Below are 72,089 nucleotides of genomic sequence, written 5' to 3'. Positions count from 1 at the left end.
GGCCCATTTATCCAAGAAAAGTCTCTGCCCTGGCCTTCAACCATGGAGTCCTCCTCACCAGGAGCTCATTCGCATGCTCTCTCTCTCTCTCTCTCTCTCTCTCTCTCTCTCTCTCTCTCTCTCTCTCTCTCTCGCACACACAAATACACATCTGTTTCAGTATGTGTTTGTTTCAGTATGTTTGCTTTTGTGTTTGTTTCTATATGTTTTTGTGGGCGGGGGAGGTTCTGTATATGCATGGGTTGTGTGTTTGTGTTTTTGTAGAGGGTTCTGTGTGTCTTTGTATGTATGTGTTTGTGTCTGTGTGTTTGTGCGCATGGTGTGTGTGTTTGTATGTGCTTATCTATGTGTTTGTGTGTATTTTTCTGTGTGTAATTGTGTATGACTGGCCACCAGGGTGGATGCTATACTGACCACCAACATGACCATGAAAGTTAATGGTATAGTTGACTATATCATTGACTACCATAGTGACCAATGTACTTGACCAATATACCAGTGACACTAAAAGTGACCACCACAGTGACCAGTATGACTGACCATAAGAGTAGACACTACAACTGACCACCAGAAGGAACACAACACTGGCTACATCAATTATCACCACAGTGATAACTAAGGCTGACCACATCAATGACCACCACAATGAACAATGTTAGAGTGACTGTCGTAGTCAGTTGTAGTGTCCACTGTGATGGTTGGTCCTAGTGGACACTGTGGCAGTCATTGATATGGTCAGACTTAGTAGTCACTGTGATGGTCAGCCATAATGGTCACTATGATAGTCAGCTGTAACGTTCACTGTGATAGCTGTAGTCGTTACTGTCATAGTCACTTGTAGTGTTCCCTATGATAGTCAGTCATAATAGTCACTGAAGTGACTAGTTGTAGTGTTCCCTCTGATGTACAGTCATAGTGGTCACTGCGGTGATCATTGATGTCCAACCATATGGTGACTTTTATGGTTACTATGGATGTCAGTTGTAGTGTCCTCTATGGTGGTCAGTTGTAGTGTCCTCTATGGTGGTCAGTTGTAGTGTCCTCTATGGTGGTCAGTTGTAGTGTCCTCTATGTTGGTCAGTTGTAGTGTCCTCTATGTTGGTCAGTTGTAGCGTCCTCTATGGTGGTCAGTTGTAGCGTCCTCTATGGTGGTCAGTTGTAGTGTCCTCTATGGTGGTCAGTTGTAGTGTCCTCTATGGTGGTCAATTATAGTGTCCTCTATGGTGGTCAGTTATAGTGTCCTCTATGTTGGTCAGTTATAGTGTCCTCTATGGTGGTCAGTTGTAGTGTCCTCTATGGTGGTCAGTTGTAGTGTCCTCTATGGTGGTCAGTTGTAGTGTCCTCTATGGTGGTCAGTTGTAGTGTCCTCTATGGTGGTCAGTTATAGTGTCCTCTATGGTGGTCAGTTGTAGTGTCCATTATGGTGCTTAGTCATAGTGGTCACTATGATGGTCATTAATGTTGTCAGCCATAGTTTTCACTGTGTGTGTGTGTGTGTTTTAGGGTTTCTATTGCTGTGTTGAAACACCATGACCAAAAAGCAAGTTGGGGAGAAAAGGGTTTATTTGGCTTACACTTCCATATTATTGTTCATCATGGAAGGAGGTCAGGACGGACCTCAGACAAGGCTGGGCCCTGGAGGCACCAGCACCAGGCACCACCCAGGCTTGTGAAGTCAGTTTCTTAACTGAGGTCTGCCCCTCTCAGATGACTTTAGCTTGTGTCAAGTTGATATAAAAAAAAAAACTATCCAGCAGTTTGTGTGTTTGTTTGTGTGTGTGTGTTCCTGTGTGATGGTATATGTGCGTGCATGTGCATATGTATATGACTTGTGCATGTATATGTGTGTGTGTTTGTGTGCATGTGTTCCTGTGTGATGGTGTGTATGGTGTGTGCATGTGTGTGTGTGCATGTGTGCACGTGTGTGTGTGTGTGTGTGTGTGAGAGAGAGAGAGAGAGAGAGAGAGAGAGAGAGAGAGAGAGAGAGAGATTGTACATGTGCATGTGCATGTGCGCGTTGTGTTTCTGGATGAGAATCCCAGGTTTGATAAGGGCAGGGTCAGTGGTGAGGCAATGCCATCCGGGGCTTCTTCACCCTCCATTACAACAAGGAGAGCCACGGCGCCTTCACTGCCGCAGGTCATGTTAGGACAAAGTAAGGTAAATGTAGAAAAAGTTCTTTGGGAACTTTAATGTTGTGAAGGTTTATTGTGATTATTATTCATGTCTGATTTTGCCGCCTCTGTGGAGCCCCGGCTCGAGTTTGTGCCTACGCGATGCCAAAACAACCAGTCAAATCCATCAAAAAGTCACTCAATCGAGTGGGAAAAATGCAGAAAGCACTGGTTTATATTATCAAAAAGTAAAGCCAAAGTCAGATCACTGGTGTTTTTGAGAACATGCAATGGATTGTTCCGGGCACTGTTTTGACTTTTCCTGGGGCTTTTTACCTCCTGTGAACCAGAAAACAGTAACAAAGGGGGGAGGGGATCAAGGGCCCTAGTTGTCTCCCAGGAGCAAGTACCACCTTAAGACGCCAGACTTAAAAGCAGGATTGGAAGACAGAAATTCTTACAGCACAGCCCATTCTTGCCACTTGATCCTCACTCAGAGCTAGTCTAGGCCAGGCGCTGTCTTCTGATGAGAAGTCTGTCTGTCCAGCTAAGAAGCAACCTTGGGAAGCTTCCATGTGAGTTAGATTGAAGCCAACCAGCAAATGCTACAGGAGCCCTGCCCTAGCACTTGGGGCAGCATCCTCAGATGGGCCGTGCTACAGGGGCTGACATCCAGGAGAAAGATTCAGAAAGAAGAGCATCTTTGTAAACTGTACTGTCTGTCTCGAGAGGACTGCTTCAGCGTAGCCGTTAAAGCCAGTTACATTTCCTCCATGTGTACAGAGTCACTAAGCATTTCTCTGAAGGAAAAACAGGGGACCTAACTTTTAAGAGGGTGGGTTTTATTTATGTGGGTCTTCCTCACACACGGTTCTCCTCGGGATGAATCTGGCTCAGAAATGAAACTTCTGGATCTATATGTCTTCTTGGAGACATAGATGAGAGGTAGCCCAGGCCTCACCCTCACCCTCGCTTTAATCCCTTCCCCAGCACTTATGTGCTTCTGTTCCTTCGCTGGAACATTGGTCTATGGAGAAGGGAAGCAGAGACCAACAGCTCAGCCCGAGACCGAGAGGCTCGGTCATGAAGGAGGGTGGGCTGGAGCTATCCAAGGTGAGTCTACAAGGTAGGTCTTGAGATAGTGATGAGAAAAGGGACTGTGTTAAATACCATCCAAACATTAATTTTGTTGATAATTATTATTAAAATTATTGTACTGGACCTGGAAGGGTGAGTGTAAGAATTGCTTCTACCTCTGAGTACACACAGGACCACCCTTTCCATGCTTCCAATCTCCTGCGCCTGGCACTCATCTATCCCTGGGACAGCCTGTCAGATGCTTGAGTAAGGGTCAGACTAGCAAGGACAGAAGATTAACTCCCACTGCCGCAGTGTGTAGAGTTATGAGTGTGCTGGTTATGAGTGACACCAGCAGTGTGTAGATACCCTGGCACCCTCACCCCACAGGAAGGAAACTCTGAGGTGTGTGCCCTCCTCCAAATCCCGGAGTCCTCCAGGGAGCTTAACTGCAGCCTCCATAACTCCTTGGAAATGCTGGTGTCGACTGACTCCAGCTCCGACCCCTGCCCCACCCCCTCCCCCTGCCCTGTCTCTCTTTCCTATTCTTAAGTCATGCAATCGCATGCAAATAAGACACTTGTATATAAGTCTTTCTCTCAAGGTCTACTTCTTAGAGAATGCAAATTGGGGTGATACATGTTTATTATCCCTTTGAGATTCACTTCTTATGGTTTGCAATATTTAGTCCTCTAAGAGACTAATAAAAATTATTACCAGTTTTCAGATGATAGAACCAAGACACCAAAAGCTGAACAACTAGAAATCGTGTAACTATAAAAGGGTCCTCCTGGAGCTGCTGGGTCCTAGTGCGGTGCTCTGCCTCAGCTCATTCCCTCTGTAACTAAACCCCATATCGTGATGCAGTACTAAGTTCATACTGGTAACGTTCCTAAAGGAGCTGATACATTCTCAAAGACTCTGTATGTCAAGACTGTATATTCCTGTTACCTTTACATTTAGACAACCTAGTATTGGGTGGGCCATAAGTGTGGAGCCTTGCTACTTATTCTCCTGTAACTGGAAAACTCACCTATAAAAATTAACACAGACATACCCTTTGTTGGAGGAAAGTATATGTAACAATGTGTCTTAGTTTTGGTTGTTACAAAACACCATGACCAAAGCAAGTTCATCACCAAAAGCAGTGAGGGCAGGAACTCAAGCAGGGCAGGAACCTGGAGACAGGAGCTGACGCAGAGGGCGTGGAGGGGTGCTGCTGACTGGTGTGTTCCCTATGGCTTACTCAGCCTGCTTTCTTATACAACCCAGGAATACCAGCCCAGGATGGCACCACCCACAATGGGCTGGGCCCTCCCCACCCCTCCCCCATCAATCACTAATTCAGAAAATGCCCTACAGGATCGCCTACAGCAGATTTGATGGAGTCATTTTCTTAAAGTTCCCTCCTCTCAGAGGACTTTAACATGTGTCAATTTGACGTAAACTAGCCCCTACATGAAGCCCCAACCTAAAAACAAAAACAAAACAAAACAAAACAAAACAAACAAACAAAAAAACCCTAAACTGTGGGCTTTGTAGATCTCCACAGGAGGAGCAGTCAGCAGCGCTTCCACATTTGGTCAGGAGCGCCTTTGCTTGGAGTCTGTCTTTTGCATTCTCTCAAACCCATGCCTCCTGCTCATCTTCCCAAAGCTGCTGTAGCAGTGTTTACCCAAACCTTTTCCAATCAGGGACGACGCAAGTCCCTCCTCTGATGGCTTCTCTTTCAGACAAGATCGCACTACGTACCTTAGACTGGCCTTGAATTTGAGATCCTCCTGCCTCAGCCTTCCAAGTGCCAGGATCACAGACTGATTTTTTTTTGTACCCAAATATGAAAACTTCCCCAAGGCACTGAATTATTAGCAGTGTTTCGCTGAGACAGTACTCCCCTATTATGGTGATTTCCCATCTCAGAAAAGCATCGTGTGCCTTTGCTTCTTGCTTCTGTCATACGCTTCCTTATGACAGCGTATGCTGTCTTCAGGCAGAAGTCCCATTCTCCATTATGACCTGATACATGGCATCCTAGAAAACAGCCCTATCTTTGCCTCTCTACCAATAGTTTTTCCCATAATTCATGTAAGTCCTTTTTCACTAACATGTATTTAACTCTGCTATTCAGTTTGTGTTTGTATAAATCATAAAGTGTATGAAAGATGCAAAGTTCAAGAGGGAAAAACTCAAACAAGGAAAATAACTCCAGGAGTTGTTATGCAGCCCTGCCCCTGGGCCATTTCTCTCTGCAAAGGGGAACAGTCTTGCCAGTTTCTTGGGCCCTTTCTAAAGGTTCAGTGTGCAAAGTATCTACAGTTGTTCAACTGCCCCCACACGTGCACGCACACATGCACGCACACATGCACGTGTGTATGTGTGTGTGTGTGTGTGTGTGTGTGTGCGCACACACACACACACATCTATTTCTTTACATGTCTGTGCTGGTTAGTTTTGTGTCACCTTGGCACAAGCTAGTCATCTGAAAGGAAGAAAACACAGTTGAGGAAATACCTCCATAAGATCCATCCAGGGCTACATCCTGCACAGCGTGGTCCTGGAAACCCACCTTAAGTGACACCGGAATGAAGAAGCAAGAGACACTGAAGATGTGAGAGGCAAACACACAGAAAAGGTGGATTCAGTAGGCTGTGCTTGCTCTGGTGGAGGGCCCTCGGCAACCTGGAAATTCAGAGCATATTAACAGACTTATGTACGGCTCAAGGAGACAGCTTAGCTAGTTGTTGTGGGAGGTCTCTGTAGCAGAGCGGACTCAGGTTGTGGTCATCCTGGAGGGGAAAGCTGTGGTTGCTTGTTTCTTTCACACACTGTAAAATCTACACATGGCCTGGAGGAAAGCTTTGCCGATTCCCAGAGTCTGAGTCAGAAAGGCTTTGCTATTCCCGTGGGTGTGAAGCACTAGGGTCCTTGAGAGGGCTGCGCCCATGTCGATAACATACATTCACCCATCCCAGACTTTATCCATTCCCCACAGCCTCAGCTGCAGGGAGGACATATTGGTGTTTGAGACCATAGATTCAATCCTGAGCACCACAGAAAACAATTAAGACTAAAAATAACAGAATGGGGTGACATTAGCAATGCCACAGAGCACAGACAGTCCTCTGAAAATCCTCTCACGTAACAATAATGAGGAAACTGGCAACTTTTTCAGGACTCTGAAATTTAACCAGGGTGTATATTAATCATATAACATTTATTCAAAAGCTGGAGTGAATCTCATCAAGAACGTTGGCTTCTCTGGCATTTCCCTTTCCCAGCTGCCCTCTCCAGGCCTCAGGGGTCTTTGTGGCCACAGTCTAAATGAGCAGCTGTCATCCCCACACTCTTGTGGACCGAGGCTGAGCACAACCTGGTCCTCAGGCCTAAGGAACTCCAGTTTTCTGTCCTGGCTGGTAAGTCTAGGGAAGATTCTTCTGCAAGTCTGGCTGCTCTGGTCTTTGTTCAACCCAGAGAACATTAAAGAACAACTAGCCAAACAAAGCACTCCCCACTTCCAGTCACCAACACCACCACCCCCAGCAGTCCCTCTCCCATGCCCTTACCAGGTTCTCCTAAGTCTTGTGCCTCAATGGCATTTTTCTTTTGCATCTTCTAGGTGCCATCCTACCCAGACTGATGCCCTCACTCCTCTCCACAGGACTCCTCGTGGACATCTAAGACCATCTCCAACACGCTGCATCCCAGCTACATCTCCTGACCAAGTCACTAACCAGTACCTGTCACCATCCAGCTAGTTAGCCATCTCAGAAACTTGTGATCCATCCATCACACCCAAATCCCCCTCCACATCCAACATCAGGAGCCTCCTCAGACGGCCTCCAGAATATCTTTCATATCTGCACATTTGTCTGCCTCTCAGCGTTGCTGCCAGCTCCCGCCTGGATACGCAGACAGCTAATCCTATCGCCTCTGTAATAAAGCCCAGACTCTTGACCACAGTTTTTCGCCCTCTCCAGCAGAGGTGAGATCTCTGACCTCTCAGCCATTGCTTTCCTTGACTTCTCCTTGTCCCCACTCTCTACCTGTCAATCTTAAGAAGCTGCTTCCACGTTGTCTTGGCCTGTGGGGTTCCTATTCTGATTCATCATTAGCTAAAACCACCTCGCTCAATTGTTACTTGGCTGTCCATGAACACCGAAGCCTTCTCTGCTGTGTCCATTCCCTTATTGCCTACAGTAACATTCCAAGGCCCAAATGGATCAGAATATGGAGGGTATCTGTTTGGATCTCCAGGTTCTCATCTACTATAACAAAGAATTGGACCAGAAATACAAGGACTGTAACAAAAATGAAGATAGTTTATTAAAGGACCACTTCTGAGAATAAAAGTAGCCAAATTGCTGGGCAAAGTTAGCTCAAAGGCCCTGGCCCTCTGTGGGTGGCTTGCATAGCACCCACCTTCTTCCATGTTTGTAGATGGGGCTCAGGGATTTTCTCCAGCTGCTGAGTCACTTACCTGTGGTCCCTGGATGGGAAAAGAATCCAGCCTTTTTTTTTGTTTTACTTTTTTGTTTTCTTTTATTTGTTAACCTTTTTTCCCCTTTTTAAACTTACATTTTTTTTCTTTTTTTCAGCCCCCATCCCATCCCCCTTCCCTTTGCCTCTAAGAGGGTGCTCCCCACCCCACCCCCACCCACTCCTGCCTCACAGCTCTAGCATCCTCCTACACTGTGGCGTCAAGCCTCCATAGGACCAAGGGCCTCCCCTCCCACTGATGCCAGATATGACAGTCCTCTGCTACATATGTAGCTGGAGCTATGAACTCACCCATGTATATACTCTTTGGTTGGTGGTTTAGTCCCTGGGAGCTCAGGCAGTGGTGGGGGTGGGGATCTGATTGGTTGATATTGTTGTTCTTCCTATGGGGTTGTAATCCCCTTCAGCTCCTTCAGTCTTTCCCCTAACTCCTCCATTGGGGTCCCTGGGCTCAGTCCAATGGTTGGCTAGGAGTATCTGCATCTGAATTAGTCAGGTACTGCAGAGCCTCTCAGGGGACAGCCATACCAGGCTCCTGTCACCAAGTACTTCTTGACATCAGGAATAGTGTCAGGGTTTGGTGTCTGCATATGGGATGAATCTCCAGGTGGGCTGTCTCTGGATGACCTTTCCTTCAGTCTCTGCTCCACTTTTTTGTCCCTGTTTCCTTTAGACAGGAACAATTGGGCACAGTGAAAGCATTGCTAAACTATCCGTTAATCTTTATGACACTCTTCCTTGGGCCTACTCTGCTGCCACATCCTTACACAGGTGAGAGGAGTGTGACACAGTAGGTGTTTCATAGGTATTTTGTTAAATGATTGTGGTCATTTACATGAAAATGCCTCCCGTAGGGAGTGGCACTATTAGGAGATATGACCTTGTCTGAGTGAGTATGGACTTGTTGGAGAAAGTGTGTCACTAGAGAGAGGGTAGCCTTAAGGTTTCAGATGCTCAAACCAGACCCAGTGTCACTCTTTCTGCTGTCCACCAACCCAGATGTAGAACTCTCAGCTACTTCTCCAGCACTGTAGAGAGAAAAATCATATGTATTGTATACATGTATCACCTGTCAATCAAAAACAGCCTATGGCCTATAGGAAAGGTTAGACTAGAAGGTGGGACATCAGGAGGCAGAAAGAATTCTGGGATTGAACCAGGCATGGGAGATTCACCCAGGAAGATGTGATGAGTCAGACTCATGATACTTGAGCACAGGTATAATCAGTCCTGTGACAGAATGTAGGTTAAAATAAATAGACTATTTATGCTCTAGTCAGAGAAGAGCCTACCTATATAGCCAGGGTATTTATAAATATATTTTGAGTCTGAGTCTGTTTTCTGGGAGCATGGGGCTCCCAGAAATAAAGGCATTTGCCCTTATTTCCTAAGGGCTTTTGTCCTAGGAAAGATAAATTCTTCTAGATGATATAAGGACCCAGAGTCAGGGTTGGGGTAGGGTTGTTTTCTTTTATCCTTCAAGGAAAAGGAAGCATCCAACTAAGAAATCCAGAGAACACTGGAGAAGAGAAACATCTAAGAATAATACTGTTAAGCTTACTAACTGTGTTGCACATTAATTATCAGCTTGGCAATGCAGAATACAAATGCCTTTCATCAGAGGACATAAACCAAATAAACACACATGTCATAGGGACAATATGATATTGTTTTAAATTTAAAAAGACAAGAAATTAGTGACAATTGAAGTGTAAATATGCCATCATAGCATCCAACTGGATACACATTCACAATGGTCTAGTTAAAAATGGCACGGGGAATTTCTGGTTTCTGTGGAGACTCAATTGTGTCGTGCGATGTTTTTCTGGAAACTGTCTTAGGAGAGAATATTTTTGCTGAAGCAGATACATGGGAGGATGTTTTGCTGAGAACAGACATGTGGTGTTTTTCTGAAAACTGCCTGGTAAAACAGTCACGTGACGTTTTGCCAGAGCTGACACTTGAGAGGACATGTGAGGTTTGGAAAGGATATAAGTATAACCCAGCAGAGAGTGGGCCATGCTGTGTGCCATTGGTTCACCTTGCCACCCTTAGCTGGTCTTCACTGGACTTTGCTGATGCTGGTCTTCACTGACCATGCTGTGGCATTGTTCACCTTGACACCCTTTGCTGGTCTTCACTGGACTTTGCTGATGCTGGTCTTCACTGACCATGCTGTGGCATTGGTTCACCTTGCTTTCTTCACTTATCATTTGTTGGGACTTCACAGAGAGATACACACCGAAGACCTTCTTGCGAAATTCTGGCAGCTTCTTGCCACTCCCATGGACTTAAGCCAATTGGCAGAGCCTTATGGCTTCTTCTGGTTCAAACTGCTGTTGCTGAATCATGGATGGTGTGTGCAAGTGGATCAAGCCACTGATGTTGATTTGTGTGAACTAAACTGCTGATATCCTGACAACAAAGATTGAAATCGCCTAGAAGAACTATTTCTAAACAGGTCCACTATTTCTCTGCCCTATAAACCTTTCCTTTCCACTACCTCTGGTGGGTGGTGGACTAAAAGGGAGGCTAAAGAATTTAAGAATTATTATTTAAGTAGTTTTTTAAAAATATAAGTCTACACAGCCTAGTGCATAACACATAACTCAGACCAAGGCCTCTGAGCAAATACAATATTGCTTGAGAGTATGCTTATGCACTGAGATGGAAAGGCATTTAAATAAAGTTGAATACAGAGAAGAATATTAAATTAAATGAGAACAAGGTGGGATAAATAAATCCACATAGATAGTAATCTCCAAAGAAAGGATAAAGAAGTACAAATTGATATAAATGTTTTCAATAAACTTGAAGCACCCATACTTTGGTCTTCCTTCTTTTTGAGCTTCATGTGGTCTGTGAATTGTATCTTGGGTATTCAGAGCTTTTGGGCTAATATCCACTTATCAGTGAATGCATACCATGTGCATTATATCAGGCTCCTTGCAGCAAGCATTTCTCAGCATCCATAACAGTGTCAGGGTTTGGTGACTGTATATGGGATGAATCCCCAGGTGAAACAGTCTCTGGATGACCTTCCCTTCAGTCTCTGCTCTACACTTTGCCTCCATATTTGCTCCCGTGAGTATTTTACTCCCTTTCTAAGAAGGACTGAAGCACCTTATTTATAATAGCCAGACACTGAAAAGAACCCAGATGTCCTTCAACAGAAGAATGGATACAGAAAATGTGGTATATTTACACAATAGAGTACTACTCAGCTATCAAAAACGATGAATTTATGAAATTCTTAGGCAAATGGATGGAACTGGGAAATATCCTGAATGAAGCAACACAATCACATAAGAACACCCTCACAGAAGCAGGGGATGGGAAGGAGATAGGGTGTTTCCTGGAGTGGGGGAAACCAGGAAAGGGGATAACATTTGAAATGTAAATAAAGAAAATATCCAATAATATATATATATATATATATATTTTTTTTAAAAGAATTGCCATGGTCATGGTGTCTGTCTTAGTCAAGGTTTCTATTCCCACACAAATATCATGATCAAGAAGCAAGTTCAGGAGGAACAGGTTTATTCAGCTTATGTTTCCACATTGCTATTCATTACTAAAGGAAGTCAGGACTGGAACTCAAGCAGGTCAGGAAGCAGGAGCTGATGCAGAGGCCATGGAGGGATGTTACCTTCTGGCTTGCTTTCCCTGACTTGCTCAGTCTGCTGCTCTCTTATAGAACCCAAGACTACCAGCCCAGAGATGGCACCACCTACAATCGGCCTCCCCCTTAATCACTAATTGAGAAAATGCCTTACAACTGGATCTCATGGAGGGACTTCCACAACTGAAGCTCTTTTCTCTGTAATAACTCTAGCCTGTGTCAAGTTGACACACAAAACCAGCCAGTACAGTGTCTATTCAAAGCAATAAAACCCTGACTAAGACACTGACTAGCAGATGTGTTTCCACCTCTGATCTTACCATTCTCAGTCAAACCCAAAGGAATGGGTTAAAATAAGGTGTCACCATGTGCAGCTGCTTCTCTACAGATACAGTTTTCTAATGCAAATCATACACAGACTGATCAAGGATCATTTGTGATACTGTCATCATCATCATAATCATTATGTATCTATAGGAGAGTATGTGTCCATATGACTACATGTATGTGTGTGCGGGTATGCATGTGTGCTTGTGTGTAGAGGACAGATGTCAACCTTGGCAGTCTTCCTCAAAGCGTCCATCTTATTTTGAGATAAGGTCTGTCACTGGTGTAGAGCTACCTAGACAGGCTGTACTGGCTGGCTGGCTAGCAAGCCCCAGGGTTCCATCTGTTCCATCTCCCCATGCTGGAATTACAAGTATGCACAACCACACTGGCTTTTTCACCTGGGTTCTGGGCTTCAAACCCAGTGCACAGCAAGCACTTTACAAACTGAGCTATCTCCCTAGCCTTGACAGGGATCATTTTTATAAAGACAAAAGTAAGTACCTTTTTTACCTAAAGCATAAATATCTCATTTAAATCTCTATCAGCTTTGAATTTAAACATCATTGTCATAAAATATTCCCAGCCCAATTTCCTCCATGACCTTTCTACATGATCCTGATGCCTCTCGAGCTGCACCCCAAGCCCTCAACCCTCATGCTCCCTGCTGCCAGCCTTCCTTGGCCACTAAGAATGCCAAGGCTTTCCTATGCCCTTTTCTTCTTCGTGATGTGTCTACTCTTCATACACATTTTCTCAGTATCACTGCACTGTTTTGACCCACCAGCTCCCGAATAATGACACAGGGATTTATATTTATTTATGAAATCTTAGGTCTTAGCTTAAACTATTTCCCAATAAGCTCATATAACTTAATTAACCTGTTTATTCTAGTCCACGTTTGCCACATGGCCCTTTAGTTACCTCTGGATATGTTCAACTTCCTCCATGTCTGATTGGTGAATCTCATGCCTCTGTCTTTCCCAGAGTTCCTATCTCTGATCAGAAGTTCCACTTATCCTCTCCTGGTTTGCTATAGGCTGTTCAGCTCTTTATTAAACCAATCAGAAGGTGTTGGAAAGGATGTTTATAAAACACCAAGACAGGTGATGCTTCATAAAAAGAACAATACCCAAGTCCAGCTTGTACTCAAATCTCTGCTGGTACAGAAGTCAGCATTTGAAGAAGACAAAGACAAGCCTTGCACAGTGTGCAAGAGGTTATCCCAACATCTTAGACTCCCCTCAGTTCACACATCAGAGGTTATCCCAACATCTTAGACTCCCCCTCAGTTCACACATCAGAGGTTATCCCAACATCTTAGACTCCCCCTCAGTTCACACATCAGAGGTTATCCCAACATCTTAGACTCCCACTCAGTTCACACATCAGAGGTTATCCCAACATCTTAGACTCCCACTCAGTTCACACATCACCTGTATAAGAAAGCATTCCCTCTAGTTCACCTAAATTACCCAGTAGCCTTCACTGTGCTGTCATGGTGCCTGGGTGTGCTCCTTCTTGCAGTAGGTTGATCACACTTTTGTTCTCACCATCCATCTCCACACAAGAAGATCCATGAAAATCGAGGCTTCTCCAACTCAGCGTGTTTTTGCATCCTGTTCATTGTGTCTGTTTGTTTCCAGTATCTGTGGAAAGGGGCAGCTCCTATTCTGTGTTACCCTCTTCCCCTTTAGCAGAGGGGGTAGATGGGCAGTGCCTAGAAATTACAGACTACCGTTACTTCTACAGTCAACCTTTCGTGGGGAAAAAAATACACTGAACAACACAAAGAAAGGAACAAAGGCCCTGTCATTCCTGCCACCTTCTCACACCTTTACCTACCTGGGAGATCTGTGGCACTGTAACATCTTGTTTCTTAATACAATGTAAGAGGCAGTTCTGGTCTGGCAGAGGAGGTGAAGCACAAAGAGTCTTCCTGTGCAGGTGGGATGATGCTGGTATTACACAGCAGGGGGAGCCCATAAGATATAATTTCCCACTGGATCCCAGTTATCAAAACGATGCCACATCCTCCTTGTAGCTTAGAATAGGCCTAAAAGTACTCCAACAAGGGGCCAGGGGAAGCTAGGGGAGGAGTCAGTGCCAAAAGGGGGTGTTTAGAAAGTAGTAGGAAGCTTGTGACCTTCAATCAGCGCTGGTTGGAAGTGGGGCTGATTGAGCCCATATCAAAGAGTCAGCCCTACATTGTAACCTACATTCAGTCTACCCACTTGCGTGTGTCCCAACCTTCCATCCAAGTAGAACCTAAACCTCACTCTACCCCTGGCCTGAACCCTTAATCCCAGTCACAAGCAGTTCTGACCTTGTGTGGGCCTTCCATTTCCTTGTGCTGAGCAGGAGATCAATATGGTATCAGACAGAGAGGTGGGGAGAGGATAGGAGACAAGAGAAAGGTGTCATTTGTCCTCACTCTCTTGCAGTCCAGGGGGTTCTCCCCCCATTTTTATTAGCGTTTGTTAATTGTACAAAATAGTGAGTTTCATGGTGACATTGCATACATGTGCATATACATGTCTATTATATAATGGATCATCTTTAGTGCCCCATTATCATACCCTGTGCCCCTTCGTCTGCTTACCTTCTGCCTCTAAGCCCTCGTGCTACATGCATGTACTGCCTCTATTGCTTCCTCTTTAACTATATTGTCACATTTATACATACATATCAATTCAACTGGATGAATCCATTTAGCATTGCTCATATGAATACAGCTTTTTAGGACTTACCACTTGGTTTTGAATAACCAGTTAAGATGTCTGTCTTAGTCAGGATTTCTAATCCTGCACAAACATCATGACCAAGAAGCAAGTTGGGGAGGAAAGGGTTTATTCAGCTTACACTTCCACACTGCTGTTCATTCATCACCAAAGGACAGGACGTCAGGACTGGAACTCACACAGGGCAGGAAGCAGGAGCTGATGCAGAGACCATGGCGGGATCTTACTTACTGGCTTGCTTCCCCTTTACTGGTTTGCCCAGCTTCCTTTCTTTTCTTTTCTTTTCTTTTCTTTTCTTTTCTTTTCTTTTCTTTTCTTTTTTAATTGAATATAATCTTCATTACCTTTCAAATGGTAAAACCTTTCTCGGTTCCCTCCCCCCCCCCAAAAAAAACCACCAACCCCTCTTCCCACCCCCTGCCTCCCCTCCTCAATTTCCCTTTGTTGGGGCATCTATTGAGCCTTCCCCTGACCAAGGACCACTCCTCCCTCTAATGCCCAACAAGGCATTCCTCTGCCACATTTTTGGCTGGAACCATGTGTACCCCTTGGTTGATGGTTTAGTCCCTGGGAGTCCTGGGGCATCTGGGTAGCCTACATCGTTGTTATTCCCTGGGGCTGTAGACCCCTTCATCTCTATGGGTTGAGATTGGGTTACCCTCTAACTCTTCCATTGGGGACCCTACGCCCAGACCAATGGTCGGCTGCTAGCATCCACCTCTGTATGTGTAAGGCTCTGGCAGGGCCCCTTCGGAGACAACCATGGAATGCTTCTTTGGGAATGCACTTCTTGTCGTCCATAATCAACAAAACCAGGAGCTGGTTCTTTGAGAAAATCAACAAGATAGATAAACCCTTAGCCAGACTGACCAAAGGGCACAGAGAAAGTATCCAAATTAACAAACTTAGAAATGAAAAGGGAGATATAACAACGGAAACTGAGGAAATCCAAAAAATCATCAGATCCTACTACAAGAGCCTGTACTCAACACAACTGGAGAATCTGGAGGAAATGGACAATTTCCTTGACAGATACCAAATACCAAAATTAAATCAGGACCAACTAGACCATCTAAACAGTCCCATAATGCCTAAAGAAATAGAAGGAGTCATAGAAAGTCTTCCAACCAAAAAAAGCACAGGACCAGATGGCTTCAGTGTAGAATTCTACCAGACCTTCAAAGAAGAGTTAACACCAATACTCTTCAAACTATTCCACAAAATAGAAACAGAAGGAACACTACCCAATTCCTTCTACGAAGCCACAATTACGCTGATACCAAAGCCACAAAAAGATCCAACAAAGAAAGAGAACTTCAGACCAATTTCCCTTATGAACATAGATGCAAAAATACTCAATAAAATTCTTGCCAACCGAATCCAAGAACACATCAAAACGATCATCCACCATGATCAAGTAGGCTTTATCCCGGGAATGCAGGGTTGGTTCAACATACGGAAATCCATCAATACAATCCACTACATAAACAAACTCAAAGAACAAAACCACATGGTCATTTCATTGGATGCTGAAAAAGCATTTGACAAAATTCAGCATCCCTTCATGCTTAAAGTCTTGGAGAGAACAGGAATTCAAGGCCCATACCTAAACATAGTAAAAGCAATATACAGCAAACCGGTAGCCAGCATCAAACTAAATGGAGAGAAACTTGAAGCAATCCCACTGAAATCAGGGACCAGACAAGGCTGCCCCCTTTCTCCTTATCTTTTCAATATTGTACTTGAGGTACTAGCTCGGGCAATTCGACAACATAAGGAGGTCAAAGGCGTACAAATTGGAAAGGAAGAAGTCAAACTATCATTATTTGCAGACGACATGATCGTCTACCTAAGTGACCCAAAGAACTCCACTAGAGAGCTCCTACAGCTGATAAACAACTTCAGCAAAGTGGCAGGTTATAAAATCAACTCCAGCAAATCAGTGGCCTTCCTATACTCAAAGGATAAGCAGGCTGAGAAAGAAATTAGGGAAATGACCCCCTTCACAATAGCCACAAACAGTATAAAGTATCTTGGGGTGACTCTTACCAAACATGTGAAAGATCTGTATGACAAGAACTTCAAGACTCTGAAGAAGGAAATGGAAGAAGACCTCAAAAAATGGGAAAACCTCCCATGCTCATGGATCGGTAGAATCAATATAGTTAAAATGGCCATTTTGCCTAAAGCACTATACAGATTCAATGCAATACCCATCAAAATCCCAACTCAATTCTTCACAGAGTTAGAAAGAGCAATTATCAAATTCATCTGGAACAACAAAAAACCCAGGATAGCTAAAACTATTCTCAGCAACAAAAGAAAATCTGGGGGAATCAGTATCCCTGACCTCAAGCAATACTACAGAGCAATAGTGTTAAAAACTGCATGGTATTGGTACAGTGACAGGCAGGAGGATCAATGGAACAGGATTGAAGATCCAGAAATGAACCCACACACCTATGGCCACTTGATCCTCGACAAAGAGGCTGAAAACATCCAATGGAAAAAAGATAGCCTTTTCAACAAATGGTGCTGGTTCAACTAGAGGTCAGCATGCAGAAGAATGCGAATTGATCCATCCTTGTCTCCTTGTACTAAGCTCAAATCCAAATGGATCAAGGACCTCCACATAAAGCCAGACACTCTGAAGCTAATAGAAAAGAAACTGGGGAAGACCCTTGAGGACATTGGTACAGGGAGAAAGTTTCTGAACAGAACACCAATAGCATATGCTCTAAGAGCAAGAATTGACAAATGGGACCTCATAAGGTTACAGAGTTTCTGTAAGGCAAAGGACACCATCAAGAGGACAGATCGGCAACCAACAAATTGGGAAAAGATCTTCACCAATCCTACATCAGATAGAGGGCTAATATCCAATATATATAAAGAACTCAAGAAGTTAGACTCCAGAAAACCGAACAACCCTATTAAAAAATGGGGTACAGAGTTAAACAAAGAATTCTCACCTGAAGAACTTCGGATGGCAGAGAAGCATCTTAAAAAATGCTCAACTTCATTAGTCATTAGGGAAATGCAAATCAAAACAACCCTAAGATTTCATCTTACACCAGTCAGAATGGCTAAGATTAAAAATTCAGGAGACAGCAGGTGTTGGAGAGGATGTGGAGAAAGAGGAACACTCCTCCACTGCTGGTGGGGTTGCAAGTTGGTACAACCACTCTGGAAATCAGTCTGGCGGTTCCTCCGAAAACTGGGCACCTCACTTCCAGAAGATCCTGCTATACCACTCCTGGGCATATATCCAGAGGATTCCCCACCATGTAATAAGGATACATGCTCTACTATGTTCATAGCAGCCCTATTTATAATTGCCAGATGCTGGAAAGAACCCAGGTATCCCTCAGCAGAAGAGTGGATGCAAAAAATGTGGTATATCTACACAATGGAGTACTATTCAGCCATTAGAAACAATGAATTCATGAAATTCTTAGGCAAATGGATGGAGCTAGAGAACATCATACTAAGTGAGGTAACCCAGACTCAAAAGGTGAATCATGGTATGCACTCACTAATAAGTGGTTATTAACCTAGAAAACTGGAATACCCAAAACATAATCCACACATCAAATGAGATACAAGAAGAAAGGAGGAGTGGCCCCTGGTTCTGGAAAGACTCAGTGAAACAGTATTCGGCAAAACCAGAACGGGGAAGTGGGAAGGGGTGGGAGGGAGGACAGGGGAAGAGAAGGGGGCTTACGGGACTTTCGGGGAGTGGGGGGACTAGAAAAGGGGAAATCATTTGAAATGTAAATAAATTATATCGAATAAAAAAAATAAATATTAAAACATAAAAAAAAATAGTGTCAGGGGTTTGGTGATAATTATAATAGGGTGAATCCCCAGGTAGGGCAGTCTCTGGCTGGCCTTTACTTCAGTCTCTGCTCCACACTTTGTCACCTTTATTGCTTCTGTGAGTATTTTTGTTCCCTTTCTCAGAGGAACCAAAGCACCCTCACTTCAGTCCTCCTTCTTCTTGAGCTTCCTATGGTCTGTGAATTGTTTGGTGATTCCTCAGAAAATTAGACATAGTACTACCAGTCCCATCCTGGGACTGGGGTTTTTGTTATATAGTCTATAGCTTTTGGAGGGAGGATTATTACTCCTACTGGTGTAACTTTATTGAAATTGTAGGGAGTGGGGAGCCAGAAAAGGGGAAATCATTTGAAATGTAAATAAAAAATATATCGAATAAATAAAAAAGAAATTGTATGTATGTATGGATAGATGCAAATACATGCACATGTATTATAATGCAATGCAATTTTAGGTAAACATAAGACAATTTATGATTCCCTGTGGTTTCTCAAGTATCCTTAGTGTTAATTATCCCTCCTCCCTCCCTTCCACCTTCCCAGTCAAAGCCCCCCATTCCATCTCCCCTTCACCTGTGCCCTGCTCCCCTCTCACTTCAGCTCCTTTGCCTACCACCACCCGCAGTCCCTTTTCCTTTCTGGTTTAAGCAGTTACTTGAGGTTATACTCTCAAACTAAAAATTCAGAACTAAAAACCACAAATAAGAGAGTAGACGCAGCATCTGTCTTCTGAGTCTGGGTTACCTCACTCACCGTCTTCCAGTTACATCACTTTTCCTGCAGGTTTTATGATTTCGGTTTTTGTCGCAGCTGAATGGTATTCCATAGTGTATCTGTGCCACAGTTTCACTATCTGCTGTCAGCTGAAGGACATTTGGTTTGTCTCCATTCTCCAGCTATTGTGCAGAGAGCAGCAACGACCATGGCTGAGCAGATGTTTATAAAGCAGGACGGTGAGTCAGTCCTTCGGAGGTATGCCAGGGGTGATAGAGACGGGTGGTGTGGGAGTTTCACTTCTAGATCTTTGAAAACTCTCCACTCTGATTTCCAGGGTGACTGTACCCATTTGAAGTCGTACTAACAGGGAATAAAGGTCCCCTTTACACACACACACACACACACACACACACACACACACACACACACATACACCAGCATTTGTTACCAGTTGTTTTCCTCACCTTTGCTGTCCCAACCGGAGTAAGACAAAATCTCAGAGTAGTTTTAATCTATTTTTCCCTAATTGCTAAGGATGTTGAACACTTTTTGAGAATTTTCTCGGTTATTTTTACTTTTTTTGACAAATCTCTGTTCAGATCCATAGGCTATTCTTTCATTAGAGCACTTGTGTTAAATAAACTCAGCAGTTTGAGTTCTGGTTATCAATCATCTATTACATGCACCTCTGGCAAAGCTTCTCCCACTTTGTGGGCTTCCACTCCACACAATGGTGGTTGCTTTTGCTATATAGAAGCGTTGTACTTTTGTGATACTTTTTGTGTTTTACTTTTATTACTGTTTCAATCTCCTTATTCATTATGAATCTGTTTAATTTGTTCATCTCTTTGTGGTTTAACTTCGGTGCTTTGTATGAATCTAGAAATGTGTCCATTTCTTTTAGGTTTTCTAATAAAAAATGTTTTAATAAAACATGGGTCTTTAACGTATTCTGTTAGAATATTCTGAAACTATTTGGTTTCCCTGTTCATCTCTGACACTGATAATTCGGTTTATCTCTCTCTTTCTTTTGGTTAATTTAGCCAAAGTTCTATTGATCTTGGGTTTGTTTGTTTGTTTGTTTTCTAAAGAGCTAGTTCTTAGAGTCTTTGAATTTTTTTATTGTTTGGTTTTCTTCTGTTTTCATTTCATTAATTTCTGCTATGATTTGTATTATTTCTATTTATTGAGTTTGGGTTTGGTTTGTTCTTGTTTTCCCAAATTCTTGAGTTTCATCTGTAAGCATTTATTGTGATTTATACTTTTTATACAGACACTCAGAGCTGTAGATTTCTCTCTTGGGACTGCTCTCAGTGTACCCCAAAGGCTTTGGGGCGCTGCCATCCTCATCTAAGTCCTAGTCTGTTCAGGTTTTTCCTGTGTCTTTCTTGGTTTCTTTGACCCACTCATTATTCAGTAAAGATTTATTTAATCTCTACAAGCTTGCATAATTGCTAGATGTTTGTTGGCCATTTGAGTTTAAGTCATACTACATTGTGGTCAGAAAAGATACACAAATTTATCTCAGTTTTCTGTGTTTGTTAAGGTTTGTTTTGTGTCCTAAGGTGCTGTTTTGGAGGAGGGTCCACAGACTACTGAGTAGAATTTATATTCTTAGGTGTTTGGGTATAATATTCAGTAGTTATCTATTAAGTCTATTTGATGTATAACATCGATTAATTCTGATGTTTCTTTGTCCAGATGACCTATATATTAGAGAAAGTAGTAGATTAAAATCACCTACTATTGCTAAGTTGAAAGTGATCTACGTTTTTTGTTCCATTAGTAACTTTTAATGAAATAGTGTGTGTCAGAGCTTGATGGATATATGTTAAGATTAAAATATCTTTCTGATTAATTTTTCACTTCATTGGAAGGAAGTGTCCTTATTTATCTTCTAATTAGTTTGGATTTGAAGCCTGTTTTGTCAAATATTAAGAAAATGACACCTATTTTCTTCCTGGTCCCATTTGATTGGAATACCTTTTTCCTAGTTAGGGCTTCTGTTGCTGTGATAAAATACCATGACCGAAAGCAACTTGGAGAGGAAGGGGCTTATTTCAGTTTACAGCTCTCAGGTCACTCTATCACTGAGAGAAGTCAGGGCAGGGACTCAAGACCAGCGCCTGAGGGCAGGAACTGAAGCAGAGGGCATGGAGGAGTGCTGCTGCCTGCCTTGCTCCCCACAGACTGCTCAGTCTTCTCCTTTCGTGTAACTTGTGACCATCTGCCCGGGGGTGGCACCACCCACAATAGTTTGGGCTCTCCCACATCAAACATTAATCAAGAAAATGCTCCACAGACTTGCCTATAGCACGGTCTTAGGAGACCATTTTCTACACTGAAAGTCCTTCTTCCCAAATGACTCGAGCTGTGTCAAATTGACATAAAACTAATAAGGGAAACTTTTTTGCATGCTTTTGCTTTAAGGTAGTGCCCCACATTTGAAGGTAAAATGTGTCTCTTGTAGCTAATAGGAAGATGGATTTTGTTTCCTTGTTTCTGTTTTTCTTACTTTCTTTCTTTGGGGGGGGGGTGGTTTATAAAGGGTCTCACTCTGAAGCTCTGGCTGTCCTGGAACTCACTATCAACCAGGCTGGCCTCAAACTCACAGAGATCCACCTGCCTCTGCCTCCCAACTGCTGGGATTAAAGACCTATTACCACCACACCTGGACTTTGTTTCTTTCTTTCTTTTTTCAAACTCCCAATATCCATTTCTTCTTTTTTTAATTTATTCACTTTACATCCCAAATATCAGCACCCCTCTCCTAGTACCCCGTCACACAGATACTCTCCCACTCCCCTCTCCCCTTTTCCTCTGAGAAGGGGGAGCCCCACTTTGGGTATCACCTCCACTCCCCATGCATCAAGTCACTGGCCCCAATGGGATATACGTCCTCTCCTACTGCAGCCAGACACAGCAGCTGAATTAGGGGAATGGGACCCACAGACAGGCAACAGAATCAGGAACAATCTCCACTCCAGTTGTTGGGGACCCACATGAAGACCAAGATGCACAACTGCTACTTATGTGCAGGGGGCCTAGATCCAGCCCAGGCTCACTCTTTGGTTGTTGATTCAGTCTCTGGGAGCCCACAAGGTAGTTGACTCTGTTGGTCTTACTGTTGTGTGTCCCTGTCCTATTTTGGTCCCTATTTCCCCCAGCTCTTCCATAAGATTCTCTGAGCTAACATTTGGCTGTGAGTGTCTGCATCTCTTTCCATTGGCTGCTGGGTTGAGCCTCGCAGAGGACAATTATGTTGATCTCCTGTCTGCAAGCATAACAGAGTATCACACTAATAGTGTGAGGGACTGGTTCTTGCCCATAGGATGGGTCTCAATTTGGGCCAGTCATTGGTTGGCTAGTCCCTCTGTCTCTGCTTTATCTTTGTCTCTGCACACCTTGTGGGCAGGACACATTTTTGGTCGAAGGACTTTGCTTATTAATGCATTTAACTAAACTGTGTCTTGTAATTAGGAAGTTGAGACCATTAATAAAGTTATTATTGAAAGGTGTGTGTTCATTTTGGTCTTTTCACTGTTTTGCTTTTTATTTGGTTGATTGGTAGATTGATTGGTTTTGGGGTTTGGTTTGGTTTGGTTTTGCTATTTGTGTTCTTAGTCCTATTTTATGTTTCAATAATTATAGCTTTCCTTTTTTTTCCTTTCTTCTTTTCTCTCTCTCTTTCTCTCTCTCTCCTCTCTCTCTCTCTCTCTCTCTCTCTCTCTCTCTCTCTCTCTCTCATCTCTTGACCATGCTACCTCTCTTCAGTACAAATTATTGCTTCTACTGTTCTCCATGGGGCTGGTTTGGTGGACATGAATTATTTTAGGACATGAATTATGTTTACATCATGGATTTTTTTCCTTTTCCTTCAACTATGGCAAATAGTTTTTCTGAGTACCACTTCCCAGCCATATTATTTGCTTATGTGGTCTAATTTTTCTACTTTATCTTTAAGTTCTGACATTCTTTCTTCTACTTGGTCTATTCTACTTAAAAACTTTCCCCTGCCTTTTCCAGTTCTTAATGAATTTATCCATTTCATCTTCATTTCAGTTTGAATTATTTTCAATATTTATGTCACCTTCCTGAGTTCAGGTTTCAAGTCCTGGATGTTCTAGCTCATTTCATTCAACTGTATGTGATTTTTTTTAACAAATTCTCAGACATTTATTACTATTCTTATTTAGTTCTCATTTATTAATGTTCTCAATGAGCTGTTTGTTTTTTCCTTTAAACTCATTAAATACTTTGATGAAAAGTATGATTGTTGTTTTAAGTTCTGTGTGCTGGGGTTCATCTAGGTAATTCTCATTGGAGAGTATGTCTACAGAACTGGTAGCCTAGGGCAGGGGAGGGCAATATATGATATTGGCCTATATTATTTTGCATCTTGTGATGAGACCTGGGCATGCAAACTTCCTTCACGAGTGTATGTGTTATGAGGTTCTAGGCTACCTCAGGCTAAGCCTGCACACAAGTTGTATCATACATTCTAATGGTCGGAAGGCACGATGAGGAGGCCAAGTTCCAGAGACTCGTCAGACTGGATCAGCACACAGATGTGTATCCCTCACTAGGCTAAAGGTTGGATATGGAGCAGTTGGGCTAAGATGGAAGGCGGCATCTCACTGGATTGGACCGTAGCCCGGTCCAATTCAGCTTTGAATTAGGTGACAATTTATCAGATACAAGATTAAATACATGATCAGTAGAGGGGAAAAGGGGGAATCCTTTGGAGTTTCATAAAATGTTTTAAAGTCTTCTTTTCTTTTCTTTTTTTTTGAAAAACATAAGGCTTTATTAATCAATAAGTCTGAATCCAAGTGATGACTTCAACAGCAAATTCATTATCTTATAAAATAAACACTATTTTTGGATTAGAATGTATATAATTATATTTAACAAGTATGAATAATATTCTCTATGTGTTTTGGCAGGTACAAAAGAAGACAATACTACAACTTACGTAGTCTTTATTTTCAAATTTCCCTTTTTTATTCGATATATTTTTTATTTACATTTCAAATGATTTCCCCTTTTCTGGCCCCTCCACTCCCCGAAAGTCACATAAGCCCTCTTCCCTCCCCCTTTTTCTCCCATCCACCCCTTCCCACTTCCCTGTTCTGGTTTTGCCCTATACTGCTACACTGAGTCTTTCCAGAACCAGGGGCCACTCCTCCGTTCTTCTTGTACATCCTTTCATGTGTGGATTATGTTTTGGGTATTCCAATTTCTAGGCTAATATCCACTTAGTAGTGAGTGCATACCATGATTGAGCTTTTGAGACTGGGTTACCTCACTTAGTATGATGTTCTCCAGCTCCATTCATTTGTCTAAGAATTTCAAGAATGTATTGTTTCTAATGGCTGAATAGTACTCCATTGTATTTTTTGCATCCATTCTTCCATTGAAGGATACCTGGGTTCTTTCCATTCTTATCTCTTTATACTAAGCTCAACTCCAAATGTATCAAGGACCTCCACATAAAACCTGACACACTAAAACTAATAGAAAAGAAACTGGGGAAGACCCCTGAGGACATGGGCACAGGGGAAAAGTTCCTGAATAGAACACCCATAGCTTACGCTCTAAGATCAAGAATTGACAAATGGGACCTCATAAAACTACAACGTTTCTGTAAGGCAAAGGACACTGTCAAAAGGACAAAACGTCAACCAACAGATTGGGAAAGGATCTTCACCAACCCTAAATCTGACAGAGGGCTAATATCTAATATATACAAAGAACTCAAGAAGGTAGAACCCAGAGAACCAAATAACCCCATTAAAAAGTGGAGTACGGAGCTAAACAAAGAATTTTCACATGAAGAACTTCGGAGGACTGAGAAACACCTTAAGAAATATTCAACATAGAGCCGGGCAGTGGTGGCATACTCCTGTAATCCCAGTACTCTGGGAGGCAGAGGCAGGCAGATTTCTGAGTTCGAGGCCAGACTGGTCTACAGAGTGAGTTCCAGGATAGCCAGGGCTATACAGAGAAACCCTGTCTCGAAAAAAAAAAAAAAAACAAATCCAAAAAAAAAAAAAAAAAGAAAGAAATGTTCAACATCATTAATCATTAGGGAAATGCAAATCAAAACAACCCTGAGATTTCACCTCACACCAGTCAGAATGGCTAAGGTCAAAAACTCAGGAGACAGCAGGTGCTGGCGAGGATGTGGAGAAAGAGGAACACTCTTCCACTGCTGGTGGGATTGCAAGATGGTGCAACCACTTTGGAAATCAGTCTGGCGGTTCCTCAGAAAACTGGGCATGACACTTCCTGAGGACCCTGTTATACCTGGGTCCTCAGGGTATATACTCAGAGGATTCTTCAGCATGCAATAAGGACACATGCTCCACTATGTTCATAGCAGCCCTATTTGTAGAAGCCAGAAGCTGAAAAGAACCCAGGTGTCCTTCAACTGAGGAATGGATACAAAAAATGTGGTATATCTACACAATGGAGTACTATTCAGCCATTAGAAACAATGCATTCATGAAATTCTTAGACAAAAGGATGGAGCTGGAGAACATCATACTAAGTGAGGTAACCCACTCTCAAAAGATCAATCATGGTATGCACTCACTGATAAGTGGATATTAGCCTAGAAACTTTGAGTACCCAAGACATAATCCACATATTAAATGATGTCCAAAAAGAATGGAGGAGTGGCCCCTGGTTCTGGAAAGACTCAGTGCAAGAGTATAGAGGAATTCCAGAACAGGGAAGCGGGAAGGGGTAGATGGAGGAACAGGGGGAGGGAAAAGGGCTTATGGGACTTGCGGGGAGTGGGGACCCAGAAAAGGGGAAATCATTTGAAATGTAAATAAAAATATATCAATAAAAAGAGAATATTTTAAAAAATCGCTAAAGTCTTCTTTTCAAAACACACTATTAAGAAAATGGACTGGAGGGGTGTTGAGTGGCTGTGCACACATGCTGTGCAGCCACATGTGGTCCTTCATGCATTTCTCAACCACATAACAAGCCAACCAGCCCACAGACACCTGTTAATGCCAGCACCAAGCCACCCAGCATTGTATTCTAGCCTCCATGCCTGGACAGCGCCCTCAGGCACGTGTGCATATGTGTTCATACTCACACACAAAATGTATTAATTTAAAAACAAGCATGGTACCAACCAGGCAGCACACAGCAACTGATGTGAACTCACCAACATATACAGCAGAGTGCTACCAAGTCTAGGTTTAGTCCGAGAAGATGCACCTGCCCCTCTGGAGACTGGAGGCCTCACAGAGTTTAGAGGTTTAGTGGGGTGGGCGTTTGGGAGTTGGGACATCCTCCTAGAGACAGGGGGTTTGGAAGGAGATATGGTGTGGGGAACAGTCCAAGGGTGGACTGGGAAGGGAATAAAATTTGGAGTGTAAAACAAAAAAATTAAATAAAATTCTCAAAAAAGAAATATATAATAAAAATAACAATTTAATATCTGTTGAATCTTGTTATTTCTTTGTTAAGCCATTCATCTGTCATAACACATTAAAAAGTACTAACACCTTTAGGTATCCTCTAAGTGCGAAGCTATAGTTTCAGAGTTCATGAAACTGTCTATGGGGTTTGACACTAAGGGAAACCATGAAACCTTCAGGGGGAAATATATACAAAGGGAGTACAGAGAAAAAAATAAAAAATAAAAAATAAAAATAAAATAAAATAAATAAAAACAAGCATGGACTGGAATAGAGAAATACTCTAAATCCTAAAAAATACTTGTAAAATCTATTTTTTTAAAAAAAAGTTCTAATTGAGAATAGTTCTTACTTCCTGGAAATGATTTAAAAACCCCATTTTAAAAGGGAATGATCTGATTTGGTTCATGAATGGCAAATAAGCTCCCTGAAAAGAACTCCTCGTGAGAACATGTGAGCTCGAGGCACAGAGAGATGCAAATCTGTCAGAATCCCTGACTTAACAATGAGTGGCAGGGAAGATGGGAAGCAGCTGTGTCTCCCAAGCTGCAGGCAGGACTCTGTTTCAGGATTCTGTGTGTAAGTACAGTGCTTGGGTCATTTCCACCCCTTCTGGGCCCCCCACTCCTCCTCTGCCCCTTCCACTCCCCCTCAAATCCATAACCTCTTCTTTTTATAACCTTGTACTGATTCTTCCTGATCCTCATTGTGTATCTCAGCCCCACTCATCTCCCCATCCTTCCGTATCCACCACCCTCCTTCCTTGCAACTTCCCCTCAAAAGAATATGAAATAATAAAAGGAAAAATAGAATAGTCTCAAAATTTTAAGAATCTCATCATGGAAGCTATAGTGTCTCACAATGTGACACTTTATACCCTTTTGTCCACACTGCTTTACTTACAAATGTTCATTGCAGTGAGTCCTTAGTCTGGTTTGAAGACTCTGGCTTCTGCTACACTATCAGTACTGGGTCCTTCCTGGGATTCCTCTCAGCTATCCTGTTGTTGCCCTGTGTCATAGAGATCCTGCAGCTTTGGCTGCAGGATAGGCCTTTTCATGCACTCCAACAGTTCACAGATAGGGTAGATGTTGGAATGGGCTGATTCAAAGCCCTGGATCTGGGCCTAGAGGTAGCTGAACTGGTCAGCTCACCAGCTCTCCTGGGCTTATACCACCAGGGTAAACTCTCCACAGTGCTATGGCTAGCTCGCCCAATACCACTGCTGGCAAAGGGCAAGGTCATAACCTCTTCTGACCGCTAATTATTACTGATGTAAATATATATATATATATATATATATATGTATATATATATATATATATATTCTGCAAAGCCTACTTTAGTTTGGTTGTTTGTATGTGCATGTGTTTACAGTCAACCACTTCAGACTGGGTAACTTATCATGGGGCTCTTCCCTGGAGAAGACTGACTCTCCCTCTCTGTGGAGCCATTAAGTGCCTGTAGCTCTTCACCTAGTGACAGGGCCTTGTAGTGTTTCCCCCTCCATGTTGCTGTGTTGACTAGTGTTATCATTGGGCAGCCTTGTTCAGGCAGCCATATTGTGGGCTTCCCATGGATACAGAATTCCCATCTGTCTTAGTGATGTGAAGAGACTGTGAACAGACACCATGACCAAGGCAACTCTTATAAAGCACAACCGAGGCTGGCTTATAGGTTCAAAGGTTCAGTCCATTATCATGAAGGCGGGAGCATGACAGCATCCAGGCAGGCACGGTGCAGGAGGAGCTGAGAGTTCTGTATCTTCAACTGAAGGCTGCTAGCAGAATATTGGCTTCCAGGCAGCTAGGATGAGGGTCTTAAAGCTCACACCCACAGTGACACACCTACTCCAAGACCATACCTACTCCAACAGGGCCACACCTTCTAATAGTGCCACTCCCTGGGCAGAGCATATATAAACCATAACACCATCATATACAGAAGACACAATCTCAAAGCAGTTAGTGGCTCTTACAATCTCCATTCCCCCTCTTAAGGATAGAATTCTATTGTAGATGCATCGTCTGGGGCTGAATACCCACAGTCAGTTCTTCTCTGTATTTTGACCAGTCATGGGTATCTGTGATGGTCCCTGTCTTCTGCAAAAAGACGTTTCTTTTATGCAGAATGAGAACTACCCTATCTGTGGGTGTAAGATTAAATATTTAGAATGTAGTAAGAAATTAAAATATTTGGGAAAGTGGAATGCTTGGCTCTCCTCTTGGGTCCATGGACCCACCAGCCACAGGTATCTGCCCAGGTTTACAGTATCAGGCATGAACTCCCTTCTGTTGAGTGAGTCTTAATAAAAATTCTAAGGGATAAAAAGCCATTTGGAAAAAAGTATGACACATTCTTCAGATATTAAGCAAACACCATTTATGACTTAACCATTCTGATATTTACCATCCTAGATATTTACCCAGTGAAAAATACCCATGACAGCATATGTCCATACTTAAACACAAATTCTTTGTAATAACCAAAGGCTAGGATGGGTATATTGCATCTAAACATATTGCAGTCTGTGTGTACTCACACACACACCACCACCACCACCACCACAACAACAACAACAGATGAATTATCAATGCATCAAACAAGACTAATGCTGAATAGAGCTTTAAATTAAAGGAATACAGACTACATGATTTAATTTGTACAAATTTTCTTTTTAAAACACAGATTTGTTCATAGTGGGAAAAAAACAGATGGGTGAAAGATTACAAAGGAGAATGGGGGAAATTAGGAGAGTGGTGCATATGTTAGTTGTCTTAAGTGTGATGATGCTTCACACACACACATTATTTGTGTGTGTGTATATACACATATATGTATATGAAAACTTGGCCTTGATAAATTGAAACTAATCAATTGCATACTTTTAAATTAGTAACTTGTATGAGAATTATTTTGCAATAAACTGATTTTGGGGAGGGGAATCCGCTTAACCAAAAAGATATCAGCTGAGCCACTCTGCTGGAGCAAAGCCGGGGAGACCTCCATTACTTCATGGGACTTTACGGGACTCCTTGTCCCTCCAAAATACATCCAACCGTTTGCAACATGGTTTTGTCATCTGACAAGTTCACACTCAAGAATGGTGTGATTGAAATACAAAAAGGTATCTCACAAAAAAAATTATGCCATTCTAAGTAAGCTCATGGTTTTGTGTTGAATCACATTCATTTCCTATCCTTCTCTGCATCCAGGCCATAAATCACGAGTGGACAACTGCAACCCACAAGATTCCAAGGTATCCATGTGCTCAAATGTTGTGGAAATCTGGATGTTGAGAAACCATGAAGTACTCAGAGAGTTGGGGAACTTGGCTTTATCTGTGCAGTTAGCGGTGGATGGACAGCTGCGGCTCTGCAGAGTGCCATCCTTCCCTGTAGGTTCATAGTTAGAGCAACAGTGTTGGGCTCTCTGACCACCTGAGGGTGCTTTCTGGATCCCAGGACCACCCACAAGAAGCATCTACTGCAGTCTGAGCATGTCTGTGGACGTGGGCATTGCTGGGAGCTGTTAGATCATTCTTGCTTTGGTAACAGGGTTTTGATGTCTGATCGGACACCTGCATCTACTATTTCCTAAAGTAGATTTATTTACAGGCATTTGCTTCTCCCTAGGTAAGAAGAAAGAGATTCAACCAAAGCCAGCAGGACCTCAAAGAGCAGAACTCGATAAAACGTGACTCAGTCTTTGCTTAGCTCTTTAGCGCTCAGGCTGTAAGCAGTGCCTGGCAGCAGCGAGTCTCTCTTAGGTGCATATAGTACTGAATGTTTAGCATATATTCTTCTTTTTCTCTAATATACACAGAAAGAGAAGGCACATTGACCCAGCTGTGCATCTCTCCAGCAGGGTCCCTAGCTGTCTGATCTTCCCTATGCCATAAAGCCCTAGCCACAGAACGGACCAATCTTTCCATGTCATGAATCCCATATAAAAGTTTCTAGGTCTTAGAAAGCAATGGTTTCTCCAGTTACTCTTCTCTTCTGGACTTCAGATACTGAGGAATCATGGTTGCCCTTAGAGCATTTCCCAGGTCTTTCAAAAGTTATTAGACATGTTCATTGCTGTTTTCAAGTCTCCCAACCCCATCACCTCACTCAGGCAATGTGTTCTAGGCTCCCTCCACCCAGAATCTACGAACATTATCTTCCTCTTTACTCATTTCCATTTGGATCTTTGTTGTATTGTACTATCCTCTAGGCAGAACAACCATCTTCACTCACACACACACATACACACACACACACACACACACACACACACACACACGAGAGAGAGAGAGAGAGAGAGAGAGAGAGAGAGAGAGAGAGAGAGAGAGAGAGATCATTACACTGGACTTGTTAACTGTTGACATTCCATCAGAGAAGAGAGAGAAAGAGCCGGGCAGTGGTGGTGCTTGCCTTTAATCCCAGCACTTGAGAAGCAGAGGCAGGCAGATTTTTGAGTTCGAGGCCAGCCTGGTCTACAGAGTGAGTTCCAGGTCAGCCAGTGCTACACAGAGAAACCCTGTCTTGAAAAAACCAAAAGGGGGAGAGAGAGGGAGAGGGAGGGGGGAGAGGGAGGGAGGGAGAAAGAGGCATTAGACACTCAGATGAACATCTAATCACTCTCCTTCCAGCCAGTTGTATGCCATTCTGCCTTAATTGCATATGGTCTGGGCATCTTAGGGCAGGACTAGAAGGCTTGGCTAGGAGCACTCCACCTGCACAGTCATGGGGAAATTCATCATTTGTTAGTGAAAATTTAAAAGTGATAACTTTTTTCTCTAATCCAGCTAGCTCCAAAATAATTGAGACAGAGACTATTAGATTTATTTAACAAGCTTTAAGGACAATGACTGAGCAGATAGTATCTATTCTAATCCTCTCAGATAATCGAGCTACTTCCCAGGCAAAATTCACAAGATACTTGATTTTAGTATTGATGTGACTCTCTCTACTCCCTGTGTTTTTTCATGGTTGTTTCTGGTCCCTTACCTAGTGTCAAAAAAACAAAACAAAACAAAACAAAAACAAAAACAAAAACAAAAACAAAAACAAAAAAAAAACCCAAACCTGTTTCTTCACCCCACCACACACACCTCCCCTGGTTGGGATTAGAAGTCCAGCCCTATTATCAATTCTTCAAGTCATTGGCTGATCAGCTTTTTATTCACGAATCAGATAACTAGGGTGCAATGGTAACACAACATTGAGACAGGAGATGCTTGCAATAAACATCACAATGTCATGTCCAGATTGCAAGCAGATATGGAGACCCAGAGAGTATCATTTGACTAATACAAGGATAATCTTTACACAGTGCACAGTAACATTATGCCAACAATCATCCTCTCTGGATCCAGACCTACATGGCTGCTTTAAGATCGCCATAGATCTGTCAGTAATCTATACCCCATGATCTGTGAGTATGCCTAATAAAATCATTAATACCCCGAGGTAGACTTTGCTGGAATGGACATTAGTTTGTCACTAGGACCTTATGAGAAGGGGATAAACATTGCTTAGTCTCTGCTCTCCTTCCCCAGGGAGAAAGTTCTCACACCCTTGAATCCCTATCCCTGCTACCTACTGGGGTCCTGGCTCCATTCACTGACAGGTTTCTCCTGAACTTCCAGCTTCTGTTTCCTGTCAGTCTCTTTCCTCAGGCTTGTAGCGCACTCAACTCCAGTCACTCTAGGAAAGGCCCACTGTCACCCCACCCTTGCCTCCGCTGCTGTCTTCCCTTGTCATTCATCCCCAACAAGCCCCGTTCTCTCTTTTCTCATTGTCCGCCCAATCTCAACCTCCTGCAACATGGTGAAGACCGTTTGAGTTCTTTTCAGCTTCTGGTATTACATATGAAGCTACTATGAACATTGGATGCGTGTGTGTTGGGAAATAAGTCTGCTATGTATATATCACGGGCTATGTATAAGTCACAGACTATGTATATATCAGGGGTTAACATGGCTTGCTTTGCGGAGAATAATTCCCCAACTGCTGATATTAGCAAGCCTGAAATCAGAACAGCCTGCTTCTCCCTGAGTCAGTCAGTTCTCACTATATAAGAAGCAACCACAAAAAAAAAAAAAAAAAAAAAAAAATCTCAATGGCATGGTACAAAAAGTATTTCTTACTATGGTGATCTACTGGTCGGTCAGTGCCTTGGTTAGGGTTTTACTGCTGTGAGCAGACACTACAACCAAGGCAACCTTTATACAGGATTACATTTAACTGAGGCTGGTTTACGGGGTCATATGTTCAGTCCATTATCATCAATGTGGGAGCATGGCAGCATCCAGGCTAGAGAAGATGAGAGTTTTACATCTTCATCCAAAGGCAGGTAATATACTTTCACTCCAAGTGTCTCACTTGGTACCTAGAATAAAGATGCAATGGCCATTTCAGTGTGCCCTTCACAGGGTGATAGTGAATGCAGGAGACACAACTCTAACCCCACAAGCACATTTCAATCCTCCGCTCTCAGAACCCCCCCCCCCCCACCTAACAACCCATGAGCCAAAACAATGACAAGAGGCAGAGGCACTTACCCTCTCTGCCACAAGGCCAGTGAAACTGGCCTGTCATAACTGCTTAGAGAATATGCTGCCCTGCCTTCTTTGGAGCAGGCATGCAGTTTGCTGCATAGAATCCAGCCCATGGGTTGAGGCTTGAATGGGCCTGTTAACTGAACTCCAGTTTCTTCCAATGATATGTGGCATCACCATATGCAGGCAGACCTACCTACCTACATAGAAGTGGGGTCCCCCCCCCCAAGGAATAGCTTCTTAGAGAAGGCTTGTGGCATGTGGAGTTAAGGTCCACTCCATGCGCAGGTCACTCCCAGGTTAGAATGAGGAACATAGAGTGTCTCCTAGTCTAACTCCCCGTTGGTGCTTCTCTACGAGCTCCTGCTAGGAGAACAGTGTCTTTCCTGTCACAGACAGATCAGGTTCCTGCACAAGTCCTCCTCAGGCATCTCTTGCAGAAGGTCTGAACCCCTAGAAAATAGTTTTACAGCTATTCTCAGTTACACTCAGAGGTGCACAGCCCCTCCAACTTTCAGGCATCCGTTTGCTTGTTAACTTCTGCTTCTGTCAACTGAGTCAACTGGCATTGTCAAAGCACATTCAAGAGCATTATAAGACAAATGTGTCACATCACTGAAAAGCACCCACACCCACTATCTCTAGATAAGTCAGCAATGAGATCACACAACATTATTCTTTTGTTTGCTTGTTTGTTTGTTTTGTTGTTGTTTCGAGACAGGGTTTCTCTGTGTAGCCCTGGCTATCCTGGAACTCACTCTGTAGACCAGGCTGGCCTCGAACTCAGAAATCTGCCTGCCTCTGCCTCCCAAGTGCTGGGATTACAGGTGTGCGCCACCACGCCCGGCCACACAACATTATTCTACAAATAAATAAAAATAATAAAAACACAGAGATGAGGGGTAAATGGGATTTTCTACTCCCAATCCCACTGTTGGGTAGGATTTTATCACCATTTTACAATGAGTAAACGGAACAGCAAAGCAATTACTGGACTAATTCACAAAGAACAGGGCCAGGGAGAATTCTAGCAACCCAGGGAAATCACATGGAGAATACTGAAGGAGTCAAAGCCACTATCTTTCTCTTTTCTTTTTCTTGTAGAAGTTTAATTTTTTCTCCCTTTATCCTTCCTTTTTCTCCAAGGAATAATCACTGAAGGAAGTCCTCCTCCCTTTACCGACTTCTCCAGAGACTTTGACTCTTGGCTCAGACAAAAGGGAAATGGAAAATGGTTTCAGGCCATCTCATTCCTGACCTGGAGTATTTACATCCCAGCTGATGCTGTTACATCCTCCATAATTAGGAAGGGAGCTGTCCCGGCCTGCCTGGGCTCACCAGTTGATTTTTGATCTTTTCTCCTACACGGATTAGCCATATCCATCACTGTTAGGAAGTCTCCTCCATTAGCATCTGCTGCTCCTTTTAGGAGGCAGAGAACTCGTCAAGTCAGCAAAGCAGATCTCTGAAATTTCTGCTCACCACGGAAATTTACTATGAAGCGTGCTCCTTACCCCTCCCGATCCATCTCACAATGGGGAGTCAGCTGCCTTGTGTGTCACATTTACTGGGAGTTATGAAGAATCCATGACGTAATGAGAACCATGTAGAATTACCAGACAAGCAAGGTGGAAATTCCCACTGGCATGGTGTAGACTCCAAAAGAAGAAATTTCTCCACGGAGGTTAAAACAGGGCAAGATGATCCCTTAACTCATTTACAGGGGTGAGAGGGCTGGAACTATCACCAGCACATTCACAAATGACATTTTTCATCATATATATATTTTTTTCAAACTGGATGTGTGTATATAGAGCCTAATTCAGAAGGAATGGCCTCATGTAAAATCATAAAAGTATCCCTGGGCGTAGGTAGAATGTTCACTGGAAATCAGAGCAGCCATTATAACTGGTCTTTTCACAATATGACCCTCTGGCATTGCCCAGCTCATGCACAAATCTGTTCTGTCTAGTGCTCGACAGCATGGGTAGGCTGGATTGTTAGCAAACCCATTCTCTATTCCTGAATATGCCACTAAGTCACTTTTCTTCCTCACATGTATGTGGTACAAGGAACTGGGGAACTTAAACCGATGTGCTTGACTCCTAAAAGATTCATGTCCTCCTACATACTGTGTTTGGACACCAATGTAGACAATCTTTAAGAGAGCTCCAGGGTTCTGGAGAATTCTATGTCTCTAGCAATAATAGGGTGACACACCAGAAGCAGTGGATTCTGGGGTCCCAACCAGGTAAGAGATTTGCCAAGATCTGCTCAGCTAGGTCCGATCCTACCAGACTTTGAATAAATGAGAGTCTTGTGGCACTAGAAATTGAAATTGAGGGATTACCTATTTCAAATTTTATCCCCTGTTCCAAGGGAATTCTACTGAATCTTCCCACTTTGTCTCATATCCTGATTCCCTGACTATTTGCACTGCTGAGGAAAGTAAAAGGAAATAAAAGAATGTCTCCTAAGAGCAGAGGAAAACTCACAGAGCTGCAAACCAAACCCCTCAGTGTCCCCAGAACACTGTTTGTCAGCTTTAAGCATCAATCTGATGCCCCCTCCATGTCCGCTACACTGTAGATATGGTAGTTTATTTCTAACTCCATTGAGTTTAGTCAAATATGATCAGAAACAACCAAATCAGAAATAGAGTCAAGTTTCCTCCAGCTCGTGTTGGCATAACTAGAAATGGAGAAGTAACTCAGTATCTCCTTTGCTGCAGAAACAATATTCTTCAGTCCCATCATCTGAGAGCCATCCAGCCCAGAGCACTGCGGTCTGCTGTCCTTAGGGTGGGAGAAGGAGATACTAAACCCTTACCTCTTCATAAAGGGCCCCTGCTATCCAACGTATGCATCCAAAGAAAAAAGGATGGAATAATTAAAAGAATCAGTGTAGTGGTTTGAATATGCTTGGCCCATGGAAGAGGCACTATTAAGAGGTATGGCCTTGTTGGAGGAAGTGTGTCACCGTGTCACTTTGACATCTTTTAGTGCTCAAGCTATGCCCAGTGTGGAAGAGAGAACTTCCTCCTGGCTGCCTGAAAAAGGCAGTCTCCTCTTAGATGCAGATGACAGCCTCCTCCTAGCTGCCTTCGGCTCAAGATATAGAATTCTCAGCTCCTCCTCCAGCACCATGTCTGCCTGCATGATCTCGTGCTTCCAACCATGATGATAATGGACTGAACCTCTGCAACGGTAAGCCAGCCCCAACTAAATATTTGTTTTTATAAGAGTTGTCTTGGTCATGGTGTCTCTTCACAGTAATGAAACCCTAACTGAGACAACCAGAAAGGGTGGGTCAGTCGAGGTTGTGGATCAACACAGGTTAGGATCAGGTCATTAGTAGGGCCAGGAATGGTGATCAGCTGAGAGATGAAAAACAGAATGGAGATCCACATTCTTCACAGGAGCTCACTCTCCAAAAGTGGCAGCTTTAGCGAGTGTGCTAGTGACATGCACACGTTTGTATCCTTTCAGAATCCATGCTCAGAATCCCCATTGCTATCCTGTGGTGGAAAAAGATTCACTGAAAACTGAATTGTTCTTAAAGATTGCACTGAAAATCTTCAGTGCTCAGATAGCATTTTCTGTCATTAACATGCAAGCTACAGGACAGTAGGGATTTGCCTCTTCTTGTATTACCCAGAGTTCTCTAAAGGAACAGAATTGATTGTGTGTGTGTGTGTGTGTGTGTGTGTGTTGTGTGTGTGTGTGTGTTGTGAGATTTATTAGGTTGGCATAGAAGATATGGTCCAGGTAGTCCAACAAGTCCAACAAGGCAAGAATCCAGTAGTTATGCTTTCTTCAAGGCTGGACGTCTCAGAAGTCCCAATCTGGTGCTTAGACCTCAACCTAGAGGCTTCCTAGAGAACTACTGGTATTCTGTCTTTTCAGCAATTCCAAAGAAGTTGGTTCTAATATTGGTGAGAAATGCCACAGCAACAGGATAGATGAACTTGTTTATGAAAGTGAGAGCAAGCAGGCAAAAAGTGAAGTTTCCATTTTCCATGTACTTTTATCTGGGTTGCCAACAGAAGGCACGACTCCCATCCTGGATATGTCTTTCCGATTCAAATAATCTAACAAGAAAATCCCTCATGGGAATGAGTGTACATGGGCTTGTTTTAGTTGATTCCAGATGCAGTTGAGTTGACAAGATTAGCCATCGCAACTCTATTCGACATTGCACCTAGTGTCCAGAACATATCTTAATATGTTATTGATGCTTACTTAACTTGTCTTGAATTAATTAATGGTGCCCAGAGCTTATGATGTATTGGTGGACATTGACCAGATGGTGTCAACAAATGGGATGTATCTGCCACACTGCCTTCTCTGTCAACACTGTTGCCATTTGGCATTCTGACTCTCACAGTGCCAACCAACCTATACCATCCTCACAGAAGAAACTCTAGTCCAAAGTACCTCATACTCTATATGACTTCTTATAGAATTCTTTCAAGTCTTCTCAGTAGGGACCTGAGTCCAGAACTTGTCAACCTTGATGGTAATACCTTGGGGAAATAAGCCATTCCGTTTTGATTTCTAGCATTCCAAAGGGATCTAACAATGGAGAAAAGACGTGTACTGATTTAGGGAGCAGGCTGAGTCTACTCTGGGTGATGCGTGTAGTAACAGCCTTCCAGTTCTGTCTAGCCTTGAATGAATGAGGCAACAGCCTTGACCTGAGTTCCCTGGGGTTTGAGTGTCCATGACTAGTAATTCCTTCCTGTCTTTTTTACACAGGAAAGCAACAACAGCCACCTGCAACATACCCAGAGGGACAAACTGACAATTTGCTGATACTAATAAATACTGACACCTGAAATGTATCAAATTATATCAGAAACCCCAGACACACAAGCTTATCAATAACACTAAATGTAACTTTCTCACCTGGGGCTATAAAAGAAAGCACACTCTAAGACTGAAATGAAGCAAGCATATTAATTAGTCACCCTGTCACTCAGTGCAAGCCTCATCCAAGAAAACTGCAGTACAGTGCAGTACAGAACTCCTGTCTCTGTCCTTGGGCTCCTGCTCCAGAGAACTTTCTCCTGCCCATGACATTAATCCAGCAAGTTGACCTTCAATCGGCCTGGCATTGGATCTGAATTGTACACTCTGCACCCACACCTGTAAGGCTTCCTGTCTGATTCCCTACATACGTTCACTTACAACTGTAGAAGTTCTCTGCCAACAACTTCAGGACAGCTTCTCTGAACACTGAGGCCTCTTTAACCCTTTCGTAGACATTCTGTAGCATAATTATATAAAATGCAAAAATGGGACCTGAGAATTAATAGTAGTAATTAAGATTGGAGTCAAGCAACCAGTGATTTGGGGCTGAAGATATAGCACATGAGGGCTTGGGTTTGGATCTCCAGTACTTTCATAAAATCAGGTATAGTGGTGCGTCCTGAGACCCTAGCCATGGAGTAGCAGGAACATGTGTATTTTGGAGCTGGTCAGCTAGTCTAGATAATCAGCAGGCTCCAGGCTCAGTGAGAGACCCTGTCTCAAAACTTAAAGTGGAGGCTGGAGAGATGGATCGATCTGCAGTTAAGAGCACTGGTTTGATTTTCAGCACCCACATGTTGGCCCACAGCCATCAGTAACTCCAATTCCAAGACATCCAATACCCTCTACTGACCTCTCTGGGCACTGAATACCAGTGCCCAATATACAAAACCCATAGCAAAATACTCATATACATAAGATTAAAATACATTTAATAAAACAATTTTAAAATAAATAAAATAGAGAAGCTGTTAATAAAGTCATCCCAATGTCAATCTCTGGCCTACTTACATATATACCCATATGTTTGCACACACATACAACACACACACATATACACATGTGCGCGCGCGCACACACACACACACAGAGGAGAGAGAGAGAGAGAGAGAGACAGACAGACAGAGACAGAGGGAGAGAGAACCAGTGACTGACAATAGCCAGTTATCAAGCAAAATCAGCATTATTCAGCAAATTTCAGTCAATTAAACTAACAGAGTTTGTGATTTTACTGATTAATAAGTCCTGGCATATAGAAAGACCAACATGTCTACTTCTGACATAACATGAACTTAGTCTTCCATCTTAATAGTGCAGTACAGAACTCCTGCCTCTGTCCTTGGGCTCCTGCTCCAGAGAACTTTCCAGCCAACACTTCCCTAAGATGCTGGTTTTCTGAAAGTCCTGCTCAGCTCTTGTGGACAGAGTTCAGTGAATGGTTGGCAGGGTGGGAGAAGAGGAGCGATCATGTCACACCACAGTTGAGGCTTTCATTGTTGCTATGATCCCACCATCTGTAACAAGGAATAAACCAGGTGCCAAGGCCATACACGGGACATTTTCACAACATCATTCAGCATCTCTATGGCCTCGCTTCCATAAACCAAGTCTCCCCATGCCAACGAGGCTTCTTGGTACCTTAAGCCTTCAGCCAATGACCTTTGCACCCTAGATATTCCCAACCTGTTAACCCAAAACTATACAGCCCTTGAATCACCCCAAGTAAAATTGATGTCTCCCCGAAGTTGGCCCCTGTGCGTCTTCATTACAGACATACTCAGAGAGCTTCCAAGCCCGGTCTGCCCTCTTTGCTCCATTTCGCCTCATAGACCGATACTGATTGACCATCCCCAGGGGCAGGGAGGGTCACAGGAGGTCGTTCCAGAAAGCATGATGAGGTGCTTGTTTTTTAAAAGTGGGTGCTTCTCTGAGACTGAGCCACATGGCCCTGCGGTTTACCTGGGTTACACACAAATATCAGAGGCATTTGTACCCAAAATGAGATTTGTGCTTTAGTCTTGCATACAAGTAGACACTGTCCAGGGGAACTTGCTCTCCCAAAATGGCTAGATCATTCCTTCACCAAGCTCCTCGGCCCAGGAATTCAGACTTCAGAAACATCCCAGATAGGTCTGCAACTGTCCCACTCTCTTCATCTGTAGATGCTTCCTTCAGGGAGTGTTAACACGCTTGACTTGGCCACGGATTGGCTACATGGTAAAGTGCTTGCCTTGTGTGTGCAAGGTCCTCAACCTTCAACCCTTCAAACACACTCAAACATTTAAGTGCATATGTGAGTGTGCACAGGTTCCAGCCCCCACAACCCCACAAAACGATCCTGTTTCTCTCCCTATCGGTCATTAGTCAATGGAAGGCTCCTCTTCCCTCCCTCTCTTTCCCTTGGGACCCTGCTTCTGCCCCCTCTCCCCTCTGTTCTTCATGTTCTGGCAGCACCCTACTATTCTCCACTCTTCTGAAAACTGTGGGTACTACTTTGGTGGCACTGCTAACACAGTGAGTCTTACTCTCACTTGTAACCAAGGCACAAGGAGGTCCCATGGCCAATAAGGGTGGACCCTGGATGGTGGAGGCAAACTACAAACTACTCTGCTCCACCCACACCCACCCCACCCCCACCCCCTGCAGTAACCTTTCCCACCCTCTCCAGAACTTGATCTTTTCTGCCTAGATGGAGTCCTGAGTACTTCGAGTAGCAACAGGAAGATTTATTCCGACCTCTGATGCAGAGTAAAGTAGCAGGGCCAAAGTTGGTATTATTCAGAGTTTGGGCAAGGTCCTAGGGCTGTGGCCACACCATCTGGTCTCACGCCAGTCACGCCCATCTTCAACCCCTGCCCAAGCATCTTGACCCCTTCAGGGCTGTCTCCATGCCACCATAGCATCATAGCTAGCGGGTTTTGAGATTCTGAGCTGGCCAGTCCCCCTAGAGAAATGAGGAGGGGCATCAGACAACATCTAGATTATTTCAAGAAGCAGCATTTTACCATCCAGCCCTGAACCCACAAATCCTGGGCTCTTGCTGCTCTCTGGTGGCAGAAGCTGGGAGCCCGGAGCCCCGGGGAATCGCACCTCTTACACTCAGCTAGGGCAAGGGCAAGCTGAGAGTGACCGCAAGTCTAGAGAGGGGAAGGGAGGCAGCGAGACGCGCTGGGGCAAAGGCCGGGGTGCAGGAGAGCTGAGGAGAGGAGGACAAGGGGACCGCTAGGGCAGAGGACGGTCCTGAGCACGGGTCGTGAGCACCGGCGAGGACCCCTGCCGCCGCTGGACGCACGGAGCCCCTTCGCTGGCCCGCAGCTTGCGCTCGCGCCGGCCGCCCCCTCCTCCCTCCCGGCCGCCCCTCCTCCGTCCCGCCCCCGCGCAGAGTCCCCAGCGCCGCAGTGGCCACCGCCTGCACTGCCGCTCCCGGAGCTGCCGCTCGCCCGGACGCGCTTGGAGAGGGGAGCAGGGAGCACGCCCGGCCCTTCTTTCCTTGTGACTCCGCAGCCACCGCCAGGGCCCGTTACCTCACGCCAACGTTCCCGTGGGGACCTTCACGGCCCGGTGGCCTCCACTGCGCTCTCCCTGCACCACCGCTCCCCTGCGGCCCCTCTGCCGCGGGAACTTGGGCAGGACCGACGGGACCGGCGCGCGGGGGCTGGCTCGGGCGCTGCGGCGATGCCCGCGGGCTCCCTCTCCGCCACTTGCTCGCCCTGTGCCTGGGCTCGGGCCCCGACGGCTGCTCCGTGAGATGACTTTCCGCGACATCCTGAGCGTCACTTTCGAAGGACCCCGGTCGAGCAGTAGCTCTGGGGGCTCCGGCGCGGGCGGCGGAGCTGGCACGGTTGGCCCCGAGGGTCCGGCGGTGGGCGGCGTGCCGGGTGCCACAGGCGGCGGCGCTGTGGTGGGAACGGGCAGCGGCGAGGACAACCAGAGCTCCACGGCAGAACCGGGAGCCGCGGCAAGCGGCGAGGTGAATGGCTCGGCGGCCGTCGGGGGGCTAGTGGTGAGTGCGCAGGGCGTGGGAGTGGGTGTCTTCCTGGCGGCCTTCATCCTCACCGCTGTGGCGGGCAATCTGCTCGTCATCCTCTCGGTGGCCTGCAATCGCCACTTGCAGACGGTCACCAACTATTTCATCGTGAACCTGGCGGTGGCTGACCTGCTACTGAGTGCAGCTGTGTTGCCCTTCTCAGCCACTATGGAGGTTCTGGGCTTCTGGGCCTTCGGCCGGACCTTCTGCGACATATGGGCCGCGGTGGACGTGCTGTGCTGCACTGCCTCCATCCTTAGCCTCTGCACCATCTCTGTGGACCGCTACGTGGGTGTGCGCCACTCGCTCAAGTACCCAGCCATTATGACAGAGCGCAAGGCCGCTGCCATTCTGGCTCTGCTTTGGGCGGTGGCCCTGGTGGTATCTGTGGGGCCGCTACTCGGTTGGAAGGAGCCAGTGCCCCCGGATGAGCGTTTCTGCGGCATCACCGAGGAGGTGGGCTATGCCATCTTCTCTTCCGTATGCTCCTTCTACCTTCCCATGGCAGTGATCCTGGTCATGTACTGCCGCGTGTATGTGGTCGCGCGCAGCACCACGCGCAGTCTCGAGGCGGGCATCAAGAGGGAACCGGGCAAGGCCTCCGAGGTGGTTCTGAGGATCCACTGTCGAGGTGCAGCCACTAGCGCCAAAGGAAATCCGGGCACACAGAGTAGCAAAGGCCACACCTTGCGCAGTTCGCTTTCTGTAAGGCTGCTCAAGTTTTCCCGCGAGAAAAAGGCTGCCAAGACGTTGGCCATCGTCGTGGGTGTCTTCGTCCTGTGCTGGTTCCCCTTCTTCTTCGTCCTGCCTCTGGGTGAGTGATTGCCTCACTTTAGACCCTTCCCCTCTGGCCAGTCCCTTCCTGGAAGGCTTAGATGACCCACAACCTAACTATGGAAGTTTATCAACTTCCTGGTCGCTTAGTGCTTTAGAGAGAGTCAAGTGGTTCTCGATACTGATGTGTTTTTTTCCTTTTACAGGCTTCTGTACTTTGTAGCCATTACAAGCCTAGGTCTTGCTTTAGTTCCTTGGAAATTTGTGCAAACATCAACCTGTATTTTGTGATCTGCAGTGTGTGTGATCCCCATATATACCCATCTCTGGAAACAGATACATTGTGCCCACCTGCATTCACTCATTCACTGGCAGCAGACCCAAGCCAGCCAGCCACCTTGTACCTCAGCAGACAGCAGAAGTGCTGCTCTCTCCAGTACGCATCCCTTCAGTTGGCCCCACTGGTATCTGGGAGAGCCCTGTGGGTTTTCCCTTCTGAAATCTTCTCTTGAAGGGCTTGGAGGAGGGGACTGTAGGGGTGGGAAGGACAAGAGGGGAGGTCTGTCAAGTGGACAATTACTATTGTTTATAGTCATTTACAGAGTGAACTAGTTCCCTTACAAGGGCCCCTGCAGTCCTGGGGGAGGTGCAGCTGTTCTCAGGGGATTCTTCCCGGCCCCTGAGCCTCAGAAAGGAGCAGCAGGTCTAAGGCTCTTTGCTCTGAGTCACTTTGCTCCTGGCTGCAACCTCCCTGCCCTTTCCCCCCTCTGGCTGCTTGAACCTGTGAGACTAAGTCAGGGAAGAAACAATGGCCTCCTCCTGATCCCCTGCAAGTCTCTACACACACACACACACACACACACACACACACACACACACACAGAGAGAGAGAGAGAGAGAGAGAGAGAGAGAGAGAGAGAGAGAGAGAGAGCAGTCACAATGACTTTTGTATATCATAACTCAGTTGTGTCACCCTTCTACAAGTCCCTAGATGGTGTCATACTATTTGAGAATGACATCCAAATTGCCTTCCATAGGCTACAGAAGGTAGCCTTCAAGTTTATTATTGTCCGCACTGAAATAGGTCACTATTAGTATTTACAGTAGGACCACGGGCGGGAACTGCAGGAATCCCCAACAGATGTCCTCCCCATCTGAAAGGGGCTATTCCAGGAAGGGCTGCCTCTCTCTGCCCTGCCCTGCCCCTCAGTGGGTTAGTTCCTTGCCAAGCCTGTTGCCTATCTCTGGTCTTTGATTATCTCAGTCTGGACTGGCCCCAAACCTCTTACCTAAATCCCAGCCTGTGGGTCTCTGCTTAAATGCCCCTTGGCTTGTGTTTCACACCCTCGCTGGCTTTCCAGCTTTTCCTTTCAACTCTATCCTCACTGAACCCAGAGCACCCAGAAGGGTGCCTGGCATATGAGGAGCTGTACTGTTCTTCACTGGGGCACAGGCCCTGGTGTCAGGCAGCTGGAGTCCAAACCCCAACTCTGTCTCTCACCAGCTATGAAGACGCTGTCCTCTGTTTCTTCATCTTTAAGTGAGGATAGTGATGGTGGCGATTACCCTGACCTCGACACTTGGTCTGAGAGCCAGTAAAGTGTTATGCGTGAATGTAACTGAGGCATACGTGAACGTCATACACCGACCCTCCAAGCTCAGGAGAAGGAATAAATCCCCCCCACACACACACACCCCTTAAAAATCACCCAGCCAGTGTCTGCTCTGGGACTGGAGAATGTCAAAGCAATGAGGTTGGAAGAGGGGAGCAATGTCGCAGTGACCTTTGTGCGTGCTCTCCCTCCCCCTCTCCCTCCAAGGCCATCCCCACGGCCCCGCCCCGGCCTTGCCTTTTGGAACCTGTTCAAAAGCACCTTATTCCCCTACCTGTGTGTGTCTTAGCTCACCCCAGTCCCTACAGGGAATGCTCAGCCTGGTAGAAAATATCACCTACCATTTTTTTTTTTTACATTTTCCTTGCATTCTTTTAATTTTTTTTTCCTGTTACAGAATAAAGCACAAATAAGGAGAAACTAATATAATAAGCGCCCATGGGCCTGTGGTCACCCACACTGAGCATGTGCCGACCTGGCCATATCTACCTTCTATCCCCTCTCCTTGCTGCTTTCACAGACTAGATGACAGCTGGATTCAGTACCCCGTTCCTCTTCTACCTCCCCAGAGAGGGATGCTGGCATTTTCCACTCCCGTGCATGCACCGATGCTCAGACCACAGGCATCTGCATTCACTTTGAACCACAGCACTGTTCTGAGTGTCTTCGGAATCTGTACCAATGGTACCCACTGTGCATCTCATTCTTCAGTCTGTGTTTTCCATCCAACATTATGTCCTTGAGAGTCGTGCTGTGTGGGGCCATTATTAGTACCTTTGAAAGTAGTGCATGGTGTGTGGATCCAGTCTCATCCTGAATATTAGGTTGTTCTCATCTTTCATGGCTAAAATCAACATAGCAAAAGACTGCTACTGTTTTCTGAGATCACATGTTCCCATCTTCCAGGAAATCATCTCTCAATCTCCATGACTCTTACCCCTTGTTGGCACACACTGCTCTTTCCCTGTCCCTGTGTCTCTGTTGCTCCTCCCACTTGCTATAGGAGCCTTAAAGATGTCTATATCTGGCACCAAGAGGGGATTGCATAGATGTTTGAATATGCAAAGCTATTAAGTTGTATGTTTTAGGATGTGATGCCAACTCAAACTCCTGGCAGAGCTTAATCCTGAAGAGTTGGCAACAATGAGCAAACAGGACAGATGCCAAGCAAAGAAGCAGAATATCCACTCTGCCCTATGTAGTTTGGAGGGCAAAGGGGAGGGCAGAGGCTGCTATGGGAGACAGTGGCCTGGAGGCTTGTTGAGTCAGGAAGGGGGCCAGGAAGCATGGACATGCCCAAGGCTTATGAGGGAAGATGTGCCCTTGAACAAGCATGCTAAGCTGTGACACTGTGGGGAATATGGCCTTCAGGGGGCCAATGTGTCTTACCTTGGAGGTGCTAGGATAAAGGCTTTAGGGGATTTGGGCAGAGAGATATGGGATGAGGGTACTTACAGGAGCATGGGGTATAGTCTCCCAGGAAGCTAGCAGGAGCAGGATGGAAGTCAGGGAGCACTATTTAGAAGGAACCAAAAGGAAGTCAAGAAAGACAACTGCATGAGGAAAGGGTCCAGCTATACAGGTGGGAAGTCCTTCAGGTCCCCGTGAGTGTGCCAGTTGTAGCAAGTACCAGGCAGAGGCATTGGGGAAGCACAATGTGTGTTTACAAAGGCCATGGCTATAGAAGTGAAACAACCACACGGCCACTACCCGGGAGCCACTGGCAGCCCACAGTGCTCCCACCCACGCCATTCATGTTCAGGAGACCCATCAGCAATGCAGATGTAGCTGGTGAGCAGAGGCAATAGATGTGGGGTAACTAGAGCTTGAGGGGAAAGTCTGAAATCCCAGAGGATGCTGGAACAGAGAGCTGTAGACTGTCACCTACCAGCCCCACCCCACCATGCAGGTTGTAGCAGATGTAACCAGAGCACTGAGGACACGGAAGCAGTCTGCTTAGTGAGACCTTGTCCCCTCCAAAAAAGAGCAATGTGCTATTTATTGGTCAAGCAAATATCCTGCAAAGAGGGACCAACAACAACAGGTGTACTGAATTGTGAGGCCTCCTGGACAATTGCCAGGCTCACAAAATCATAAAGGTCCCAGATGAGTGATGGGTCATCTTATTATGTCATTTATGTCCACCTCACTCTCTTCATGAGGATTAAGCATGGGGCATATATTCCTCAGAGGGAGGCATATAGGTGCCTTAGGTGCCACCTGTCTGGTACTACATACAGCTCCAGGCAGCACAGGAAGGGAGCTTCCGGTGCCACTGCTGTGTGTGCACACCGGCAGCCCTTGCCCTGGTGAATGGGCCACAGGCCTGTCTGCCTTCTTGCTGCGCGTCTGTTCCAAGCATGGCAGCACCCCCACAGGACAGAGCTGAACTGGGTAGTGCTTCCTGATCACTCTCAGAAGCATTCCAAGTCAGACTGGAAAGACTACAGACATAGCCTGTATGGAAAAAAAAAAAGAGCTCTTGACAGCTCTGCCGAGGATAGACGCACTTCCTCTGGTCCTAAGCAAGCTGGCACAGAGCTAGATGCCACGAAGAGCATCATAAGAAACCATATAAATGGACACTGGTTACTTTGGTATGTGGGGGCCAGGGTAGTAGTCAGAACCACTACCTCGGACTTCTCTGAAAAGCTTCAAAATGGAGGGTGGCTAGCATAGGGGTACGCTGCCAGGGCCGAAGTACCGCCTGATCAGAGCTGCTGTCCATGGGACATGTGGTGCATGGGTCTGTTCACTCCTAGCCATCTAGGCTAAGTGTTTGGTTAGATGTAAAGCAGCCTCTCCTATTTGCCCATTATGCCAAAGGGAGCCCGGGAACAGAGACCCTGGCCCCTCACAAGCACGCAGTTGCTAGAGCATCTGTTATCTTCAGGAAGCCTTTGAAGGTCACACGTGTCCTCAGAGTCCTCAAGGTTCTGTGATCTATATGGCAACTGCCCCTCAGTGAGGCCCAGAAGTATAGCTGGCCTGGAAACCTTCACAGACAGGGCCCAGTCTCACCTCTGGCCTTCCGATGGCACTGACAGATCCTAGTTTTTCATTTCTGTCTCTCTGGTTTTTGACCAAGCATCACTGGCTTCTGCAGCTGCTTTATATTTTGCAGTGATGAGGACTGAACCCTAAGAGATGTGCTCCACCCCTGAATCACACCCCTGAGCCCTTATTGCTTAGCCTCTCAACACCACAACCCAGGGCAGCTTCGGAGGCTTTGGCATAGGTTCACACCGTCCATCCAAACCCATGAGCCCATTCCGCCATCTGGGAGCCATAACTGGGCCTCTCTTTCATAGCCTGTCTCCATGGTTCAGAGAACATCTCTGACCCTCAGACTATGCTGTCAACATTCATTGTGCACCCGTGTGAGGGCTGAGGAATCTTACCTGAGAGGCACAAAAGAGTGGCGGTGTTGGTGGGAAACCCAGGCTTGACAGACCTGGAATGGGCAGTCTGTGAGAAAACAGATCCAGAGATGAAGCCCAAATAGGAAAATGGAGAAATAAACAATGTATTCATAGGCTTGACTACTATACAGCAAGGAAAAATAACAAGTAAATTTTATGGACAGTCTACTAGGCAGAGTTAGCCAGATCGGGAACATAGTGTGTACTATATGATTCTGTGTGTAAGACATTCCAAAACAGGCAAAATCCAACCAGAGTGGCAATTTTTTAAAAAAAAAATCTGGATAGTGGTTGTGTGGAATGGGGACAGTGTCACCTGGAAGCAAATGCTAGAACCTTCTGTGGTGCTGAAAATGTATCTTGCTCAGGGACAGATGCAAGTGTCGTCACCATGTTATATATTTAAGGTGTGTATGCTTACATTAGTGCAGGCAAATCCAAAAACCTGGCCTATGTCTGTGTAGCGCCTTAGCAGAGTAGGTGCTCAGCACATCTATGCAGCTTAGGGAAGCGACGGAGCCCGTGTCTTTGCATATACTGCATTCCAAGGCTCTGGAGGGCACAGAACGGCCCCGTGGTTTATTTCATTTCACTTCATTTTATTGGGGTATTGTGGTATTTGTTGTTTGTTTCATACTAAAATCGTAAGTGTGCCCACAATATTATTAACTACAGGGGACAGTGTGGTACAGCTGGTCTCTAGCACCTGTCATCTTACCAGACTGAAGCATTAACAGCTCCTGTTGAGAAACTGAGGTCCCAGAAGAGATATCCATTCTCTGGTATTCAAGACGTTTTCTAGTGCTGTGGTAGTGCCAGGAGTCGGGGAGAGGGGCATCTATGCTGCTGTGTGATGGTGTGTTCTTGACCACAAATTGTCTTCAGAAACCTTTGAGAAGCCATCAGCTCTGGTCCAGGTCCAGGTTCAGGACAGAGCTAAGAAATACAATACTTTTAGGAACCCCAAAAACTTACCATACCTAAATATTAGGGTCACAAACTGTCTCCCCTGCTCTCATTCTTGGTCTAGTCCTAAGTGTGGCACCATTGCGCTGAGTCTGGTCTATGATGGCAACTCACCCTCCAGACTAGACTGACTTTCCCTCTCCTCTGGCATTCCAGGGCGGTGTTGGAGACCCTGCGCCCCGCCTTGCTCCGCCTGTTCGTTCATCCGCCACAGTGGCTCTCTGTGTCTGAGTACACGTGCTCTGTCCTCCATCCTTGGCTCTCCTCGAGTTGAGCTCAGCCTCAGCCCAGCTCTAGCCTCCCTGTCTCTAACTGTGCCTCCCAATCCTGAGAGCCAGCCAATCCCGTGACTGAGCACTTCCTTTGCTCCGAGCACCTTTAACTAGTTCCTGTGAGTCTCAAATCCAGAACCAGGCCCACCCTTCTTCCAGGTAGACTGATGGATGCATTCTCGTTGGCTCTGGGGTGAGACTGGTTTGTAGCATCTGCCCATTCCTGTGGTGTAAATATCCTCACCCTGGCCAGTCATTGTGTTACTGGAAAACACCAACACCCGGGTTATAAGATTCTTGAGAGTGGAACAGTCAGCTTTAAGAGCAAGTGCAAACCATTTAGCTGAGCATGCCAAGAGTTCTCAACTCTACATAGCTCTCTGCCCGGGGACAGCCTTAGGGTGTCCTCAGGAGCCGTTGCAGGTTCCCTTCAGCTCTAATTCTCTTAAGTTCTTTCCTTTCTATTCGATCTGCTTCTACCAGTTTCTGCCAGCCTTCTGTATCTTCCATCTCCCTTCATACATGCAGCACATAGATCTACCTACAACTGCACCCCACCCCCACCCACCCCCACCCCACCCCCACCCCCACCTTCCTTTGCTCTACCGTCTCACTGGTATCTTTCCTCCCTAATAGCTACTTGTAAAATATCCCTTGTCACTTCCTGAAGAATATTCTGATATTCCTCCTCCTCCTCCTCCTCCTCCTCCTCCTCCTCCTCCTCCTCCTCCTCCTCCTCCTCCTCCTCTCTCCTCCGGCCAGCATGTCTCAGCCCACTCAGGGCTGGCTTCTCTCCCCCAAGGCACACATCTGCCTTTGTCACTGACCAGTGGCGACCCAGTAGTCACACTCCAGGGTGCTCTCAAGCCCTTTCATTCTGTCCTCTTGTGTCAGCCGTGCCTCTTGGACCCTCAGCATCCCCCATCTTACCCTGCATGCACACTTCTCTGGTGGTACCCTCAGCCTCCTCAGGAGGTCCTTCTTCCCCTTCTGATCCCCATTTAACTCCAGGTCCACATTCCAGGCCTTCAGACCATATGAATTTCCTGTCTCGCTGTAACAAATAGCCTTTGGTTTAGAGGCTTAAGACAATGAATCATCTTTGGGGTTGAAGGTCAAAAGTCCTCAAATCAAGGTCCTGGCAGGGCTGTCTCCCTAGGGGATCTAGGGAAAAGATGTCAGCTGACCTTCTGCAGTCTCGGAAACAGCTCTGGTCCCTCCTCCTTGCGTGAGTTCTGTAGTGTCCACCACCACATCACCCTGATTCTCAGCCCCTGCTGGGACCCTTGTGACTGCTCTATGCCAATCTGGCTTAATTGCAACAGCCATGAAAGGTCTGGACATCCCGGGGCCCTCATTCCATCTGCACTCCCACCCCCTGACACTGCTCTCCCGGGCTCACCTTTCCACCCCCTGAACCTGCTGTTTACCATCTTCCCACACAGCCAGTGGCATCTCGCAGCCCCTGGTGCCCACAGCCTGAGCATCAGCCTCACTTCTTCTTCTACCCCACTCTACCCCCTGAGCATCCCTCTCTTCAGTCTGACTCAGTTTCCCATTCCCACCGCCCTGCCCAAACAAATCAGCCAAATATCATTGCGTCCTCTATGCTGATTACTGTCGACCTTCCGAGCAGGAGCTGACCCTCCTACCAGTGTCACGAAGTCCATGCTGCTGTGCGTATGAGTAAATTGACAGGGAGGCTGAATAAGGTGACCAAAGCTCCCAGTCCCCATGGTGTAAGATCTAGCATTGGAACCCAGGCACTTCAGCCCCAGAGTCCTTGTCACTTCTTGCCTGAATGAGAGACTGGGTTGGGCCAGGGTAAAATGTCAGTCTGTAGCCATATTTTCAGCTTTAAACATCACCCAGACCCTCAACCTGCACAGGTCCCCCAGGCTCGGTGCCAGATGTCCTTCTGCACTAGCTGCTGGTCATGAGGAAGATCTGAGCATGCTCACAGAGCACAGCTTTTTCTTGGGTAGCCTGGGCTCTGACAGACCAAAGCTGAAACCCCATAGTTCTTGAGTTAAGCCCTGGGTAGTGGAAGATTTGCCTCCCCCACTTTGCCAGTGATGAAACAGAATGGATGTTGGCCCTCTGCTTGGGCAGTGTACAGGTTGCTCAATCCTGGGACGCCAGCCCGTGGTGACCACTTCCAGGAGGAACCTTCTGTCCTAGGCAGACGTTTCTATCCTGCACAAACCCAGGAGCACTCTCAGTGTTGTCCGGAGAGGTTTCTTCTTAGAACCAGTGCAGCTTCGATGAGCACAGGGACCACAGGAGACACCTGCAGACCTGTCACTCGACATGTATGAGGTGTCAGATTGGAGCAGGGGAGACCAGTAAGGGAAGAACAGGACCAGAGTGGGGGTGTAAAGGGATAGTCAGGGGGTGAGAAGAGACGGGCACATGCCCACAGGAGGCCAGACACAGAGCCTGGGCTCCGTGCATTGTGAACTCTGAGAGCTGCCCTACCACGTCCTATGTCCCTCAGCCCATAACAGAGGCCAAGGCCAAGGTTCTCTGCCAGCTCTGGAGAGCCCAACAGTCTTGAAGCCGCCAATCTTGGAGCCCTGAAGACCATGTGTCCCATTCCTAATCTATCTCAAACAAGAAGATTCTGCCAGTGACCCTTCACCTCAGTGTCCTCAATATGCCCTTCTGTGTCCTCTTGATCGCTATGGGGTCCAGATCTTACCTAGGCCACCTCTTCCTGACAGTCCTCCATGATTATTTTCAAGTGCTTCTTTCCATTCTTCCCCTTCCCGCCCTCTCCTCTGAGCCATCTGAACGTCTTGGATCTTTTCTCCACACTATGTGGTATTCTTGCTGCCTCAGGACCTTTGCTCGTGCTCTTTCCTTTACCCAGAATTTGCTTCCCAAAGATGAAAGCTCCCTCCTTAACGTGTCTCTCTCCCAGGTCCTCAGGTCAAGTACTTTATCAGAGACATTTGTCTGGCTCTAAGGGACAGAAGTCCAGAGTCTTTTGAGGAGGAGGGACTGGGAGTACCAGTGTTAAGAGCCACTGAATGACCAGCTGGGAGATAGAGGGCATCCTGGGTTTGTGTTCCTTCTCTCCTGGCCCTGTTGGTGGGAGGAGACATGGGTATCAGAAGATGGCAGGTTTTTACCACCTTGGTTCTCTCAGCCAGAGGACTAGCATGCTCTCAACAGGGGTCAGTAATGGAGGAGTGCAAACGCGGTGGGTGGGGGACACAGCCCGAGAGTTCGTGGCTGGCTGTAACTTATGCTCAGGGCTGGCTGTGAATTCTGACAACCTGCCAAGGACAGGCTCCTTTCTGGGGATGCCAGAAGAGATTGTTAATCACAGAGCCTGCCCCTTGGCCTTAGAGCTGCCCACCCTCCCCAGGGCTTGGCCTATTTGCTTCTCTCTCTCTCTCTCTCTCTCTCTCTCTCTCTCTCTCTCTCTGTCTGTCTCTCTTACCCCAGATCCCAGGAGCTCCTCCTCAGCCTGCCTTTCTGCTCCTTGAGAGAAAACACTAGCTGGAAATAAACCAGGTTAAAAGGAGCCCCTGCCTTCATTGGCCCAGTGTGTGCCAGGCTGCACCAGCCAGCACGATTACCTGCTGACCATACAGACAGATGCTTATAGGACCAGCTGTGTCCACGATGCAGGACAGTAAGCTAGACATCTGTGTTAGCGTTGCAGGCTCCATGACAAATCCTGAGACAGCTAACTGGAAAGGGGAGAGCTTTCTTATTGGGTCATTACTTTGGAGGCTGCAGCCTGATTGGCTGACCCATCCTTTGGGGGGAGGGGCAGGGGGTGGGACAGCATGTCATGGCAGCAGTGAGTGGCTGAAAAACAGAAGAGGAGTCAAACACACCCCCAGTGACCTAAATCCTCTGGTTAGTCCCTACTTCTTAAAGGTTCCACCACCTCTCAGTAGCTGCATGAACTGGGGGACCACACCTTCCAGAAAACTAACAACCCTCATCCGGGACTTGTGGGAAGGCAGGTGGGTGCAACCAAGCCAGCTGGGTGGAAACTGCACAGGGGTGTGGGTGAGGGGCTAGACCTTGTGTCTAAACGTGAAGCAGGTGGAAGGCACCCCATGGAAGCTGTCACTTCTTACACACTGCCAGGTGTGTAAGAAGAGCATCAGGAACAACCATGCACAACCCTAAAACAAGCAAAAGTAGGCCATCAGAGAGATCAGAATGACCACATAGCCCATGCAAAGGCACACACCGCAGAGTGCAAGAACAGGGCTGTGGCACTGGGGGACTGGAGAAAGGGAGAGGCTACAGCTGGGCCGCACACAGCAGCCTCCTTGATCAAAACAACTTCTAAAGCAAGTTGCCCAGCTGGACTTTGTGCCCATAAGAAATCAGAGGACGATGCTCAGGACAGGAGAGTGAGCCCGCTAGAGCCAAGGAGGAGGGTGTCCTAGTACTGAGAGTGGTAGCCTCGGCCCCAAGACTCCCATATGCCCACCGAGACTTTCATAGCCTTAGTCTGTACCGGGTTGCTATAACAAAACAGTTGAGATTAACCACCTTATAAAGAAAAGAGATTTATTTGCCTCTCACTTCTGATAGCTAGGAAGCCAAGACAACATCATCATCAGTATCTAGGAAGGGCCTATGGGAGGAGCATCACAGTGTGGAAGAGAAGCAGAAGGGAATGGCTGGGTAGAGAAGGAACAGGTATGTGGAGTGGTCTTGCTTTATATCCCAGTGCCGTGAGAATTATCCCAGTCTTACAAGTCCTGGCCCACTCCCACCAGACAGCATTAAGCTGTTCATGAGAATGAAGCCACCACAACCTCCCTCCCTCCCACTAGGTCCCACCCATTACACATTGTCCCACCTCATATGCAATGAGGACCAAGCTTCCACAGCACTGGTAACAGAGCTGATGCCCTGAAGGGGGCTGGGCAGGTAAAGCAGCTGATGAGCCCACCAGCTGTCTCTGGGGCCATGGTAATGGCCAAGAAAGATTGGTTCACTGATGCCCCTGCGGCACTGTCCCGGCAAGTGCCCATCAGGAGTCTTGGTACACCTCCCACATATCATGAAACAGGGAAGAATGTACCTACAAGACCCAAGATCCTTGCAAGGTATGTGAGCTGCAGAGAAGGCATGGAGAGGGGGGAGGAGAACAGGGAGGTGGAGCTAGAGCACTCCAGGCAGATGACATGGTCCATCCCAGCCACCTGGGACCACAACAAGAAATGTCTCCCAGAACCTGCTCCCCGTGGAAGCTGCCACCTGCAGCAAAGACGTCTGGGTTTTCTAAGCAGTATGTCTGCACACAGTGGTGAGAAAGAGAGTAAGAATGTTTGTGGCTGAGGCTGTGGGACTCACCCATCTCCCCTCCCTCACCCTTCCAATTTACACAGGCCCACTTCTTCTTCTGCTTCTGCTGCTTCTTCTGCTGCTTCTTCTTCTTCTTCTTCTTCTTCTTCTCCTTCTCCTTCTCCTTCTCCTTCTCCTTCTCCTTCTCCTTCTCCTTCTCCTTCTCCTTCTCCTTCTCCTTCTCCTTCTCCTTCTCCTTCTCCTTCTCCTTCTCCTTCTCCTTCTCCTTCTCCTTCTCCTTCTTCTTCTTCTTCTTCTTCTTCTGCTGCTGCTGCTTCTTCTCCTCCTCCTCCTCCTCCTCCTCCTCCTCCTCCTCCCCCTCCTCCCTCCTCCCTTCTCCTCCTCTTCCTCCTTCTCCTCCTCTTCCTCCTCCTCCTTCTTTTTTTTTTTTTTTTTTTTTTTGGTTTTTTTGAGACAGGGTTTCTCTGTGTAGCCCTGGCTGTCCTGGAACTCACTCTGTAGACCAGGCTGGCCTCAAACTCAGAAATCCGCCTGCCTCTGCCTCCCAAGTGCTGGGATTACAGGCGTGCACCACCACACCTGGCTGCACAGGCCCACTTCTAAGTGCCTGCCTGCATCTCTTACCCACAGGCTCCCATTACTTACTTGTTCCTGCCATCCATCCATGAAGCAGGCAGAGAGTGGGGAAATCAGCTGAAGCCTGGTGAGAATGATTATTAGGTACCCACATCCCTCTCCACTAGTGGGAAATCCCAGAGAGCGCCTTTGGGGTTAAGCCTCAGTTTCCTACATTAGCAACTGACTTACCAGCATACCTCTCCCTGTGTCAGCAACTACCCAAGGTATTTCCCTCCCAGGCTAAAGGTTTGCACTTGGACAAATTTGTCTCAGAGGTTGCTTCAGAGAGAACTCAAAGTAAGTCAGACCTCAAGGGAAGCAGAAGGCCACTGCTGGGACTGGAAGGCTGCCTTTGAATCCCAGCCCCTTCATGTGTGAGAAATTCCCCGTTCCAGAGAGACTCTGCACAAGTCAGTTGTATATAAGTTAAAGTATCAATGTTTGCAGTAACATGGGGACAGCATCAAAACATGACATGCCGTCCACAGATCTGAATAAAACAAGGCTGGCAACAACCACTGGACAACAGAGCCCACTGATATGTCAGCCACAGATAAACAGAAAAGGTGATCTGAGTCAAAATGGTACAGGCATTTGGCCTGACTTCACAGCCATTGAGGGATGCTATTCTTGAGGGTGATCTTCATGCAGGGCAGGGTCCTTCAGGCATTTTCCAGGGATTGCCTAACTCTTCTCCAGGGGGAAATAAGCCTTACTGAGCTCTGGTACCCATAACCCCACTGTATTTCAGCTACTGTTTCTGACCACTCTCTAGATATAGACGGTAGGTCCTTTCCCAAGTCTGTGGTACCTTTCTGAAAAGCCACAGATCAGGGGAGGGGTAAGTAGATACTAGGGGTGGGTAAGTGGGTAGGTGGGTTGTTTGGTCGGTTGGTTTGCTTGCTGTCCTAGGAATTGAACCTGGGCCTTTCAAACGCTGTATGAGTTCTCTAGTACTAATCTATATACCTCTAGCCCAACACATTTAGATTAAAATCCTGCTAAGCACTGAGCCCTGAAATTTATGAATCCCATCCAGAGAGGCATTATTGTCTCCAGTTCACAGAAAAAGAAAGTGAGACTTTCAGTGGCCAAGTAGGCCCAAGGGCAGCGTAAGCAAGTTTTGAAAGGCTGGGCTGTGTGGTGGGTGCTGACCTCTCCTTCCGCCATCTCTCAGCGTCAGGAACTGTTTCTCCACATGGGTAGTAGGTGCGATGCAAGGGCCTCTGCCTTATTTGGGGAAACAGGGACAGAGAGAAAATGTCATAATTTGTCAACCAATGCCACACCTGGCTCTCAGATTCTACAGGCTCTGTCTACAATGAAGAAGCTTTTGCTGAGGATGAGGCAGGTGAGAAGGTGGCCGCTGGACTGTATCTTTGCACTCAGTCCCCTTTCCCTGAGGATGGCTTCCTTGGGGTCCATATTGGGGATACTAATGGAGATGTTTGTGGAAAACAAGGTTATTAGTGTTCGTTTGTACTTGTCTGGTGTTCTGTTCCCCCACCTAAAACTATCCCAGCTTTTCCTCAACACTTTCCCCGGGACAGCCCTACAGGGCTACATTTTGACAGCCACAGGCATTGTGCTCTTGATGCTTAATTCTGGCCTGTGTCTCTCACCCGCTTAAGAATACCCAGGGCTCCTAACTCCCCAGAGAAAGAAAGAGATGCCTTCATTCATTCAAGGTCCTCCATGATGGAGCCTAGATGAGATGTGGTGACTTCATCCTACAGGACAGCCACGGACTCCGTGCCTGTCCTGTCCTGCCTGGGTCTGAGATGGTTGGAAGCTGTCACTGAGCCTATGGTCAGCCCTGTGCCCTATCAGCAGTCACACTGTCACCCAGAGCCACCACCACGCTTCATGACCCCTCCACAGTACTGAGCAAGCCTTGCCCTTTCTGTGCTTAGGCAGAAACAGCATGCCATAAAATGAACTCATTTTGCTGGAAAAGGTTGTCAGAATATTTTTACATGAGACTTGTCACAGAATTGTGCTTCCACATCAACGTCTTAAAGAACAATACCTGCTGCTGTCCTCTAGAGACTGCCCTCAGCAGAGAGACCTCCACACAGGGCAGGAACTAGGCTCCACAGCAAAGACAGGTGCAGCTGGTTTCTGTCAGGCTCCCGAAGGTTGCTGTAGTCGCCCGGCTCATAAGCCTGGCAGATGCCAGCCTTTGCCCCATCTTGGGGACCGTTTAGGAACATTGCTTCCACTTTCGAGCTGAGAGCACACGCAGCCCCGTTTCTATACGAAGCCGGCTGCATGTGGTTTGGTCTCTTTTTGGTTGGGATTTGTTGCCTCTTCCCATCTATGTTCACAGAGACACTCCCGCCCCCCTGATAACACGTGACTCAGCTTCCGAGGTCGGCAGCAGTCGTTTGTCTACCTCCCTCCAAACCCCATCAGTTAACCTGGTCTCTGTTCCCTGCAGGCTCTCTGTTCCCGCAGCTGAAACCATCAGAAGGCGTCTTCAAGGTCATCTTCTGGCTGGGCTACTTCAATAGCTGTGTGAACCCGCTCATCTACCCCTGCTCCAGTCGAGAGTTCAAGCGCGCCTTCCTCCGCCTCCTGCGCTGCCAGTGTCGCCGCCGCCGCCGCCGCCTCTGGCGAGTCTACGGCCACCACTGGCGAGCCTCGACCGGCGACCCGCGCTCCGACTGCGCCTCCAGCCCTCGCGTTGCACCTCCCGGGGCCCCCCTAGCCCTCACTGCACACCCGGGCCCGGGCTCCGCAGATACAACGGAGACGCAGGCTTCGGTCTCCGGCCGTCGAAAGCCAGCCTCTGCCCTCCGGGAGTGGAGGCTGCTCGGGCCGCTACAGAGACCCACGACCCAGCTGCGTGCGAAGGTGTCCAGCCTGTCCCATAAGATCCGCTCTGGGGGCGCGCGGCGCGTGGAGACTGCGTGCGCCCTGCGCTCGGAGGTAGAAGCAGTGTCCCTAAATGTTCCCCAAGATGGGCCAGAAGCCGTCATCTGCCAGGCTTATGAGCCGGGCGACTACAGCAACCTCCGGGAGACTGACATTTAAGGACCAAAACTCAGGCTGGGGAGGGTGCTTGGGCCAGGGGTGGGGTGCTTTGTGGGATGCTGCCTTCGGATCCAAGACTCTGACCAGGGTGGCTGCTCCATCTCACCCCAGAGCAACCGGAGCTGAACCTGGGGTCGGAGCACTCCGAAGGTGGGGGGTTACGGTGCCGCCTGCTGGACATAGTTGTCCAGAGTTTTTCCTGAAAGGGAGGGGCTTCAGGATTCGTCTTTCTCATCCAGTCTAAGAAACTGTTTCGTCAGCTCCTGATGTCTAGGCAGAAGACTTCAGGTTTGGCTACTCCCCTTGGGGAGAAGAGGTACAAATCCTTATTTTGCTGCTCCCAGGGAAAAGATCCGTGGACAGTTTCTACTCCTTACTGCCACCTGGAGGACGTCAATGGACCTACCATACGACCTGCCATACAGCAAGCTAAGGTGGCGTGCCAGCCATACAAATCTTGTTTTCCCGCCCGCCCTGGGTCCACTGCCCCCCTCCCCACACTCCTAACTGTATGAACCCCTCACCATCCCCCCGCCCGGACCTTACTGTTTACACTGTGTACATAGTTCGTTGTGCCTGTCTGTGCCCATCACGTCTCCCTGGGATTCCAGGCTGCCAACAGGGGAGAACTTTATTTATCGTTTTGAAACCTATTTATTGGTAAGAGTACTTATATTTTGTTCAGACTGTGCAAACTGTCCATCTTTGGCCTGTAATTCATGTGGAGCCTCCTTCTTCTGAAATCCTTAGACCATCACAGGACAGTCTATGTTCGCCTTACTGGTTTGTGTAAGGAGGGACACAGCTCAGAAACATATTTTGGGAGCTGGTTCTCTCCTTCATCTATGGGGTCACTACTGTCCTTTGGATCTTTTAGCAAAACTAGAGGACTTCAGAGTTTCACTGGCTTTTGAAAGTCACATAAGCATAGACCTTCTATCGGCCCCACCTAGATGCATCTGCGATGTTCTGAGGGCCTTGGGGAACATAGTAGCTACATCGTGCAAGTGATAAAGTCTTACAGAGGATACACACACTCAAGCAGACAAGCGTGTGAATGTTAGAAAAGCCGTACCTAGCTGTGGTGTTCCTTAGCTCTGAGTAGAGACATATATCCCACGGATCCATCAGTCTCTGAAAGGAAAATATCAACCACACGAATCGAACCTGCATGGAACTGGTAACTATGAGAAATCAGCCCTTAAAAGGGCAGCTTTCTAAACGATGCCCCGAAACTGGAAGAGCTGGTTACTGGTGCCCACATGGATCGGTGTTGTGAACCAAAAGTTTCTGTCCTTTACTGAGGAGGTAGTCTGCCTGAAACTCCAAGCCTTTCACACTAATTTTACAAGATCAAAAGGGAGTGGGAGCAGGGGTCGGAAGGAGATGGCTTACAAAGTGATCTGGGAGCTGAGTTTTCAAAACAGGCCTCCCCTAAGCTCCCAGGTACAGAGAAGCAGTCATAGCAGCACTGGGAATGTGCTAACTACACCAATGTGCCCCTTTTGTATATACCAGCCTCCTTGAAGCTAGGCGACAGGCTTCTCACAGAGGAAGGATTCGTGGGTCAAGTCAGAATTCAGTTAGTTGGTAGTCCCCAGTGTCAAGTTACTGAGCATTGCCCTCTTGGGCAGAAGTGAGCCAGATTTGTTTCAAAAGCCAGCTTGGGTGTTTGGGGTGCCATCTAGTACTGGTGCCATGCTTGGCGGCATCTCGTGGCCAGGCTTCAGCCCTGTGTCCCGGGCACACTGCTGCTGCTCACACCGGGAACTGAGTGTGAATTGGGTGCAGAGGGCTACAATGCCCAGAGCAAGGGTCTCTTCAGCAGAGGCCTCCAGGGATCTTGTTTTCGTAGCTAACAAAGCACGGCTGCTGGCCTCACTCCTGGATGGGACAGGCTCTCAGCTGAGAGGAGTGGATGGAATCATGATGCCCTTGGGGTAGGGGAAGATTGCAAGTGACTTCCGGAAAATCTGGGAGAACGCACCATTTCTTGGGGCCCTGGGTGCTACAGCCACTCAGCCCATCCTTCAAGTCTGACTAGAAACTCCCTGAAGTCCAAGTAAGACATGAGGCCTTTGCCCTCATGTGATCTTAAAGGACAGGTAAGGCCTGAGGCATCTGACTAGTTAAGGATGGTCCTATAAGATGTGACAAAGACTGAAAGCAAGCTTTAAAGGACAGCGCATTTGTCTAAGTCCAATCCCTTAGCCTGCTTCCCACCCCAAGACCCTAACTTCCATCTTACCACTCACCTTTCCTTCCCACACTCTTCCTGGGATGCTTTTGCAACTTGCCAGGGACCTCCAGTTTCCCTGGGAACCCTCCATGTTAGTGACATCTAGCCTGGTGCTAGATGTCACCTCCTCTAATGTATACAGTCTGCTGGAGCTGACTGGTGTCCAACATTCATGCCTTTTCTCCTGTCTCCTCCCTCCCCCACAGGCTCCCCTTTCTACACTTAAATGGTCCCCAGGGTTATATTCCTCTTCTCAACTCCCCACATAATCTCATCCACTCCACTTGTCAGTGATCGAACATAAATTGACTCCCCGGTCTTGATATCTTGAGCTCCTGATGTGTGTTCAACCCCCCAGGCACACCTCAAGGCCATTTACTTCCCACAAACCCCCTGAGCATGCCCTGCCTCTTCTTCTCTCCAACTTATTAGTTTTGCATCATTTCAAGATCTCCCTCAGGGATTCCCAGCTCTGAACAATCACCAAGCACACCCGGGCCGCTCACACCCAGCCTATTCACAGTGCACTGAGAGTCCTTATACCCCCAAGAGCAGATATGCCCTACATATCTATGGTAACACACAATCCACATTCCAATTGTCCAGCCCCCCCACCCCTCAGGCCCCTATCATCAACCAGTTGCTGACAGGCCAAGGGGAAGTGTCTGAAACTTCCATCATCCTTCCTTGTATCAGTTCTGACTTCTTAGAGCCCACTTGACCCTGATTCTATTCCCATCTTTTTATACCCCCGGGGGACTACATGGTCACCGTCTGTCCGCTTGGAAAGAATTCTTTTTAGTTGGCCCTTGTCCTGCCCTGCTTCTTGTGGCTCCAGAGAAGTACAAATCCAGATGCTCAGGCTAAATCAGTCCTCAGGCTTTCTGCCTGGAATAGCTCACAAGTGCAGATGGGGCCTTTTGAGAAAGAGCTTGGTGCTGCCCTCCAGTGGTCTGGGCTTCCTGTCATCTCTTCCCCCATCTAGACCCTTACCTCAAGAAGAACAAGGGAACCAAGAGTATTGTGACCAGGGCAGAGACCTACATCCTAAAGTGACTGGTTTGAAAGGACCCCGAGAAAACCACAGGATGCATTTGGAATGGAGACAAGAGACCTGGAGCTCAGGGGAATGGCTGTCGCAGTAGAGTGTGGCTTTCGTGCTTTCGGCCCTTGCTTCAATCCCCAGGATCAGGTGGGGAGTATCAATAAGTCCGGGAAATGGAGCCACACAAACCGGGCTTTGAAAGACAAGGACCAAAAGGAAACACATTGGAAGCGTCTGCCTGCTCTTGCTCTGTTTGCACAGGTTTCTTTTGCCGCCCATTGGCTCCATCAAAATTTACATTCATTCCTTTCTACGCTTCCAGGAACCAAAGGAAAAGTCCCAGGTCCTTTTCTGTTCTCTTTATAACATACCTTGACCAAATGGACATTTACTCTCTCTCTCTCTGTGTGTGTGTGTGTGTGTGTGTGTGTGTCTGTTTACATTCAAAGGATAACTGTGGAGTTCTCTCTTTCCACCTCAAGTCCCTAGGCTCATGCAGCAAGCGCACTTTCCCACTGAACCATCCTGTCACCTGAGAATTCTTTTGCCTGAGAATGAATCAGATTGGTCCTATTCATCCTTTGAGTGAAGCCAAAGAGGTCATGGGTCACTGGCCAGCTTCCAGCTCTGCTAATATGGGGTCAAATCTAACAGCGGGTGAGGCAGATGGGAGGAGGAGGGTCACAGAGGACAAATGACATCTGTGCACCAGCATGGAGGAGGAGGGTGCTCAGTGGGAGGAGCAGGGTGGCTGACAGTGACATCTCTCAGCATGCTGGATCAGCTGAGGAGACCAGGACGATGAAGGACACTGATCACTACCTGCGTGATCTACGACACTGCTTTCCTTATCTGACAAGTTAAGGGGTAAATGGGTTACTGGACCTGCCAAGCTTGTGCCGTCTGCTTTATAGCCTTCACTGAGAACTTTTCCTCTTTGCCACCCCATGTGTGACCAATGGCATGTGGTTCAAGGTTAAGAACAGAGAGGCTCTGAACTGCAGTGCTGCAGCTAGCACCTGTTGACTGGCCCAGAGCCACACCTTCCCTACAGCTCTCACACAGAGCCTAAATGGCCAGAGGTAAGTCACATGACTACCTTGCATGAAAGACTGGGAAAGTAGGTGTGGTTAGTTTAAAGAAGGGGTCCAAAAATTCTGCCAGCCAAATCCAGCCTGCCATCTGACTCAGTACCACCCACAAACTGAAAATGGGGAAAAGACACAAGAATACTATTTTATGGCATTATTGTGAACATTACCATCCAGTATCTTCAGTTTTGCTGCTTGATTCACAAAACCTGTTTATTACATTAACCTTTATAGGAAAGCCTGCTACCTCCATCTTAGGATAACATAAGGGAATCACTGATTGAACACTGCTACTTGGACAGAACAGGGTTCTTCTGCCTGGCAAGAAACCTCAGAAAAATCAGCCCTAGTTGTCTACAACACATTTCAAACTTGTATTCAGTTATTTAACCTTTTTATTGGTATATATTCATTGTGAACAGTGTTGAGTTATTTAATCTTCAGACAGCATAAACTAAGAGTTAACCCTTCTCGCTAGCCCCTGGGACAAAGGAGTTATTCTGGAATATATCTGCCTCAAGGATATTTCCTCAGCTTGGCCAAATTGTAATATTTAGAAAGAGACCCGAGGAAAATGGAAACTAACCAGCCACCTGTGCCAAGGTGGCAAACTACAATGTTACAACTACAGGAAGCAGGTCTGGAAGCTGGTCACATCACGGCACTCACAGGGACGTGAAGTCTGTGAGCTCTGATTATTACAAGTCCTAATGACTATAAGCCATTGATGGGAAGCCTAAATGTGTCCTGAAAGCAATATAGTAAGCTTGCAGGCAGAGGCTGAGGTTGTGGGCCTGGGCCTAGCACATCCTGCCTCTGTCCCCATGGGTCCTCTCCACCCTGCCGGATGCTCCCCTCTCTGTCTTCCATAATGCATCCTTCTCCATCCCACCCCAACCTGAAGCTGATGCTGAGTCCTTTATAATAGTGGCGTGTGTTTCCCTCCCAACTCTTTCCTCTCGCTCTGTGCCTGTATGTTCACTGTGTGTGTCTCTCACGTCGTCATCTGTCCTAAGTCCATTTCAGAGTGGAACACCGAAAGACAGTCTTAAGAGCTTGTATTTCTAAGTTCGTGGTCACCCTGGTAGACCAGCTTGTGTTTGTTGTGAACTCCACCTGCGCAGGAGGGATCTGGATGCCTTCTGACTCCCTTTGACCAGTCTGTTCTCTAACCAGCAGCAAACCACCTAGGTGAGGTCACTGAATAACGCACGCCCGTGATAATACTAACTGAGCACCTGCCATGTGCCAGATAGGTGAGAATAAAACAACTAACAAGAAGAAGAAACCTCAGCCTCCATGGAATTCTTGCTATACGATATATAGGGGATATATAATACACTAAATAAAACCCATGGCAGGTTGCATAGGAATAAGCAAAGAGACTGTAACAGGAAGTGGGAGGGATGGGGCGATTACACCCTAGAACACAGGAGAGCTCTCAGCAGATGGCGACATGCAGAAAGGTCTGAAGACATTAAGGAACTTAGCCTTGAAAATCACTGAAAGGAAGCATTTCAGGCAGAGGAGCTAGCTGGGGCCAAAAGTCCTCACACGATGAGATGCCTGGTATATCCAAAGATCACCACGGATGCCACGTGCTGTGGCAGGCAACAGTCAAGAGGTGACAATGTCTCTGCAGGGCAGTTCAGGCACAGGGGGTGAAGAGGAAGCTCTGGAGGCGTTCCAGAGATGAGGCCTACTTCCCAGGAACCACAGGCCCCCTCCCCAGCTACCAACTCCTCAGCCCTCTTAGGAGCCCTTTGTCCCTTAGGGAAGTTGTTTGGTTGGTTGGTTTTTGATCAATGACAACACTTCCAATTTAAACTGGAACCTTACGAAGTGCTTTCTTGTTGTGGATAGCCCTGGGCTTGTATTTTGATGCTAATTCCACTCCTCAGAGGGGCTGCAGAAGAGGAGTTGCCTTGTGAACCTTCTCCCCACCTTAACTTTTCAAATAAAGGCTTGAGCCAATGATTGGGCAAGAGGAAGTGGGAGGAGCTGAGAGTCTAGGGGAGGAGCCACTGGGGATAAACAGGAAGGTGAGGAGAGGCTGCAGAGAGAGAGAGAGAGAGAGAGAGAGAAGCTTGTGGCCTGGAGAAACTGCAAGTTATATGGGATGATATAGATGGGACTAAGAGTAGTGTAGTGGGAGATCTGCCCCATCTAGGCTTATAGCTTGTTTTGTTAACTGATTGAGTTGCGGTTTCTTTTACTGGGGAATTGGGTTGGAAACAAAGTAGCAACGCTTTCTAAGATCCTTTTCTGTGAAAGACTAACAAAGAAAAAAAAGATAAATTTTTCAAAATAGATCTGAAAAATAAAACCATCATCAGCCAAGCATTTGCATACTCTAGGGACCAACTTGAAGTTTTATAGGTCATTGCCAGAGCTGGCCTTTTGCATTAAGGGCTTGATTTCCCTCCACTCCATAGACTCACCACCACCACCACCACCCTGAATTCCAAGAGTCTGCTCAACCATAAGATCACCAGCCGCCATCCTACTGCCCGTGAGTGACTTTCTGAATCACCAGGAAATGAGCCAAGATCTCCCACTCTCCAAGTCCCCTCAGGGACTTCCTATGTCAGTGACATCTTGGTCACTGGATTACCTAGTTAGTATGTCGGTTTGGGGCAGAAGAGGTGTGAAGAATAAAGTAAAATTGTGGTTTTTCCCACTGTTTCATCTGATAGAGAATGAGTGTCTGGATGGAGCTGTAGGATGTTTTCAAGAGGAGAGTAGATCTTCCTGGGTAGAAGTACAACAGAACTGAGTGTTTATTGGCTGTAACAACATAGCCTGCAACAACATGCCCTCTATGCCATGAAATGCCTCTCCTGTGGGTTCAAACTCCATGGCCCGGTCCTTCCAGGCCCCTTGTTGGGATGGGGCCACATTTGAACCCTAGGTAACTTCCCAGTCTATTACCAGTGGCCAGAAATACTTCCTGAGGCATTTGACTTCCCCCAAAGAAAGGTATATCTATCAGCTATTATCACAATGATGCTGTGAAGCAACTCACTCCAACACTCTCAGATCACAAGTGGAAGTATTTCTTTGTCTTGCCTGTGCCTGTCTTCAGGTTTGGCTCAAGATTCTCATGGGTTCAGATCTATTCCCATTTATTCCATCTTCAACTTGAACCGTCAGCTAGAGCGTGTGGCAAGTGGTAGTTATACAGGAAGCTGAAACCAAGTGCACAGATCGCAAGTGCACACATTATTAGTTTCTGCTGCCTCAGGAAAGAGGCCTTAAATCATATCACATAGGTGACCATTCCCTTAGCCAAAACAAGTCACATGGCCAACCTAACAATCAATGGAACAGAAAAGGACACTCTCATCCAAGGGAAGAAGCCATGAGTAAATAGTTGCTGAACAATTCTCTAGTCTGTCACAAGGACCCAGCTTTCCTGGCAAATATGGCTCTGTGCCTTACTCTTTCCTGAGTCCAGAAGTGTTGGACCGTGAAAGGCAGTCTATGTTCTGGTTGAGCTAGGTTGAACCCCAGTGACCCAGTGGACTTAATCCATGAGGGGTGGAAGGCCCATGTTCCCAGACAGCAGGCTGACACCACGAGACCCTCAACTCTATAATTCTGTGGCCATCAGTCACGTAGGGCCACACCCCAAGGCCCTGATATTCTGGCTGGACTCCACCCCCACAGTTACCTGGCAACAGCCAGGTACCCTGCCCCACAGTTACCTGGCAACAGCCAGGTAGCCTGACCCACTATAAAAGGGACTGCTTGGCCCCCTCCTCACTCTCTCGCCCACGATCTCTCCCTTGTCTCTACCCCCCCTACTCCCCCCTCTCCCCATTCTTTCCCCCCTCTTTCCATGTGGCCATGGCTGGCTCTCACTTCTCTATCTCTTCTTTCTCTCTTTACTTTTTTATCTCTTTTCTTTCCCCCTACTTTTCTATAATGAAGCTTTAAAATCATGGGCTGACTCTTTGTATCTAAAGCCGCTGTGTTGGAGCAATGGAACAGGCATTCCCAGCCGATAGAAAGGACCTAGGACTCGCACTCCCCAGCCGGGTCCCATCAACAGGTACATGGGCCCACACAGGAGCCCCCAGTGCAATTAATGAAAAACCCAGAAATACCCTATGTAATCTGGACCTACTTCTGATGATGGCTGCTTTGCTTCCAGCAAGCAAAAGTGGGCCCAAGAAGGAACAGATAATACAAGTTAGATAATATTGCATGACCCATTCACATGTAAACTGAGGGTAGCAATGTCACACCCAGAGGGTAACTATGACCCTAACAAGGAGTCACAGGGTGACATCTGACTCTCTAACTCTCTAATCTAGATGGAGTGTTCAGGGCCAGGTTTCTTGACAGTGACTCTAGGTCTCCTCTTTAGCTAGCTTTTCAACTCAATCTCCTAGGAAATAACTAGACACACACACACACACACACACACACCTCAGCCCCTCCAGACTCCCTTTCCCTCTTCAAAGACTAGCCACGCATGATCATCACCATGCAACTGCCTTCTTTTACTACAGTGACCCTGTGTCACAGCTGAACTCAAATAGCAGTCATTCAGAAATAAAGCTGATGTTGTCAGCAGATCTCATTGAGGTGGCTCTTCTGACCTTGGCTAGGTTTGTGTGTCTCAGGACAGGCTGGCTGTGCAGCGACCTAGGCCAAGCCTGGACAGTCTCCAGCAAGACGAGAGTGACTTGGCTCTGTTCCACTGGCAGCCTAACCCAAACATATTGTCACGGTGACCCAGAAATGCAAGAGCATCAGCAGAACGCGCAAGGACTGCTGGGAGCATGTTCACGTCCACTCCATGCTCTTGTGTGAAGTTGAATGGCCAACCATGGATTCATTTGTGAGGGTCTCTGTTACCTTGAATGGTTTAGGCCATTCAAGGTTAAACAACAGAAATTTACTTCCTTACAATCCAAAGGGCAGAAGCCCAAGCTCCATGAATCTGATACGTTGTTGGGCCATCATCCTCTGAAGACCTCTCTCCTTGGTTTACAAATGGACATTATTCCTGCAGCTCCAGCCATCTATTCTGTGTTTGTTTCTATCCTAATGTCTGTGGCTGAAATGGGGGGTCTATTCTAATGACCTTCTCTCAAAATTATTTACCTCTTTAAAGAGTCTGGTTCCAAGTCAGTCACATTCGAAGGTGAATTTAATGAATTGGTGCTAGGGACACAACTCGGCATCTAACAACCTCCTGAGGGAGAGCAGATACAGTCACTGGAATAGTGTGCAGAAAATGTTGCTTTCGTTGTCTGCCTACAATATGAGACAACACTAACCTGGCCTTTGACCTGAACTACAACAGCAGAGATGCAGACCGAGTAACTGCTATGGCTTGAGACCCCCACAGCAAGCCCAGGTTTGCATTTGTCACTGGGGCCTAGCTTACACCTGTTTCCTAAAAAACAAATGAAAGCCTGTTGTGCATGTGCTTTGAAGCATGCTACAGCTGCATAGAGTAGCTAATGTTTTGTTTTGGGGGGTTTTTGTTTTGTTTTGTTTTGTTTTGTTTTGGAGGAGGGGGGAGTTGAGACAGGGTTTCTCTGTGTAACAGCCCTGGTTGTCCTGGAAATCTCTTTGTAGATCAGGCTGTCCTCAAACCCACAAAGACTCACCCACCTGCCTCTGCCTCTCAAGGGCTGGGACTAAAGTCGCATACCAACATACCCAGCTGAGGCTGATGTTCTTAACTGAACAGAGATGGCTTGCCTGTAACAACAGACTTCAGGAGCCTGAGCCAGGTAATGAGCCTCTGCTTAAGGAAGTCTGTCTCTGAGCTGAAGGTGACACGTCTACCATGTGTCAGGCTCTTGGTTGGATCCCTGTCACTGGGAGGGTGGTGACAACTGGCAAAGCCCAGTCAAAAAGGAGAAAATGAACAAGTCTGAAGCTCAAAGGCAACAAAACCAAACTCAAGAGAGAATCTACGTGAAATATGTACAAAAATCACACACACACACACACACACACACACACACACACACACAAACCCCTCTTATCAGCTAATTTTAAAAAGAAATTTAACATATTCTTAAAAGCAAACACCCATTCAGAAAAAAATATACCAAAGTCACACACAAAAATGAATATTACAACCAACTTTAAATACTAGATATTAAGACCAATGTGAGACGGTTGGGCTGGAGAGCTGGATTGGCCCTTAGGAGCACTTGCTTAGTGCTTCTGATCCCAGCACACACATCCAGAGGTTCACAGGTACCTGAAACTCCTGCTCCAAAGGACACAGGCCCTGTCCTGGACTCTAGAGGCCATGGATTAGAGAGAGAAAGAAAAGTAGTTATTTTAGAGGAGTTTGGAGGGAGGAGGAAAGGGAAAGGAGGAAATTATGCAATTATATTCTGATTTTAAAAATAAAAATGTTAGCCAGGCAGTGGTGGCGCATGCCTTTAATTCCAGCACTTAGGAGACAGAGGCAGGCGGATCTCTGAGTTCAAGGCCAGCCTGGTTTACAGAGTGAGTTCTAGAATAGCCAGAACTATACAAAGAAACCCTGTCTCGAAAAAACCAACCAACCAACCAACCAATCAATCAATCAATCAATCAATCAATCAATAAAAATGCTAATAGAAAAGGTAAATAATGTCAAAACGCTATTGAAAGGGCTTTTTGAAGTAGGGTCAAGAAGCCATCAATATAGAGGAGCTATTTAGGACTTAGGTGCTGACTGTGAACTCTAGTCATCTTTGCCGCTGGACCACAGGCTCCGACTTTGTGCCCAGAGACTTGGGATGCCCATGGAAAGGTCTCGCACACCTGTGTTCTGGGCCTTCCCTTTTGTTGCTCTTCTTCGTCCTCTTTCCTCCCTTCTGTATCTTCTATGAACCACAGCACCTCGTTCCTTCTCAACACTCAGGATCTCACAGACCATCTCCTTTTTCCCAAACTGTATTCTGCCAAACTCCTGCCTTCCAAATTGCAATTACTCCCTAAATAGTCCTTTTCACTTTGAAAAAAAGTATAAATTCTTAGCAGAGTATTAGCCCTTAACAAAATTTAAACACTATTCAAATATATTTTTAAAAACCCGCAACACTCCACACATTGCCATGTTTACAAGTAAACTCTGTAAGTCCTCAGGAAATAAGTAATCAACATTCTATATGTAGTTTCCCAACATCTATAGAAAGGACAAAAGGACTTTTTTTTTTTAAGTCAAATTGTGACTATAAAAGACAAAAGTTTTTCTGAAGAAACATTTGCAAACAAAATTTTGCAGCATTAAAATGTATCATGTCCGCTACGTGCTAGAACACACTACTATTAGGACTCCCTGGCCTACTTGTAACCAGCATTTTAAGACAAAAGCCATGTCACCTGCTGCCCCAACAGGCTTGGCCACCCATCCCAATAACCAACACAAGAGTTGAGTGGCAGTGACAAGATGCATGGGATCATGGTCGAGCTTTAATCAGCACATGCTGGGCAGAACAGATAGGAGGGTCAGTTGACCCAAGTTCAGGTTCAGATATGAGCTTTAGGTTTAGATAAAGTGAGGGCAGGCAAGGGAAGAGAGCTCTTAGAGAAATCCTTAGGGTGTGGTCAGCTGAATATTGTCTTTGTTCTGGCTGCCAAGGGTCCCAAAGGTGCCTTATAGCTTGAGGCACCAAGTGAAATCACAAGAGCTCTCAGGGATAACAGCCCTTCTCTGGAGGGTTGTCTGTCCCATGAGGCTCTGCTGCTCCTAAAATCCAAGGTGACTTTGGGTTTAGGACACCCAGAGACTTTATGTGCCTCTGGGGGATAAGGAACAGATCATGTGATGTCCCAGTTCCCTTCGAGCCTCAGCTATGAGGGAACAGAGCTAGGTTAAAGTTCCCTGATAAACATTCCTGGAATGGTTAGCATGCTGGCAAGCAGGTGACCCAAAATAAAGGTGACTGGTGTAAAACAAAGAGCTTCATGCTATTTGTGGGTCCTTCTAGACGGAGAAACCGGACAGCAAGATGGGTCAGTGGGGTGCTTGCCTCTCAATTCTCAGTTTGATCCCCAGAAGTCACATAGGGATGGAAAGAAAACATTAACTACACAAAGGTGGTCTCTGATCTCCACACACGCACCATGGCACATATGCATTTCATATAAGTGGTCATCCTTGCATCTCCTTTGGTCCCGGCCCCAGGGTATATGTTGAACAATTTAAAAAGAGACAAGTCTGGTCACTTAGGCTGATTGGAGAGTTACACAGCAAAAATATTACATATTGCCAAAATTATTTTAAGTACATTAAATATTGTTCTTTTTCAAATAGTTGTTACCCAGATCATTTCACCCACTTGGCAGAATTATGTTTTTCCTGATAAGACTGCAGGGACTTAATGATGGTTGTAACCCTACAAGCCTCTCCACACTCCCACCAACAATGCCAGTTTGAGGTATGTCTTTGGTATGGGAATCAGGGCCTAATGGCTGGTCATAAAAGAATGCTATCTCCTTTGTCAGGGGAATCAGCCCAATAGCTGATCAGTCCTGGTCAGTAAACATGTACATCCTAGTATTCTAAAATTCATCTCAGATGGACCTGGCTAGCATATTACTACTTATCTTTGAATATTTTGAAGGCAGAGCTTTGTGACTAAATTCCATTTATGTGACTTAATGTCTCCAAAGCAAATCTATTTAGTAAGTCCTTTATAGCACCAATACTATCACTTTGAGTTTCTTCTACATAAACACCACCTAAAGAAAACAAGTACATACAAAAATGTATGAACTAGGGAGTTGGAGGAATGGTGCCTTCGTGGTTAAGAGCACTAGCTGTTCCTCCAGAGGACTGAGCTCTCCCGTGGCGCCCACAAGGGAACTCACAACCATCTGTAACATCCAGTTCCGGGGAACCTGATGCCCTCTTCTGGCCTCTGCAGGTACCAGGCAGGCAAAAAAAAAAAAAAAAAAAAAAAAAAAAAAAAAAAAAAAAAAAAAAAAAAAAAAAAAAAAACCACCCACACACATAAAATAAGTTGTTTTAATTTAATATATAAACTACAGTCATACACAATATGGATGACTCTAATCCTCTCATAATTTACTTACCCTTAATCAGAGAAGCCAAACTCAAAAATAACATGCTGTTGTTGTTATTCCAAATAAGAAAATTTCAAGACCAGCAAACAAAGAAAAAATGAGAGTGTTAGGGGACCTAGCTCAGTTCCCTCATGTACTGTATCTTTTGGGAAAATAGAGGCATTTGTGTTTGAGATGTCTAGGGAGTGTGTACTATTACCAGCACACACAAGCCGGAGCCTTCCATCCTCAAAACAGAGGTACTGGGATGTTGTGGCTAAAACCTCCTCCCCTGGAAAGATGTAAATGTCTGTCTGTGTATTTTACTACACAACGGGAAAGGAAACTAGGAATGGAAGTTGCTACAAAGAATTGGGAGTGGGGGTTGGGAAGTCACTGTAGAAAAAGCCCAACTGGGTAGTTCTTTAGCCTTTGAACTATTTTGTGGCAGGACTGTGGAAGAGTTTGGCATTCTGGATTAGAAAAGCCATTGAATGCTGGAGGTAGGGCATAATGGCCGCTCTGGAGGGAGCTCCGAAGGCAAAGATGATGAAGGAAAGGTGGGAGATGGAGGCCTGACTTGGGGTTGGTAGGGAGAGTACTGGGAGCTGAGATAGGGACCTGTGGGAATCAGAGCCAGCCTTGTTACAAGACCTAGACTGCAGACCACCCCCACTTTTCCTGCATCCTGTAAGAGATCATGGGTCTGAACTTTTCCCCAGAGCCCCCACCATACTGTCTATCGCATTAATTATTCTTTTAATCACACATACCCTCCCCCTGAAATTTGGCTCTGTGTCCCAAGCCTCATTGTCCCCAGATGCCAGACATGGAATTTAGGATTCGGTGTTTACCGTGGTAGATTTTGGTTTTGTTTTAGTGTGATTGTTTTTGTCCTGATTCTTCCTCTTGAAATATGAATGTTTACTC

General features: G+C 46.3%; 1 protein-coding gene across 1 annotated transcript; it reads left to right on the top strand.

Moving 5' to 3' along the window:
- The first annotated feature begins 40,707 nt into the window (after positions 1–40,707).
- Adra1d (adrenoceptor alpha 1D) lies at positions 40,708–58,450 on the top strand. Its single transcript, XM_052183684.1, has 2 exons — positions 40,708–42,578; positions 57,156–58,450. Exons 1-2 carry the CDS (start codon positions 41,486–41,488, stop codon positions 57,749–57,751), a joined length of 1,689 nt encoding a protein of 562 aa, XP_052039644.1. The 5' UTR covers positions 40,708–41,485; the 3' UTR covers positions 57,752–58,450.
- The last annotated feature ends 13,639 nt before the right edge of the window (positions 58,451–72,089 follow it).

This window comes from Apodemus sylvaticus, chromosome 5 (assembly GCF_947179515.1).
Source record: "Apodemus sylvaticus chromosome 5, mApoSyl1.1, whole genome shotgun sequence".
In the NCBI taxonomy this organism is placed as follows: Eukaryota; Metazoa; Chordata; class Mammalia; order Rodentia; family Muridae; genus Apodemus; species Apodemus sylvaticus.
Note: the sequence above shows the minus strand (reverse complement) of the source record. Positions and strands in the feature narration are given on the sequence as shown.

Coding starts and splice junctions, on each gene's coding strand:
- Adra1d (XM_052183684.1), top strand. CDS start 41,486: ATGACTTTCCGCGACATCCTGAGCGTCACTTTCGAAGGACCCCGGTCG. Junction 42,579..57,155: donor CTTCTTCGTCCTGCCTCTGG/GTGAGTGATTGC, acceptor TGTTCCCTGCAG/GCTCTCTGTTCCCGCAGCTG.